Source organism: Camellia sinensis, chromosome 4, assembly GCF_055761805.1.
Source record: "Camellia sinensis isolate YWXY chromosome 4, ASM5576180v1, whole genome shotgun sequence".
Classification (NCBI taxonomy): Eukaryota; Viridiplantae; Streptophyta; class Magnoliopsida; order Ericales; family Theaceae; genus Camellia; species Camellia sinensis.
Genome location: NC_138964.1, coordinates 113,751,434 through 113,823,522, shown reverse-complemented (window position 1 = coordinate 113,823,522; position 72,089 = coordinate 113,751,434). Strand labels below are relative to the sequence as shown.

The 72,089-nt window shown below is 39.1% G+C and overlaps 4 protein-coding genes across 6 annotated transcripts in view; 1 reads left to right on the top strand and 3 right to left on the bottom strand.

Annotated features, from left to right (window-relative positions):
• Window positions 1-4,555, bottom strand: part of LOC114289918 (uncharacterized) — a 6,119-nt gene extending 1,564 nt beyond the window's left edge. The window contains exons 1-2 of the mRNA XM_028233759.2: window positions 4,419-4,555; window positions 2,134-2,229 (exon numbers count right to left, since the gene is read on the bottom strand). The gene's annotated coding sequence lies outside the window, so the exon portion shown is untranslated. The remainder of the gene's footprint in view (window positions 1-2,133; window positions 2,230-4,418) is intronic.
• Window positions 4,556-25,592: 21,037 nt separating this feature from the next.
• LOC114289895 (uncharacterized) lies at window positions 25,593-28,392 on the top strand. The gene is made up of 3 exons (XM_082923564.1): window positions 25,593-25,852; window positions 26,670-27,135; window positions 27,853-28,392. Exons 1-3 carry the CDS (start codon window positions 25,593-25,595, stop codon window positions 28,390-28,392), a joined length of 1,266 nt encoding a protein of 421 aa, XP_082779690.1.
• Window positions 28,393-38,725: 10,333 nt separating this feature from the next.
• LOC114289908 (protein ALP1-like) lies at window positions 38,726-47,358 on the bottom strand. 3 transcript variants are annotated; one of them, XM_082866005.1, is made up of 5 exons: window positions 47,011-47,358; window positions 40,743-40,881; window positions 39,824-40,374; window positions 39,460-39,691; window positions 38,726-39,362 (listed from the first exon to the last, which is right to left on the bottom strand). In XM_082866005.1, exons 3-5 carry the CDS (start codon window positions 40,370-40,372, stop codon window positions 38,887-38,889), a joined length of 1,257 nt encoding a protein of 418 aa, XP_082722131.1. In that variant the 5' UTR covers window positions 40,373-40,374; window positions 40,743-40,881; window positions 47,011-47,358; the 3' UTR covers window positions 38,726-38,886. The 3 variants fall into 3 exon arrangements, with proteins under 3 accessions (XP_082722131.1, XP_082722130.1, XP_082722132.1); XM_082866004.1 differs by lacking the exon at window positions 47,011-47,358 and having other exon boundaries at window positions 40,743-41,844; XM_082866006.1 differs by lacking the exon at window positions 47,011-47,358 and having other exon boundaries at window positions 39,824-40,387; window positions 40,743-41,764.
• LOC114285605 (L10-interacting MYB domain-containing protein-like) lies at window positions 41,743-43,349 on the bottom strand. Its single transcript, XM_082923562.1, has 2 exons — window positions 43,122-43,349; window positions 41,743-41,844 (listed from the first exon to the last, which is right to left on the bottom strand). The coding sequence occupies exons 1-2, from the start codon at window positions 43,347-43,349 to the stop codon at window positions 41,743-41,745; spliced, it is 330 nt and encodes a 109-aa protein (XP_082779688.1).
• Window positions 47,359-72,089: the final 24,731 nt, after the last annotated feature.

Below are 72,089 nucleotides of genomic sequence, written 5' to 3'. Positions count from 1 at the left end.
GTCTACTTGCACATAAATAAAAGACATAAAGATTCCAACAAGCAAAGAGGAGCAACCAGAAACACTTATTACACTCTCTAACAGATTCCATGACAAACACAAAAAGATAAGAGTTAACAGTTAAGAGTCCACGTTAAAGTCCTGGACTAATATGGGTGGCTTAATTTGTGATGCGTTGAAAAAAAAAAACTACTAAAATTTTGAAGAAACATTTTTTCTCCATCATTTATTATTTAAATGATGCTACGGTTTGGTTAGCATACATGTTGACTTGTTAAGATTCAGCCATGATTCTATAAATTAGTTTAAACGTTGCTTGTTTCAAACTATCTTAAACTTTTTACTATAACGTGTCAAAACCTGCATTAAACTTTTTACTATAACATGTAAAAACATGCACAAATGTAATAACAGAGACAGTAGCAATTTTACACTGATCACTTTTGACATTTTTAGCTATAGAAATGGGGCTGGTGCCGAATTTCAGAATAAGATTAAAGTTCGACATTAATGCTCAAATGTAAACTGCTATTGGTTACTACTAATTGTGATTTTTGGTTATGGAGCATTGTTGGTTATAATTAAAGTTAATCTTCAATTATGCTGTAAAGTGGTGTTAACTATAACTTTAATATGACTATGACCAATAGTTCAGATTTACTCTTTTAGTTCAATTGCTATGGTCAATCACACTTTCCTTGTGTTTTTCATTGTACATGTCAGCTCCATTCTAGTTTTCTTCTCATATACTTGTGATTTTTGTTTTTTGTGCTGTCTTAGTTTAGACTTTTCTTCTCAACGATTCGTAGCATAACCTTTTCTTGCCTCCAAGTTGCCACCAAAAATTACACTTTTGACTCTTGTAAATCATCATGGCAGTGGATTGGGATTTGGGATCTCTGTTTCATGGTAGATCAGAGTCCCTTCCTTGGCATCCAATCATCCTTAAACTCTAATTCTAAAGATGTCAGGGGAATTTGAGAGTCCAATTAAAGTCATTTTAAAATAGGAAGAATTTTTTTGAAATTCGGCTCGAGCCCCATTTCTATAGCTACAAATGATTTGTTCAAGTCAGACTAAGATTAAAGTTCGAAGAAACTAATGAGAAAAAAGAAACAAAACAGTACCAATTTGAGATCAATTTATCAATATAATTGTAGAGAGAGAAAAACAGGACAAGAGATAATCATAACTAGTATTACCCAAATTGAAGTTTAAAAAAAATGCCAAATTGTAACACAGGTTTAAGAGTGCCCTTAAAGAGACATAAGTTTAAGAGACATAAACTAGGAGCCCTGCACTGAATTTTAACACTGGTTTTCTTTCAATCCTTTTTAACACAGGTTTAAGAGACCCAAGTTTACAGCAAATCGTAAACATAAGAGAGCCTTGCACTGAGTTGCACCAGATCAGTAGGAAGAAATTCTTGGTGATCAGCCCAGAAACTGACTTATTTAAAAGATTTCTTAGACCTAGCCATTTTTGAATGACTTCTCAAAATGTGCATGGTCTCAGCATAAAGAAAACCAGCAGCAAATGTGAGTGTTCATGTGAGACTATCATCCCAATGTGTTCAGTATGAAACTTAATGCCTCTAGACTACTTTTTTTTAAATGTGATATTCAACAGGTGAGAATTATCACTTCCAAGTTTTTCTTATTTATTGATGTCAATATCTGAAACAAAGAGAAGGAAACACAGGCTATTAAATCAAAAGGCAACAAGAGAACTTCACAAGATATTAAGTTTGTGGAAGTTAGGAATTAAGAGATTTATTAGTTTAATTTGCTATAACTTGCTGGCACATGTGAAGATTGCAAGTTTATTCAAGAAGTTGTTTCTATCAGATAAAGCATTAAAATAAATAAATAACTAAATTTAACTCCTTTTACTTTAGTCTTGTTTCCTATCTTTTTTTTATTTCATTTTGCTTTCCCTCAATAAATGTAAGATCCAAACATGGCCTAAAGTTATTTTAAGGATTCTATAAACTATAGAAAGGCAAAGCACAATAAAGAAAAATCACAACCTTGAAATATCAGTCAAAGCACAGAAGAACATTTGCAAACTTATATAAATATCTAAACAATGAAAAAAAGATGCAAATTCAATATGAACCTTAGGTAGAAGTACCTATTACTAAAGATTCAATAAAGTCAATATTTCTTTTCTCAACTCAAGATACTCTGCACATACAGCTTTGGTTGGAACCTTTGGCTTGAAATTAACCTGTGAAAGGAAAGGGCATGATTGCTTATTAAGAAGCATTTTAAGGGAACAAAATGTGTATGAAGTGACACCATAAGATAGCAAATTCTGAAACATCATCATTTCATATTCAAAAACATCTAATGAAGAACAATATGTTTATTATTTCCTGAAAATTTAAAAAGTATGTTAGGCTTTGGAGCAATAAGGAAACACAAAAAGGAGAAGTATCTAAAGCTTAAGTTACACAAAAAGGTGCACCTCAAGAAAGCTAACTTGAGCAACTCAAGTTATAACTCTCACTATAGTATAATACGTGTAACACCAACAATTAAAGCAGCTATGTGATAATGTGATTCATATCTATGGAACACACTCATTATGTTCATAGTATCATCATTGGGCATATTGTCAAACACATCGTGAGTAAAATATAGAAATTGATTTTCAACCGTAAAATAATTAATTTAATTACAAGGATTGATTGTTCCTTCTAAGTAGAAACCAAACCGAACAAGAAAAAAGTCAAGCAAAAAAACCCCCCCAAAGAATCAAAACCTCAAACTACCATTATTTGGAATATTCCATGAAAACCAAACACCCCATAGACCTATTAAACTGCACCCATCAACCATCACCAACATCAACCAAAACATGAACAATTCACCATTCTGATCCTTGTGTGATATGTGATGTGATCAATTAAAATTTCACCACCACATGGTTTAAAAAAAGGTGTAACTAATTGCTTCTCCAGAGCCCCCAAGAAAAGATCTGCTCAATCAGTAAGAGCCTGAAAACATGTTTGGTCGCCCATTGCTCTTTTGGGATCTTAGAGAGAGCAGAGTAAAAGAAAAGAAAAGAAAATGTTTGGCAATAGCATCCTTTCCATAGCAATTTTCTGAATTTCGCCATTTGTTTCTTTTTGCCCCAAGTTCTTCCCAAAAGAAGCCCCATAATATTTGTTTTATCTCCTCATTGTTGATACCATCTTGCTTAACAAGACCAGTGTTACTTTCATTTGAAGCTCTTACCACAATCTAAATTGGGCAGCAAAATGTTCAAATATAGACATCTAAATTCAATGTCAACCTTTTTGTTTCAAAACCCTAGACCCGTTCAATCGTACTGACCTTGACACGAATCCAGGACTTTGAGAGAAAGGCTTGTTTTTCTGAACCCCGAAAGATTCCTATTACATACCCAAACAAAATCCTAAATCAGGTGTCTTGCCTAGTGCCAAAATTCTACTCAAAGTTACACAAACAAGAACTAAATGAAAATTTGAAAATGAAAATTCGCGAAGACACCCTGAAAGTTTTTTCTGCTAGTATGTTAAACATCCAATGAAGAAAATTTCCAATTTAACCATCACTGATTTAACTTGAGACTTTTACACCCCACCATGAAAAAATTTCTTCACCCTTGCTCCCTCTATAAACATCACCATCAAATAAAAAACACCATCACTAACATCATCCGCTCTTTCCTATCATAACCATATATATATATATATATATACACATACCCATATCAGACATGATGCCTCAATTTTTTTCGAAACTAAAAATACAACTGCTACAATGAAGGAAAATTCGACTAAGAGGACACTTGGCAACTAATAGTGTCAGAATATGCCAAAAGAGAAAGAAGAAAAATATTGTAACTACTAAATACATTCAACAGATGCAAAAAATATTAAGACTACATTACTTAACACTGCTAGAAAATTTATGATTGCTATGACAGAGATTATTACACTGTACACCCACAACTCGTCTCTATTCTTACTCACGGATATGTAAAATGTAAACAAAATCATAAACCGCCAATATATGATGCTACCCAACTCAGTTTTGTCATTTATTCTAATAATTGATATTCCTAATGATATCACAGCACATACAGTATACCATCTGCAGTTCTTTGTGCATACATACCTGTACCTATTCTCTCATTTGCATGCTATAATGTTCACAAGCAGCACTATACTGTCCTATTATGTTATGTAGATACATGTACTGATTCTGGATTATCACTGGAGTGGAGGCATGAAGAAATATATTGTTGATTGTGTTACAAATTTATCCTTCACTTAGGTGAAACGATCACCGTTGTTGTCACCTACATTACTTTGTTTCAAACTAAGATTGGTGGAAGCCCTCAACAAATATAAAATGATGAAATTACATGCACTCAAATTGGTATACCTTTTGCGCTTTCTCTTCAAGACTGTAGAACTGGAAGAATTGATGTGCCAATTCCTTTTCCTCTGAGTGATGAACCAATTATTTATCTGTTTCAATTGCAACCCTGTTTCCTGGACCAATCTTGTCTTGTGTTCCTCCTGAAGGAACAACAGTTAACCACGGTGATTTAGAAAAACTCTAATTCTTGCAGAAAACTTACAGTTGTGCTTCTCAAATTAGAAAAACTTACCCATTAGTTCTATATATACCCTACAAAATTTGAAACTAATAGCACAAAAGCAACCCATTCAAAGCCAAAGGTCATTGTGCTTCTCAATCATGAAAACTTACAGTTGGGTACAACCACTTAGAATGTGATTGCCACTAAGCCTTTAACATAGACGTCGTATCACCAGGGACCTATTATATATATATATATATATAGGGTTAGTTTCGAATATTCCTAAAACAGAGGCACATTGCTCATATAGTTCAACAATCCACAATGGAGAATCAGAAAGCAGCAATCCGAAATTTTAACCAAACCCAATAACGAAATCAGAAAAAAGCCCTAAACATTGTTAGCAAAATCAATGGAAACTGAAAGAAAAAAAAACATTTAAAAACCCTACAGTAGAATGGGAGACACAGCGAGGAAGCGACCCAGAGCGACAGAGAGGGAGAGAGACGAGAGAGAAATACCTGATAGATTGTCGTGGGGCCGATTTGCAGTGGTCATGGTGGCCAACGCCGGTGGCTAGCGACGGTGATGATCGGCGGTCAGGTTTGCTATCGACTGCTGGTGTGTGAGGTAATATATGTGTGAGAGAAAACAGGTCCGAAAATGTGTCCGTGAGATATATATATTGGGCGCGAATATTTAGTCGATTTCCCTCTAAATTTTTTTTCGAATATTTAGCGACTAAAGCATCATTTGTCGCCAAACATCATTAACAGCGACCAAACATTAGTCGCCAAAAGCACCTTATTTGGCTACTAATTCCAATTTTTGGCCGGCAATGTTTTACTATACAGCGACTAACCTAGTTTTGGTCGCCACAAATCCATTAAAAATACTCCATCTTTGGGCGACAAATTTTTTTGGTCGCAAAATGGTGGAAAACAACGACTAAAACTAAGTTTAGTCGCCAATAATTACATATGGCGACGAAATTAATTTAGTAGCTAAAAACATTAAAAAAACACCGACTAAATTAGGTTGTTTGTCGCCCAATATGGTGCTTTTGGCGACTAAAATTGGTTTTGGTCGCCAATTTTGGTTGCCAATTGTGCATTTTGTTGTAGTGATCTAAGGGATTTCTAGATTTTTCAATTGGTATCAGAGCAGGTCGCTCTTTTTTTTTGTTTTACAAATCTATTAGAGCGAGATCTTGTTTGATTTGTGATAATGGATATAATTCGTGAGGGAAATTCTATGGTTCGACCACCCCTACTTGACGGATCCAATTATTCTTTTTGGAAAGCTCGGATGAGATCGTTTTTGAAATCTCTAGATGAAAAAGTTTAGCAATCTGTCATGAATGGGTGGACCGAACCAACAATTACCGTTGATGGAATAACTTTCCCCAAACCAATTGATAAGTGGGACACAATTGATTACCAAAATAATAGCTGGAATAGTAAAGCTGTCAATTCTCTCTTTTGCGCTATCACACCTGAAGAGTTTAGTCGTATTTGCAATTGTGAGTGCAAAAGAGGCTTGGGATATCTTACAAACTATTTATGAGGGCACTCCTTCTGTTAAATGCTCAAAACTTCAAAGGCTCATGTCTAGTTTCGAAAACCTTTCAATGAAAGATAGTGAGACATTTGATGAATTTTATGCGAAGTTGAGTGACATTATAAATTCCAGCTTCAATTTAGGTGAAAAAAAAAAACCAGAATCCAAAGTTGTGGGAAAAATTTTGAGATCCTTGCCCGATTGGCTCCAACCAAAAGTTACGACTATTGAGGAGGCTCAAGATGTTGACAACCTCAAGCTGGATCACTTGGTTAGAAATCTCCAAACTTATGAAGCACATAGGAATTTCAAAAAGAAACAAAAAGGTGCTATTGCTTTTAGTAGTGCTCATAGAGTTGGAAAGGATTCTAATGAGGATTGTGAGATAGATTCCAAGATTACGGCTGCTTTTGTTAAACAATTTAAAAAATCTTTTTTGAAAAAGAATCCTAATTTTTTGGAATTTACTCATACTCATAAATCTAAAGGCAAAGCTAAACTCAAAATTAATTCTATAGCCAATAAGGAGAAATGAAAGATACATGGGAACTCTAAAAGAGTCCAATGTTATGAATGCCAAGGATTTGGCCACTTTGCTTCAGAATGCCCCACTCGTTTGAAGAAAAAAAAAGCCCTCGCCATCACTTGGGATGATGAATCAGAATCTGATGAAGATGAAAGTGACAACGAAGATCAAGGCGAAGAGGGACATAAACAATTCCTTGCTTTCATGGCGGCTTCCGAAATTGAAGGACAAACAGAGTATCTAAAGAGCCCGGTTGAGAATGCCACTGATGATGAATTCTCGGGAAGTGATGATGAAGAGCTTGAGCAAGCTTATGAAAAGTTGTATAAGGAGTCTATTAAGTTATCCAAGTTGAATGACAAACTCGCTATGAAACTCAAAGCATGTGAAAGTGAGAATGTCAAACTAAAGTAGGAGATTTCTGAGGCTAGGATTGATGCCATCAAGATAGCTAATGATCGACAAGCTCTTTGTGCAAAACTCTTGACTTGTGAGACAGAGAGAAATGAGCTACAGCAAATCTATGCAACATATGAAGAAAAAATTGAAACTCTCGAGATGTCTCAAGTTGCTTTGGAAGAACTAATGATCAAGAAAGAGGAAGAACTCAAGTGTGCTATGGCTACCATTGGTCTTTGGAACAGAGGTTCAAAGACTTTGGACAATATCATTGGGTCTCAACAAATTTGTTCTGACAAGAGTGGCATTGGCTTTGGTGATAACAAAGAGCAAAAACAGAGTGCATCTACATCTCATGATACAAGAACTCAAGGAAAGGGAGAACAGAAAATTCAACATAAGGATGGACTTCTCAAACTTCCTAGAGTTGGTAAGGTCAAAGAAAAGAAGGTACACCCTGTGTTTATTTGTCATCATTGTGGTATGCATGGTCATATTCGCCCTTATTGTTATGAGTTGCATGGGAGAGTGTCTCATAGAGATGGAAGAAATTCCAATATCTCGTGGGGTAGGAGACACTTTATTGGTAGTAAAGACGTTAAAGGTCATATTAGACCTCGTTATTTTGATCAGCTTGAGACCAAACTTGGAGCGAGTTTGAATTTTCCTAGACCTAGACATAGGAAGTTGGAAACCAAGTCGTGACGGGTTCCCATTGAACAGGAAGGGAACCACAACGTCAAGACATCACCCAAGAACCGCAATTCTCACAACTTTGTTTGTACTGAAACAGTTTGGGTGAGAAAACTTAACTTGTGTTAATTTGCTTTGTCGCTTTAGTTTTTGAGTTTCTATGTTTTTTTTTTTTTTTGTCATTAAATGTGTGGTTGTTCATTTTTTTGTCTTGCTTTATTTTTGAAAAAAAAAAACACAAAAAGATTTTCTTAGTATGGTTTTGCAAGCTTGAAATTTTTATCCATTACATGTTAATATGTGTGTGCTTTCTGTGGTCATTACTCATTTTGGAGTGTGTGTTTTTTGATTAGTATGTCTCATTTTGTACACACTCTTGGATTAGCAAATATCGGAGTCTTCCGCCTTAGTGATTATTTTTTTTTTTTGGACTTCTGGCATGGTATCTTTTGTTTTTCTAGAGGAATTGACCGATTCTAGCATATCTTAGGTGATGTTGAGTCTCTTCACCACCTTCCATCTTATTGCATCTTTACGGCTTTCCCCTTTATTCTTTTTAGTCCAGCCATGAGGAAAATGATACCTCAGAGTCACCAACCAGGCCATCATTATTATATCCATGCTTCTCTGGTTTAGTTTCCATACTCTTGAGCGTGTCAGCCGCCAATGAGTGTGCAAAGGAATAAGAAAAAGAAAAAGAAAAAGGAAAAAAATGTGCAAAAGAAAGAAAAGAAAAAAAGATGTGAAAAAAAAAGGAAAAAATAAAGGATTCATTGATTGAGGGAGAGCCTCCGCCTTTACTCACCAAATATCCCTTGATTCCCAGTGTTTTGACTTTCCTTAGTTGTGCTTAGATTCTCTTGTCAGAGGTCCAGCTATCAGATCACTACTAGGATTTGAATCTTGTGTTTGTCGAACTCCAAGAGTCACACACACACTTTTTTCATGGGATCTATGCTTTTCACATAATGCATTACTTTCTTTTATGAGGAATCTTCTAGAGGCTGTGCACATTGTGTTTTCAAGTAATTGTGCTTCTTGGATAGTCTTGTGTGTTTTAAGGTACTAGTCTGAAATTCCTTGCTTGCTCTACCATATTATTTTTGTCGTTTTCTTTTTGCTCACTGTTTTCTGTGTTTGTGGTTGCTTTTAGTGAGGGGGAGTTTGGTTTATCATTGCAAGAGTTTGTTAGCATGAACACTTTGATCATCATGTCATTGCTTGTGTGGTTTCTGATCTTGGTTTAGTTGATTGAGCTTCTTTTGTCAATTCACGACAAAAAAGGGAAGTGATGTTGTCCGGTGCATGTGTCTTAGGATTTCATGCATTCATGTCTTAGGATTTCAAGTTTTCATGCCATGGGTCGGTCGGGTGCATGTGTCTTAGGTTTCATCTATTCATGCTACATGTTTTTAAAATCTCCAAGTCGCATTTATTTGTCATATGTTTATTGTTTTTTTCCTATACTCTTGTGGGGCTAATAGTTGTTTTGGAGAGTGGCACTAATAACTATTTTGCAGATCATGACCTTGAGAAGGAAGTTGGCTTTTGTTGGCTATAATGGGTTGGGGTGATTAGGATTTTATTTGTTAGGTGTGTTTTGTCACGGCATTGCCAAATGAGGAGATTGTTAGGTTTTTATTTTTGGCAACCCCGTTTGACAAAACTCCTTTAAGTTGTATTTGTTTTCGCACCTTTTATTTCAGTGAGGCTATGAGTGTTTAGATGCGAATCCAACCTGAATTATGCATTGTAGAGAAGTTTGTGATGTTAATTCTTTCAAGATTGCTACTTCGCTGATTATGACGGGGATCGAGCTGCTCGGTCAGCACACAGGGGTCCAAGGGGCAACGCCCCTTGGCAGGTCCGGGGCAGCGCCACGGCGGGGTTGAGGGGCAGCGCCCCCGAAGCAAAATGCAAAAATGCATTCAAAGTTGCCTCCCCGCTCGAGCGTCCATTCCCCCGCTCGAGCAAAGAATGCTGAGTTCCAGAAGTTTGGTGAGTCTGTAAAAATACTGTGATTCGTGTTTTCCCGCTCGAGCGTCGAAATCCCCGCTCGAGCATACATCCCGGTTTGGAACACGTTATATAGTGTCCCCGCTCGAGCGTCAATTCCCATGCTCAAGCAGACCTCGCGATTTCAGATTCTATAAATTGACAAGTTGCTCTAAATCTAGGATTACTTCTCCAGATCTTCTTCTTGGATTCTAGGGTTTATATCTGGGGATATTTTGCTAGTTTTCTTTTATGTTTTGATTGAGTATTCAACTCATGGTTTAAAGAGTATACATCAAAGGATTATTTGTTTGTTCTACACAAAAGAGAGAATTGTTCTTCGGTGGATTCTGAAGAATTCGAGCCTGAAGCTTCGGTGGATTCTGGAGTGGCTCATCATCAATACAATTCCGAGGTGAAGACGGGGTTAGAAGAGGCACATAGGGGTTGGTTCAATTCGAGCGTGGATTTGCTAGGTAATTGAGAGTATACCTGTGTAATTCCTTTATGTCTTTTTAGTGGATTGTTTTGTGGCTTTTGCCCGTGATTTTTTTATCACAATTGGAAGTGTCCAATTGTGGTTTTTTCAAGTAAAATCGTTGTGTCGATTTATCTTGATTGTTTGATTGGGATTGCTATAAACTGCTTAAAATTGATACAAAAATCACAAATCAACATGTAGGGGATTTCTAGATTTTTCAAGCAGGATATGAACAACTTGCTAAATATATATACATTTATATATTTATTTATTTAAACAAAAAAAATTTCTACGGCATGCAGAAGCAATAGTTGTATTAAATATTTAACAGCTACCATTGAACATCGTGGTTGACCCTTACATTAACAACATGCCACATGAGTTGTAAAAATATTAAACACGGCGTATAAGATCCGCTGTTCAATTATTTTTAATGGTATGTTATTATTGCCGTTGACAGTCACTCCCGTCACTTCTTGACTTTCGAGTTCTGTCAAAGAGGGGCAACTGTAGACACCCCATTTTTGACCGACCTTAAGACTCAGACGTCACCGATTGAGCGCTTGGTGATGTCGCATATGGTGCTCGTTCTGAGGTTTCAGAGTCTCAGCTGCGAGCCTTGCCTCCGGACTTTGGGGCTCTTCCGTGTTTTGCCTCGGTTTGCGAACCAAGTCCTGTTTTCTCCGTTTTCTCTTCCCAATGGGAGGGAGAGGTCTCGTAGACCATCTCTCAGTGGCCATAGGCTACGTTTCGTGGTTGTAGGCCATTTTTCCCATTTGGAGCCCGGTTTCTAGTTTTTCGGAGCCGTCGGCCGTGTGCCTCGGTTTGAGACCGCTTAACCACCTCCGTTTGCTCCGGTTTTTGGCATACATCTTATTTCCTCCCTTTTGAGGGACACTGGGGTCCGAGAGACCAACTTCGTGGTCAAACGCCACTTTCGGTGCTTAACAGTCAGTTTTCGGGCCCTCGGACCACGTGTTTTGGCCCCCGAACCTTCGTTTTGCATCAGTTTGGGTTCATTTTTGGTGGAGACCTTATTTTCATTGTTAGAGAGGTTGTAGGGGAGTGGGAGGCCAGCAATTTTTCTAAAAAACCAGCTTTTTTTGGTCAAAAGTGATTCAGCATGAATCCGGGAAGGAGGAAAACACTGCGCGGCTTCACCGAAACGAGCATAACTCTTTGCATACTTGGATTTAAGATATGAGGTTACCTCCATTAGAAAACGTACTTCCGGGGCTTCATTTTTCACTCAAGAATCTCCTAAGGACAAGTTCGGGTGGGGGAGATATGGTTGGTTGAAGTCCGTTTGGACCGAATCTGCGCGGCTTCACGAAAACAGGCATAACTTTTTGCACAGGAGGAATTTTGATGCAAGGTTTGCGGCATTGGAAAGCTAACTTCCGGGGCTTCATCCTAGGGGGTGGCCGACCACCTTGACCCTTTTGACCTGGTCGGCCGGCCACCTGAACTGGTCGGCCGGCCACCTTGCCTAGCCGGCCGACCACTTTGGCCCTTTTGAGCTGGCCGGCCATTCTTGTCCTCCTGAGTGTGTTCCAGCTGTGCCAGCTATTCTGCATTTGACCCACTGTCCGATGGTCTTCCCTTTTGGGGGGAAATTTGAATTAGTTTTCCCCTCCCTTTTCTCCACTCCTTTGCCTATATAACCAGCACCCCCAGCTGCATTTTAGAGGGTTACAAGAATTAGTTTGGAGCTCTTGCATTAAATCTCCCTCTCTCTCTACTCCAAGCACCAAAACACCCTTAATCCTACACCATTTACCCTACACCTCATAGCACAAGGCCTTCATCCTCCATTCCAGCAACTTGAGGCTGCTTTCCAGAGGTGAAGAGCTCTCAAAATTGGTCCAAGAGCTACTGGTCCATTGGTCTACAAGGGTGAGTCCCATTTTTCCTCTTTTGTGCCTTATTTTGCTTTGTATCTAAGCCATACTTGCTAGCATTTTTGGGCTCTGACCCAAACTGTAAATAGTCATATTTTGAGCCCCTTTTCATGTTTGATCAAGGACCTCCTACCGTTTGAGGTTCCCTACTATCACTTGCTTCTTTATCTTTCTTTTAGGCCAATTTTTGCATAGTATTTTAGGCCTATTTGTAAGTTGTTTTGGACTGACATAAACTGTAAAATATCTTTTTTTGAGCCCCTCTTCAACATTGTTGAAGGGCTCTCCTCTGTTTGAGGCCTCCTTCTATCACTTTCTTCTTTATCTCTCTTTTAGGACAATTTTTGCATAGTATTTTAAGCCTATTTGTGAGTTGTTTTGGACTTTTCCATAAACTATGAAATATCTTTTTTTGAGTCCCTCTTCAACATTGTTGAAGGGCGCTCCTCTGTTTGAGAACAACAGCCACCACTTGTCTCTTTACCCCTCTTTTAGGCCTTTTCTTGCATAATAGTTTGGCCTCATTTTTGATTATTTTCGTGGCTTGATGTAAACTGTGAAGTGTCTTGTTTTGAGCCCCTCTTCAACTTTGTTGAAGGGCTCTTTGCCATTTGGGGCCAGCTGCTGTCCCTTTGTGTTTAATCTCTCTTTTAGGGCCATTTTTGCATGATAGATTAGCCCTATTTGTGTTCATTTTTGAGGCTTGTTATAAGCTGGAAATATGCATGTTTTGGGACTGTATTGCATCTTTCTTCATGCTTCATGATCAAATAATGCATGTTTTGTATAGCTATAGGCTAATGCGTATGCCTAGTTTTGTGTTTCGCGGCCATTCCATGCATCGGGTGCTATGTTTCCATGTTTCGGGATCATTTTGCATCACATTTCAGTGCTGAAACTTGCATGTTTGTATGCCATATTTCGTGCCTTGCCATGCTTTGTTAGAGTGGCATTCGTGCCTTAGGATCGATCCTCGGTTTGCGTGCATGTGTGCACGCATTTCGAGTGTCTCATTTTCATCTAATGGCTACCGATGTGAGTGTGGTTGAGGTCCATTCATGTTGGTATAAGTCCATTGTGCATTGTGTATGCCATTTCATTTCATAGCATTGTGTATGCTAGGTTGTATGTTAGCGCATTGTGTATGCCATGTTACCTCGTGCATCGTGTATGCCATTTCATAGCATTGTGTATGCTAAGTCGCATGTTAGAATTACATTCATGCATGTCATGCATATTGCATTGTGTTTGGGATAGGAGTTAGCCCGGGCACGGGAAACGAGGGACGTTTCGTACTTCGAGTGACGGAACGTGTCTCAATTCCCAGTCACCGACACTCTGGATTATCCATGATAGAGTTTAGGTCTTGTCATGTTTATATGTGCATTCATTTCACATTGAGTCGTGCAATTCAACTCCTCGGCCATCATGCATCGATATGCGTGATTGGTGACACGAGAATCGAGGACTACACTCCTCGAAGAGTAGTCATGCATACATATGTGGAAATACTTTGCCATGCCCCTTTGTTGCTCTCTGTTGCAGCAAATCAGAAATCGGCAGTCTTCCAGAGCTTGGCACGCATTCCAAGAACAATTGCAAACAGAGGCACACCGGGGCATCGCGAGAGATTCTCCGCACAAGGCAACCCGAGCATGCATCAATCATTATCCGAAGCAGATTTGAGGCAGTCCCTGGCTTGCATGCCAATTTATTGCTTTCCTAATTTAATTTGTTAATTAATTAGGGTTTTGTACATATTTGGACTGTAATTATTCATTTGAGACTGTATATTATTTATTCGGACCCTCTGCGCGAGGGCACAATTGTAATAAGTGTGCGTGTGTGTGATGTATGTCTTTTAACCCCACGTCTTTCTCCCTTTTATTTACCCGCTTATGATGGTTAGATTAGGGCATGTTTTAATTAGCATACAGTATGATAGCATGTTTGCATTCATTCATCTGTTTTGCACGCACCGGACTCGGCGCATCATACTAACTGCATTGTATTTTCAATTCCAAGTTGAATACATGTTAGCTGTAGCATTTCATATGTCATGTCTAGAATAGCCGAGCCTGCTATAATTGCACTTTTGCATGTGTTGCATTAGGCATTTCTGTATAATTAGGATCATGCTTGGATTTCTAATTAGCTTCTGTTTTGGCTTGGAGTACTCGGTAAGTTTTATGCTTTAGCATCCTTGCATACGTGTGAGTGACTGCCATGATAGCATGCTTACCATGAGGCTAATTGCTTATGTGATATATCTGCCTGGATGTCTGTGGGTGAAGGTTGGGTTATTTGGATTGGAACAATTCATCAAATGTGTGTTTTAAGCCCACTAGATAGTGGCAAAATCATGTTTTCTAAGCCCACCTGAGGGTGGCAAATCCACGTCTTAGCCTACTTGCGGGTAGCACCATCAAACCATTTTCAAATAAACAAACATGAAACGTTTTGTTCCAATCCAGGCGATCCAGTCTATACTTGTATGTTGTGCGTATCACATAGTAAATCTAGGCTAATAACCGGAATAAGAACGCATAATATTTTCAAAAATAGATATCATGGTTAGTGGAGGTCGATCTTTGATCGGGCGAGCGGGGGTGCTCACGAAGTGACCTTCCCTAATCGTACCCAAGTTCCCGAGCCGAGGCAACTTTGGTGATGACGGATACGTGGCCTTAGGCAAACGAGTCAGGGTTTCCTAAATTTTCCCAAAATAAAATATTTAGGTGGCGACTCTGTATCTGGCAAAGCAGTCCATGTTTGACACTTCTTTCAAAATCTGTTTTCTCAAAACGATTTGCCGGATTTGGACTCTTTGGTTCAAATTTAGAGCCGTGACAATTTGAGAGTCCTGAACTGTAGTGAGCCCAATACGAACAGAACCGGGGAGGGGGGGGACTCATCCCTCCCGGGGCGTTCGGGGACGTCTACAAGGTCACCTCGACCAGGAAAGTTAAAGTTGAACAATTCATCAACTCATTTGGCCTAGCAACATCCGCTCACCAACTCTTTGAGCTGAGTAAGTCATCAACTCATTTGGCCGAGCAACGTCCACTCGGTGGATAATTCCAAAGTCGGTAAAATCTATCAACTATCCTTATGTTGAGCAAAGATCTTTTTGGCAAGATCAAGTCATTGAGATCAACCCTACTGCTTTCCCCCCAGTCCGGGCTCCTGCTTTAAACTTACACAAGCAAAGCACTGACCCAGACTAGATGGGATGCCCCTAGACCGTGTTCACTTTTCGGTTAGAATTCTCTTCGACTGAACAAATCATTTAAACTTACACAAGGAAAGCACCAACCCAGACTAGATGGGATGCCCCTAGACCGTGTTCACTCTTCGGTTAGAATTCTCTTCGACTGAACAAATCATCAGTTTTTCGCCGAAAGTTGACGAGCAAAATCGGTTTGGCAACTTCTTGGCAAGCAAAATCAGCTTAGCTCGACGTGGAATTTCAGCGTTGGTGAGCAAAGTCAACTCGGTAACTTACATTTTGGCAAGCAAAATCAATTCGGCAAGGCTTATTGGCGAGCAAAATCAGCTCGGCAACTTGCCTCTTGGTGAGTAAAATCAGTTCAGCAACTTGTATCTTGGCGAGCAAAATCAGCTCGGTAAGGAACTTCCAAGGTCGCGAGCAAGGTCTGCTCCGCGACTCGCTTCTTAGTGAGCAAGGTCCGCTCCGCAACTTGCTTCTTGGTGAGCAAGATCAGCTTAGCAAGGAACTCCAAGGTCGGCGAGCTAGGTCCGCCCGGCGACTTGCTTCTTGGCGAGCAAGATCAGCTCGGCAAGGAACTCCAAGGTGGGCGAGTAAAGTCAGCCCGGCGACTTGTTTTTTGGCGAGCAAGATCAGCTCGGCAAGGAACTCCAAGGTCGGCGAGCAAGGTCCGCTCGGCGACTTGCTTCTTGACGAGCAAGATCAGCTCGGCAAGGAACACCAAGGTCGGCGAGCAAGGTCCGCTCGGCGAGTTGCTTCTTGGCGAGCAAGATCAGCTCGGCAAGGAACTCTAAAATTGATTAAAACCATCAACAAACCTCTTGCTGAGTAAAATCCATCTGACAAGGAATTTTGAAGTTGATAAAATCATCAACGAACCTCTTTCCGAGCAAAATCCGTCCAGCAAGGAATTTTGATCTTTCCATCAAAATGATCGTTAGTTGCCCCTAGGACTGCACTAAATCCGCTTGGCGAGGCAAAAATACAACAATTCTCAAGAAAATAGTTTACTTGTTTCATTGCGCCAATGCCCAAAAGGGTTGCAGAAACAGAACCAAGAACAAAACTTTAGATTGGCAGAGCTTGATGTTCTAGAAATGGATCGGCCATTTACAAACTGCGATCTTTATGCCCCTTTTCCTCGGTCTTCTTACAGATGTCTTCCAAAAACCGAACTCTCTATATCTCTTCCATGGTGGTTTGCATGGCCATCATCTTGTTCGACTGCGTAAACCTTTCGTATTACTCTCTTGTTCTCTACTACCGGACTTGCCGTCACGGTAGCTGCGGCTACATCATCTTCGACTTGGATGTGCTCATTAATGCGTTACATGAGCAAGTCCATGGTCGACGGTTGATTCATTGTGAGCGAGTCTCTCAGTCGATGTCTGACTGGGAGACCACGCTTGTATTGGGTAATCGCCAGATTAGTGGGGCAGTCGAGGATCTCATTGCAAGTTTTCCAGTACTTCGCATCGTATGCCTTCAAAGAACCTCCAGACTCCATCTTGACGCCCAGGAGATGGTCGACCACCTTTGGTGTTCGAGTGTTGGTTTTGAATCTGGTGACGAAGGCTTTTGCTAGTTGCTGCCATCCCTCGATACTTCCCTCCGGAAGTTTTTCGAACCATTTTAGGCCCAGCTCCTCCAAGCTTGCTGGGAATATGAGGCACATCAAAGCGTCGTTGTGCCGGTGTCCAGCCATTACTTGCCCGTAATGACTCACGTGCATGTACGGATCCGTCTTGCCGTCGTACAAGGTGAACTTAGGCTGGTGGAATCCAGCAGGGAGTGGCGTACTCTCAATTTCTGGGGACAACGGCGTAGCCGTAAGTCTCGCTAGCTCTTCGTCCACAAGCACTGGGGCCACCACTTTGGGTGCTGGCATTGCCATTTCCTCACTACAACGGGTTTGGGAGCTTAGCCTCTGTAATGCTGGCAATCTCTGAGTCTCCCTTCGGTGAACCCTCTCCTCTAACATATCCCTCAAGTCTCCGGAACGGGCAGAAAAAGAGTATCGCGACATCGGCGATGGTCGTGACGGACGGTAGGTGCTGTCGCGAGTGTGAGACTTGCCCACCTGTGAGTCCGAGTCCCTGACCCTATAACTTTTGGTGGTAGAGAGAGAGAGAGTGCATCCTCTCTTGTCGGCGACTGCCAGAACGAGGAGAAGGGGTGCGCTTACTGAGGCTGCCCTCTCCAATAACACCCTTCCCCTTGATCTGGCGTTTCAGCATCTCCATTCCAGCCGCCATCTTGCGAATGAGAGCGTCCTGGTCTTTGAGTTTGTGCTCCAAGCGCTGTGCATACAACTCCCCTCGCCGTCGACGTCCCTCTGGACTCTTCGAGCGATCATTACTCCTTGCACGTTTGTCTCGCGCACCTCTCGAAGATGTCTTCAGGCCCGCCATGGTTGGAATAGCAGGGGGTCCTTCTCTCCGTTGAACAGATTCTGGCGTGACACCATCGATGACGGACAGTGGAGTTTCGTCGTTGTTGGCCATGGCAACGGTCGAAAAAGCTTGAAGAGCTAGGTTTGTTTTAAGTTTTCCCACAGACAGCGCCAATTGTACGGGGGTAAATATCCTTTGCTTTCCGTACTTCCTTGGACTCAAGCTTCGTGCAACGTCGCCTTGCCTGCAAACAAAGAGGCGGTGATCTGCCCGGCGGGGGTGGTGCCAGAAAGCCCCTCCGACAATCAAGTTAGGTCACTTGAGGAAGAAGAAGAGCTCTCTCTCTCTATCTCTCTCTCTCTCTCTCTCTCTCTCTCTCTCTCTCTCGAGTGGTTTTTATAGCATACCTCCAACGTTCCTCATTCTTCCTTTTTCTAGGCTGGTCATGCAGCTCCAGGGATTGTGCGCGCACTACCTCTGCTGTTCTTTCCTGGACAGGTGGCTGTACTGCCCTCTCTATTCCTTACACGTGTTCGCGTCAATACCGTCAAACAACAATGGCCAAACTGCCAAACGGTATTGACGCACACCATTGGCGGGTTTCTCCTCTTGCACTCCAACTGGACCTGGCAATTCCCATCGAGCTAGGCATAGCTCGGTCAGCTCAGCCTCAATCCAAGACCTCAGGCAAGACCACACTCAACTGAACCAGCCCGGTTGCACGACCCAATCGACATCTCAAGTCATGACTTAGCACGGCTTGCCTGCTTAGTGCAAATTTCCCTCACATGACACATTAGCTTAATTCTTCTATAGTTATTACAAGTAACCGATAAAAATATGTTCAAATTTTTTAACTTTGTTAAATGAACATGGATGTTTTTATTATACAAATTTTGTTCATATAACATTATTCTTTCAACAAGCACATTATAGAAAATTTGCTTGATTCACTTAAATTGTGTTTGAATCTTACATGTGGAAAGAAAGGAGAGGAGAAAGGAAAAACATGATAAAAATCTAACTTCTATTTTATTTACTTACTTTTTTATTTTTATCTATGAATCTTTCTTCAAATCAAAAATCAAAACACAAATTTAAAAGTTCTACCTTTTAAGGTAGAAATACAAACTAGTGTGATCAATTGAGTCCAATGTATATAGTAGACCCATGATTTGTTTATACCAAAAACAAAGAAAAACAAATAATAATAATAATAATAATAATAATTCCTTTCCTTTGAAATAACTAATCAAGATGTTTACCTAGTGAATGAACAAAATTATTCTCTCTTTGTTCCTAAATACATATATGTCCATCTTATGTCATGCATTTACAACCACATGATCTGATTTTTAATTAATTACCAATTCAAAAAAATCAGAACATGTGCTTACAAGTAATGGGACTTAGAGACAACTACTTTTTGTGGATTGATGATCCTAACCCGACAATTAATTTGATTAATCCATTAAAAAAAAGGCAATTTTCACAACCAATTTTTTTTTTCCTTTCTAAATTTTCATTAAATGTGTGCTTTGATCAGCCCTCAGATGGTTAAATCATAGTCATAGATTGAATGCATCATAAATCTTACATCATGGATTATATAACAAATGGCTTAGTTAATTAGTACTTTTTTTTTTCTTTTTTGAACACAAAAAAGGAGATTTTGTGGGGCATCACGACCTCCGCAGGCCCAGGCCTCGGGGTAGCCGGTTGCCGGCCTGGTTTAACCCAACTCATAGGAAGAGACCGACCACCAAGGCACCAGTGGAGCTCATCAACCGCCCCAGCCATGAACAAGTGAATTTTCGCGCCCCCCGGGAGTCGAACTTGACTCATGGCTGTGGGAAGGCAATGCCTTCACCACTGGGCCACCACCCTCGGTGGTAGTTAATTAGTACTTTGCAAATGAATTTAGACAGAGAGAGAGAGAGAGTGAGAGAGAGAGAGAGAGAGATACTCCCATGGAACATCTCCGACAAGCATCCAATCTCCATCTTTGTCTTCATTGATGGTGATGAATTCACAGTTGTCAGCATTCCTCAACGCCTCCACTGTACACCCCATATATATCCCAAAAAATACTAAGGTTTTCACAAAGCTATATTATTTTCTAGCTAAATACTAAATATTAAAGCTATATACATAGAGAAACATTTAATCTAAAACATTCATGTTCAATTGTCAACTATTAGCCAAATTTTGTTGAGATAGTTCATTAATTTTATTTTCAATCCTATTTGTAATTATTCTGGATTGCCTTGTTAAATGTTTAAATACTGAAGGGAAAAAAAAAATACAATTTGAAAAACATTTCCAAATAACACATATGGCAGGTTAAATATGTAACAAAACAAATTAATCTTGCTTTGTCTTTTGATTTTCAGTTTTTGTATCTTGTATGTGTATGTTGGTTGGTCCCTGGCCAACGATATTTTTCTACTTTTCTTTTCTTACCTTTTACTCAACAACAACAACAAAAAAAAATACAAATCAAATTAATTATGTGCATTTAAATTGCCGTCCCTTACTATTTTCGAATGACTAACTTTGTCCTTTTTTCCACAAAACTTTGTCAAGCGTTTTTATTAATCCAAAAAAGTACGTACAAAACATTTTCACTTCTAGTAAGAATGATACATGCATAACTTAGAGTGTTTACTTATTGATGTTTTGTAAAGTGAGTTCGTTGTATCATTTTCATTCATCAATAATATTAGTTTAAGGCAATGTGTATGGCATGTTGTTGGGCAGTTGTATTTCATGGCAATGTAGTTCAAGGTTAATTTTTCTCTGCCTGGTCTGTTTTGGTGCCTCGAAGTGCTGCTGTCCTGCTTTGGTGCTTGGTCGGGTTTTCTGGTTTTTGGTTCCTCTGCTTGTTGTGCCTTATGTTTCTGGTTTTCTGGTTTTGTTTCCTCTGCTTGTTGTGCTCATTGGTTTCTCACCAACTAGGAGGTTGGAGCTTGTTTTAGCTCCAAACACTTCTTTATTGATGTAATTTTTAATATATTTTATCAATAAAGTCTTCTTTTTGCCGATCAAAATAAATCTTTTTTTGCCAATTAAAATTTTAAAAAAAAATTAAAGTGTAATTATAGTGTCTGGTTATATATTATTATGGAGTTGCTACATCATAGATTTTTAAAAAGGGCATACTCACAACATGAATAAACTTTTCATAATAAACACTGCACTATAATTACACTTTATTATTTTTTTAATAATCACAACTAACCTAAAAAAATACGAAAAGATAAAAAAGCATAACTAAGGAAATGAGAACACTGACCTATGCCAAAACAACCGAAGAGCTTCTCAAGAGCCATTGCAAGATCACTATACCCATTATGATAACTCAAATTGATTTTTCGAAGAAAAGGAGCTCCATCCATGCTAACTTTCACATACATTTTCGTCATTTCAATGCCATTAAAACTGTTCTTTCTCCGGTATGAACACACCGGTGGCCACCCAACAACCTGATTCTCTCTCTCCATCTTGTTTTCTCCAGTAGAACTCTTTCGATCACCGGACATCTCCGAAAACACCCTCTTCTTCTCATTTTTCTTATTTGAAAAACTAGGGTTACCGGCCGGAAGACCGAGTCTGAGCTCTGTGATCTCTAGTCCAAGCCCTTCCTTTTCCATTTCAAGAGATGGGTATTCAATTTTTCTACAATTTGGTTGTGGTTTTTTTTTTTTTTGGATTGAATTAATGGTTGTTTGAAATGGCTAGGTTTTTATAGAGAGAAGGTGAGGAGGGAAGACATGGTGGGAGCAAAGGCAGGTCAACTGAGGGTTAGTGGCCGGTCATATGAGAAACAAAAGGCATTTTGGGGCCTATTTTTGACACCTAAAACACTATAACGGCCGGCAATCTTGAAGTTGGATATTGGGCAGATCCTAGGACTGTTGATCTTTTGATGATTTGGTGGGTTTTTATCATGGCCGTTTGATGTGTTGAATGGGAGCAGGCCATGTGATCTGACTTACAGAGGAGCTACATGATTAGATACAAATATATTGTATCTTATATATAATATACATGAAGAGGAGAGGACTAGCTTGCTATATGAATTCCAAATAATGGCTTAGATTCTGTTTAGTTAACCATCTAACTTTTATTTTATATATCAGCAAAATAGAAAATTATTTTGAATTAGAATAAAAAATAAATTCTTTATATCATATATTAATAAAGATAAGGAAAAAGAAAAGAGGGAGTACTATAAGTATCATAGTAAAATCTACTCATTCCAACTAAATTGGCACAAGCGGAACCACCCAATCCTATGCAGTATCCCCTTAAATAGTTGGGCCTAGTGGGCTTGTTTCAGGACTCATTTTGATAATTTAAGTCGTTCATTTTAAAACTTGTTGAATATAATATTTTTATAAAAAATCAAGATGAGTGAATATTAAATATCGATAACTATATGTTTAAATCATATTTATTTTTAAAAATAAACGATAAGTATTATTGTTTAGGTAATAAATGTAAAAATTCATAGATGATGAAATTAGAAATGCTATGTGCCATTGTCATGAAATTTAACTCAAAATAAGATTTGTAGTGTATATTAAAAAGTTGGTGAAATATGGGTCATACTTAGAATGCTTGTAATTTATTAATGTGTTTTTCTAAGTACCATTTTTTTTTTTTGAATTTGTATTATTGTTATTTTGATTACCAAAAAAAAAAAGTGGTATTGTTATTTTTTAAATTTAGGAATTAAACTAAATTGTAATATTTCCAAAACTATAATACAACAAATTAAGGTTTTAGAAATAAAAATTTAAAGACAAAATAACTTTATAGGGACCAAATATTCTTGTTGCTAAAAATATCATTCTTATATTTTTAGCGATGAAATTTAGACATTAGTGATGAATTATTTTTCTTTTGAGACCAAAATTTATGTCTCAAAAAATAAATATTTTTTGGACCAAATTATCATTAATGATATTTTTAAAATTTTACCGCTAAAAATCCTATTTTTTATTTTTTGAGACTACCTAGTAGTAACTATCTTCACGAAGACAAGAATTGTTAAGTATTTTTTGCAACAAAATTTTTAAGACAAAAAAAATTTAATTCCTAAAATTTTTATATATTGTAGTGCTAAATCAAACCCAACCGTAAAAAATGGTTCAATTAGTTAAAAACAATTTATCACTATATACATACTGTCAACTTATCAAGTCCAACAAATATTGATTCCACCAATAAAAGTGGTTAAAAATTTATTATTATTCTTGCGTCCAACTTTTAAAAATATGTTAAAATACATCAAGTTTTTTATAATATATTCTAAATACAACATAAATGTTATTTTTAATAATATAGAAAGTGAAGGGGCTAAATATGAAATGGGTCAGATTCAAACCTTGGGCTGGTCCAATATCTTAAACCTAAATCCAAATGGGTCAAATGAACATATAGGCAAGCCAACTAAGCTCAATTCCATTACCAACAGTCCACCCAAGTCTTCAAACACTTGGACCCAACTCGCAGTGAAAAGGCTAATCCAACCACGATACTGGGCTAGGCCAAGCTGCAGAACTCAAACCATGGGCCGAATTGATCGGTTGAACCCATCATCAGAACCGAAGTGGGCTGAGTCCACACAAAGATATCCGAATGGGCCAGCCCATCTCTACAGTAGTCCCACAAAGGGCCGAGCCGAGGCACAAAGGTGTCGAGCTGAGGGAACCTCTCAAAGAAACGTGGAAGCTGTGAGTATATGCATGTGTAAGTTGCCACCTCAGCTGGTCCCCTACATCTAAAATCACGGAAACAGTTAAACCAGAGGAATGTGGTTTGTTATTAGCATGACTACAATGAGTATATGCACCTCATGAAAACTACCAGATAATCCCCCACCTTAGGCAATGCTAAAAGAAAACTTGGCAGTACCAGAGCTCCGTGAAACTATCTTGGGCAACAAGCAAGAAGTTCTATATAAACTACATGAACTTCACATTGAAGGTAACTGATCTAAGTTGAACCCTACTTACTGAAACTCAACTCTCTACACTTAGAGTTCACCTCCCTTCTTCTCCGATTACTCATTTCCACACCGGAGGGGTTGTCTGGCCAACCCCGGCCGGGCAGCTCTTACGATGTTCCTTGCTGCAAGACCTCAATTCTTGGATAGTCCAATCGATGGCGGAGCTCCGATCCACTTTCATCTAGTGCAGTATCCGGTACGCACAATTGGTGCGGTGAGCGTGAACGCTTTGTCTCTGAGCTCTGCACTCGATTCCGGCGATGGGGATTGAGGACATCCCACCTTGGGCGCATGCTCCACAGATGGAGAAGACAAATGACAAAGGCTTGGCACTCCTAATAGTCTTAGAAGAACAAACTGGAAACAATAACCGGACTCCCGAATCTGTTGAGCATCGATTGCCCTTCGCTGGAGGTTCTTCTCATCACTTTCTTAAAGGATTACAGAGATCGAATCATAGACTCCATAGAGATGGAGATACAGGAGCTCAAAGCGCAACTCAAAAGGGTGCTGGGTGATTCGACGGAGAAGAGGACTGACGCAGAGCCCTCTCGCCTGTGACAGAGAAGCTCGTCCAGAGAACCACCGGTGAAGAAGATCCCCATAAACAAATCTGGGCAGCAGAGCCGGCCAATCCCAGTACAAAGTGAGGCGGCGAGCAGCCACACCTGTGGCTCACGTCGGAGAAGGGCTAAGAGGCAGAAGACGATAAGCCAACAGACTGAGTACCCTCCTCAAGACCTTCGTACTTGGCTGATTGGCAACAAGCAGAATGAGCAATGTTGAGATCATCCAGACTGTACCATCCACCAGAGAGAGCACCAAGCATTGGATAGGCTTGTCTCTTCTCCATTCTCCTCGGAAATCGAGGCTATGAGACCTCTCAAGAAATTCACCCCGCCAAAGTTCACGTCATACGATGGGAAGTCAGACCCATTGACGCACATCAGCCATTATAGACAGATGATGTCTCTATGGAGCCGAGACGAAGCACTGATGTGTAAAGTCTTCCCGTCCAGCTTGGGAGAATCCAGGCTTCGATAGTTCGATAGACTCCCCACTGGATCAATTTACGACTAGAAGCAGCTCTCTGAAGAGTTCTTAGCCAGGTTCATCTCCAACACTAAGATCTCGAAAGAGCCGGATACACTGTTCGGCCTCCGAAAGGAACAGGAAGAAATGCTGCGCAATTATGCTAGGAGGTATTGAGAAGAGTACAATGACTTAGAGGAAAACATTTGCAGTGAGCAAATGGTTGTTGCGTCCTTCAAACATGGTCTGCGCCCGGAAAGTAAGTTGAGACAGTCACTGACCAAGCACTCGGCCACAGCACTGAAAGATTTGCATGCCAGGATTGAGCAGTACGCTCACCTTGAAGATGACTAGATCCCTATCGAGGTAGCATCAACAGAACAAACAGCTCAGCACAAGAAGAGAATGGACCGAGGGGAACACCGGGTACTCACAGTGAATGAGGTGGATAAGTCCAACTCTCACGAAACAGTCGTGACTGTATTCAAAGAACCAATCTATCATATCTTGGAAAAGATCAAGCGGGAGCCCTTCTTTATTTGGCCACTGAAAATGTTGGGAGATCTGGCTCGGCGTAACTAGAAGCTCAGATGCACTTATCACTAAGAGAGGGGGCATATGATTTAGAATTACAGAGCACTGAAGCAACATCTGGAAGATCTAGTAGCAGTTGGACACCTCTGAGACTACATTGATCAGGATAAAGTAGTGGCCGAGCCGGGGAACCCACCACCAGAACCGAACATCGAACACCCACCTCGACTGGTAATAAATGTAATCCATGGAACAATGACCCAGGAGTGCGAAAAGGCACTAAAAGAAGAAATTGCTAAGGCTGTACAAATTCAGCAGGTCATGTTAGTAAAGCCCGCATCGAAAAAGGTACGCGCAGTACCCAAGTCCCCCTTGTGCACTATTTCGTTTACTAGAAAGGATTTAGAAGGCGTACAACACCCACATACTGATGCACTCATTATAACTGTGGGAATTGGGAAACGGTTTGACATAAAACGAGTTCTGGTAGATCAAGGCAGTGCAGCAGACATATTGTATTATGACTTGTTCAGAAAGCTTAGTCTCTCTGAGCAGCACCTCACCCCAGCAGCAACTCCATTAGTGGGCTTCAATTCACAACCAAAATGGGCCACTTGGCAAGATAGTGTTGCCAGTTGTGGCAGGAACGAACACCCTCCAGATAGAGTTTTTAGTTATTAATACACCTTTTCCTTACAACGCCATACTCAGTCGTCCATGGATTCACCAAATGGAGGCGGTCCTTTCAACCTACCACCAGCTCATCCGTTTCCCAACAGAACATGGAGTACAGCAAATCTTAGGGGACCAAGTTGCCTCCAAACATTGCTTCATGCCAGTAATGAAGGCTAAACAACTTTGCAACCGGGTACAGATAGTGGAAGTGGCCGAACAGCCAGTCTTGGAAGATGTAGAGGGAGCCCCAAAGGAAAAGATAGTATAGGATTTGGAGAAAGTCCTAGTAAAAGATGATGATCCAGAAAAGTACTTCCTTATCGGTACCTCGCTAGGCGGTAATGAGAAACTTCAGCTGCTGGAATTGCTGAGGGAAAATATGGAGGTATTCACATGGTCAGCATATGATACTCCAGGGTTAAACCCAGAAATTGCTTGTTACAAACTCAACATCAACCCCTTCGCTCGACCTGTCGTGCAGAAAAGTCGGAGATCCTCAATTGAGCACATTGAAGCGGTAATTGCAGAAGTCGAAAAGCTCCTAGCATCAGGAGCGATTAGAGAAGTTTAGTACCCACAATGGCTGTCCAACACAGTTATAGTTAAAAAGAAGAATAGAAAATAGAGAGTCTATGTTGACTTCACCTGCTTGAACAGAGCTTGTCCCAATGACAATTTTCCTCCACCTCGCGTCGATCAGCTAGTGGATTCAACAGCAGGGCATGAGCATATGAGCTTTCTAGATGCTTACAGTGGTTATCAAAAGATACCACTGTTCGGTCCAGATCAGGAGAAGACATCGTTTATCACTCCAAGGGGCACTTATTGCTACAAAGTAATGTCGTTCAGCCTCAAGAATGTCAGGGCAACCTACCAGCGAATGATCACTCGAATGTTCAAGGACCAACTTGGAAAAATCATGGAAGCTTATATAGATGACATGGTAGTAAAAAGCAAGCTCGCTATAAACCACCTTGCTGACTTAAGAGAAGTTTTTGACATCCTGAAAAACCATCAACTTCGTCTTAATGCCTCGAAATGCGCTGTCGGGGTAGGAACAGGGAAGTTCTTGGGGTATATGGCCACTCACAGAGGAATCGAGGCATATCCGGATCAAATCAAAGTAATACAAGAGCTTAAAGTACCAACAAAGGCTAAAGAGCTACAGAAGTTGGCCGGAATGGCGACCGCCCTAAATCGGTTCATCAGTAAGTCTTCAAATCGGATAAAGCCCTTCTTCCAGTAACTAAGAAAAAAGGTATCGTTTAAATGGAGTTTTGAGTGTACCGAAACATTGCAAAGTCTCAAAAGATACCTCAGTGCACCACCTCTTCTGTCCACTCCAGAACTAGAGGAGGAACTGTACTTATATCTAGCAGTCTCAGATCACGCCGTAAGCGCCGTATTTATTTGAGAAATTAACAAGGAACAGAGGCCAGTATACTATGTAAGCAAGACTCTACTAGATGCCAAGATACGATATCTACCCTTGGAAAAGTTAGCTTACGCATTGCTTATCGCCTCAAGAAAGTTGCAACATTACTTCTAGGGGCATACTATCAATGTCCGCACTGAATTCCTCCTCAGATCTGTCTTCAGCTGAGCTGATTTCTCTGGCCGCACAGCAAAATAGGTGGTAGATCTTGGTGAGTTTGACATTCGATATCAACCTAAGACAGTAATCAAGGCCTAGGTCTTGGCAGATTTCGTCGCAGAATTCGCTCCCACCCAGAGTATCGAGCTTGAGAACTCCAGTTCGGCACAAACGCCATGCACTACCGAACTGGGAAAATAATGCGCTTCAGAAGCATGGAAACTCTCTATTGGAAACATTTGGCAGCTCTATGTCAACGGATCATCCAATAACCGAGGTTTGGGAGCAGGGGTAGTACTTATGTCACCAAAAGAGTTTATTTGGGAGCAAGCTCTTAGGCTCGGCTGGAAGGCTTCTAACAATGAGGCGAAATATGAAGCACTGTTGGCTGGTTTACGCAGTGCTGAACACTTCAGTGCAGAGCAACTTCTTATTTTCAGTGATTCACAATTGGTGGTAAACCAGCTTTCTGGGGTCTATGAAGCACGAGACAAAAGAATGGTTATGTATGCAAGCAAGGCCAAGGATCTAATCAAGAAATTTCGATCCATACGAGTGGAACGAATCAGTCGGGACAAAAACAGCCATGTTGATGCTCTGGCCTGCCTTGGCTCATCAGTAGATACCAAAGACGCTAGAAAAGTTTGGGTTGAGTTCGTGCCAGAACCAAGCATTGCATCTCCAGTCCTCTGTAGCAACCTAGAGCCAAGCTGGATGGATCCGATACTTACTTTTCTGAAATTTGGCACTCTTCCTGAAGATAAAAAGGAAGCCAACAAAATCTGACACAGGTCAGCTCGGTTCTAGGTCTCACTATCTGGGAAGCTATACAGACGTTCCTATCTCGGTCCTTATCTTTTATTTGCGCATCCAAATCTGGTCGAAAATGTTCTCTACGAAATTCATGATGGGATTTGTGGATGCCACATTGGTGGAAGGTCACTGGTGCACCGAGCCCTCACTTATGGGTACTGGTGGCCACGGATGCAACAAGATGCACAGCAGTACGTTCGGAGGTGCGATAAATGTCAGAGGTTTGTCCCACTAATTCATCAGCCAGCCAAAACTCTCACTTCACTCACCAGCTCATGGCCCTTTGCCCAATGGGGTCTGGATATTGTCGGACCGTTGGCACGAGGCACTGGGAACAGGCAATTCTTCATCGCTACAATCGACTATTTCACTAAGTGGGTTGAAGTGGAAGCACTGGCAAGTATCAAAGAAGGAGACACAAAGCGGTTTGTCATGAGGAACGTCGTGGTTCGTTTCGGCATCTCGCGAGTACTGATTGCAGATAATGGAACACAGTTTGATGAAAAGATCTTGAGAAAGTTTTGCGCCGACCTCAGAATCGAATATCGAAACTCTTCTCCAGGCTACCCACAAAGTAATGGGCAGGCAGAAGCGTCGAACAAAACCATCATCAATGGAGTAAAAAAGCGGCTCAAACATGCAAAAGGAAAATAGGTTGAAGAGTTACCCCATGTGCTATGGGCTTACCGAACCACAGCACGACGCTCAACGGGGGAAACACTTTACTCCCTAACTTACGGAATAGAGGCCATTATCCCCGGCGAAGTAGGTCTCCCAACCCTCCGGTCTGAATTGTTTGAAAGCACAAGTAATGAGGAAGCTATTGCACAAGCACTGGATATGGCAGAAGGTCGAAAAGAAGCAGCACTAATTAGACTTGTAGCATATCAGCAGTAACTCATCAAAAGTTTCAACCAAAAAGTTTTCCCAAGAAAATTCACACCTGGAGAACTGGTTTTGAGGAAAATTATAGATCATAAAACGGTCCCTGGCGACGGAAAACTTGGGCCTAAATGGGAAGGTCCGTACAAAGTCACAGTTGTTGCTGGAAATGGAGCTTATTACCTAGAGGATCTCAAAGGCAGAGCCATACCTCGGCCCTGGAATATTGCAAATCTCAAGAAATACTATCAATAGACTTATACCCCAACTTCTCTATTAGAATGTAAAGACATTTATCTTTGACCAATGCAAATGCCTCCCCCCTTCTCTCAAATTTATCAAATTTTTGTAATTAGCTTTAGTGTTCACCAAACAAAAATAGCTTTGATGTTTATCAAACGGAATTAGCTTTGGTACTTACCAAACGAAAATAGTTTTGATGTTTATCAAACGGAATTAGCTATGGTGTTCACCAAACGAAAATAGCTTTGATGCTTATCAAACGAAAATAGCTTTGATATTTATCAAACGGAATTAGATTTGATGTGTATCAAACGAACTCAGCTTTGGTCTTAACCCAAATGGACTTAGTTTCAAAACGACTGAACGGAATTAAATTTTAGTTAGCACTCAAACATGCCAAGTGGAATTGCTTGGTGGAATTATGTTTGGCAACGAAATTGGACTTTAGCCAAGTGGAATTGCTTTGTGGAAACCGCACTAACATATTTTAAGTAAACACTTATGAGTCCACAGAACTTCTTAAGTATCGTCACATCAACACTTCAATATTGCTGCATACAAACAGAGTTGGAACAAACTTGGACTCTATCAGGAGCAAACTTCCAGCACTAGTCTTACTCAACTCTAGGTGGGGGCAAACAACTGTTTTTTCAAACCGACCTGGACCTGAGTAAGATACCTCTTTATACCTTTACCCTATTCAAATGCACTTATGCTATCAAAGTTGCAACATACTTAAGCAGCTCTGCCTAAAGAACACAGTCCTCAGTACTGATCTTACTTAGCTCCAGGTGGGAGCAAACAATTGTTTTTTAGAACCAATCTAGAGCTAAGTAAGACCCTCTTTTTTCATTACAAAACCAAGCACAGGCATGCAGCATATTCGTTAACTAGACTGAGCATCTATTCAGCCTTGAGGTCCCAACAGTGCTCGGCCGGGGGCAAACAATACAGATAACATTCAGACATAGAAGTAAGAAAACATCAGATTACAAAATCAATAGGAAAATTCCATCATCCAACAAAGGCACAGCCGGCCTAACAAACAGCAACAAAACAGAAGAAAATTGTCTTGGCAAATATAAAGAGACAACTCATCAGGAAGACCGAGCTGCAGTACATAACAAACATGAAAATGAAAGAAAATGAGAAAAAGCAAAAACTTCGAATCATTCCAAAGAAGACTTTAGCTTTCATCAACAGAAGGAACCTTAGGAGCAGTGTCCACAATCTTGTCCAGGTCGTCTTGGGGAGGAAAAGTAGAGGCAACTCCAACTTCTTGAGAAGTAGAAGGTTCCTTAACCACATCTTTCACGGCTTCAGTCTCCAGGGTTCCACCCCCTTTAACGTTCACTGCCTCATTGGCAACATCGCTCTCTTAACTCTTGATCACACAATCAGTTTCCGGGGTAACCTTAGCCGGAAGAATTGCAGAGGTAGCAACAGTCTTTGGTCCCAAGGACCTCGAGGAAATAGGGACATCCTGAAACAAGGGAGACGCTTCAGGAACCTAGGCAGCAACCAGAGCGCTTGACCAACCCTTCAGAAAGAGCTTATCCTGCAGCACTAGCACCTCTTCTTTGTAAGCAGCACCAGCCTCATCCCAACCTTGCTGCCAATACTTGGCCTCCAATGCAGAACGTTCAGTGGCCATCACCGCAATAACAGCCTCCAGCTCTACCACTTTCCCTTCGAGTTGGGCCTGTACCCCAATGACAACTTTTTTTGAATTTTCAGCCGAAGTAACAACCTTGCTCAGACGGAACGCCTCCCTCTCGGCAGTTCTGCATCCTCCAGTACGGTCTTCTCGGCTTCTAGGCTCACCGTCAGTCTCTTAGCATTCATAGCGGCCTCCAGTACGGTCTTCTCTAGTTCCTCTGCTCTGGTGATGAACAGATGCATCCTCTGAATACACTATGACAGATTGCAAAGTATTAAGGGAAAGAAAACAGTAGCATAATACCAAAAAAAAAAAAAAAAGAAAACAAACAAACAAACAAACAAGAACACACATACAACAATCATTATTTGAAGGGTTCCCTTCATAACTAGAATATCGCGGGCCCATTATGATCAGCCATGTCCACCGGCATCAACAGGGTCTTGGTCAGGTCAAAAGCAAAATCTTTGGAAGCAACAACCGAATTTGAAGTAGAAATAAGCCTACCTTGAGGCAACATTGGCGGCTCCCACTTCTTAAATGGCTCGTCCTCAATAGGATCTTCAGAAGCTTCTCTAACTATCGCCTCGCCAATCTCCCTCCTCTTCTTCTTCGCTCTTGCAGGAACCAAAGCAAAGGGTTCAGCAGCAGTAGTGTGAGCTCCAGAAGCTCCAACCTCCAATTTACATCCATAAGGCTCTTCGTTTCGACCTTCACTGAAGGAGCCTCCAAAGCATCAGCGGAGCCAAAAGCCTTAGCCTCCAAATCCACTAGCACTCTCATTTTCGACATAGACCCACCCCCTGCGAAACTGGGGGCAGTAGAGGGCGTCCTCTCAGACGGTACACCCTAGCTTTGGCGACGATTCGTAACCAGAGGGGTAAGGGAGGTATCAGTCTCGGTGTCAGAATCTAGAAGAGATGCAGCAAGCCTCGTCTTCTTTGGAATGGTAGAGCGGTAAGTCGCTTGGTAATCCAATAGCTCGGGCGCGGATCTCTTCTTGTACCTCAAAACGACTGTGATGGCCTTAGTGTTCTCCCTGTTCGGCCTACACTGAAAACAGGAAGCCTCTGCAAATAAGAAGGGCAACATTAGAGCAACATTCAAAACAAGGCAAGAAATACAAAAGATAGTAGAAGGAAAAAATCGAACCTGGATAACCATCCTTATGGGGCATCCGTTCGGACTAGAATTTAGTCCCAGCAGGGAATTCCCAATTACCTCCGACTTGCAGAAAATCATCATTATGTTTGTCTGAATCAGGCAAACCAGTCACTAGATGAAAATCGATCGAACGGACACGAAGGTAGTACGTGCTGTGATCCTTGTTGTGTGAAAGAGTGTAGTAGCCTAAAATGTCCCAGATGTCAAGATTCAAACCCAACTGCTTGTTAAGAGCGGACACACCGTAGATGACTCGGAACAGGTTAACAGACACCTGCATAGGGGTAAGCTGAACTTGGTGCAAAAATCGGCGCACCAGAGGGTCGAGGGGAAACCGAACCCTCCCTCAACAATGGCCTCAACCGGAAAGGCAACAGTACTCCTAGTGTCCATGCGCTTGGCATCAACGTTTGCCAGTGAAAGGGTCACATCATCAGGGATGTTATAGTCTCGGCAAAACATGGCCATAGCCTCAAGGGTATCAACTAATGAGCGGAACTTCCCCACTAAATAGACCTAGTGGGACAGAGACAAAGCTCAGATAACAAGATGCCGGAGACAATGGTGTAAGGGCCAAACAAAACGATCAAAATAGAAAAAGATAGGAAAAGAAGAATCACAGGGGAACTTACAAAGATCATAACAATAGTGGCAAGAAGGCGGCGCTAAAACAAGAACGGCAATAGAACTGTAGACGTCCCCAAATGTCCCGGGAGGATGAATCCCGTTTTGTTCATTGGGCTTACTACAGTTCAGGACTCAAATGTCACGGTCCTGTATCTAATCTCGCAGAGTGCAATACAAGACCGATGAATCATCAAAGAGTCCAGATCCAGCAAATCGTTTTTTGAAAACAGATTTTTTTGAAAGATGTGCCAAACATGGACTGCTTTGCCAGATACAGAGTCGCCACCTAAATATTTTATTTTGGAGAATTTAGGAAACCCTAACTCGTTTGCCTAAGGCCAGGTGTCTGTCATCACCAAAGTTGCCTCGGCTCAGGAACTTGGGTACGATTGGGGAAGGTCACTTCGTGAGCACCCTCGCTCGCCCGATCAAAGATCAGTCTCTACTAACCATGATATCGAGTTTTGAAAACATTATGTGTTCTTATTCCGGTTATTAGCCTAGATTTACTATGTGATGCGTACAGCATACAAGTATAGACCAGATCGCCTGAATTGGAACAAAACATCTCATGTTCGTTTTGAAAATGGTTTGAAGGTGCTACTCGCAAGTAGGCTAAGACGTGGATTTTGCCACCCTCCGGTGGGTTTAGAAAACGTAATGGTTTGCCACTCTCAAGTGGGCTTAAAACTCACAGTCAATGCATTATTCCAATTCAGATAATCCAACCTTCACCCACAGGCATTCAGGCAGGTATATCACATAAGCACATAGCCTCATGGTAAGCATGCTATCATAGCAGTCACTCACACACATGCAAGGATGCTAAAGCATAAACACTTACCGAGTACTCCAAGCTAAAACAAAAGCTATGTTAGAAATCCATGAATGATCCTAACTATGCTGAAATGCCTAATGCAACACATGCAGGAATGCAACTACAATAGGCTCGGCTATTCTAAGAATGGCATATGAGATGCTACAGCTAACACATATTCAACTTGGAATTGAAATACGATGCAGTTAATCTGATGCGCCGAGCCCGGTGCATGCAAGACAGATGAATGATGCAAACATGCAAGCATAAGTATGCTAATTGAAACATACCCTAATCTAACCATCATAAGCTGATAAATAAAAGGGAGAAAGACGTGGGGTTGGAAGATATGCATCACACACACGCACACTTATTACAACATTGCCCTCACTCGGAGGGTCCGAATAAATAATACAGTTCGAATAAATAACAGCTACAACTAATTATTACACAACATTAACTAATTAACAAACTAGCTAAGTAAGCATGTAAACTACATGAATGTGGCTGCCTCGGCTCTGTTTTGGGTGACGATGGATGTATGCATGCTCGAGTCGCCTCGTTGGGAAATTCCATCGCGATGTCTCGCCTCGCCTTTGTTTGCAATTGATCTCAGAAACTTGTACAAAGCTCCAGAAGCCTGAAACTCCACCTTGGGAAGGCTGCCGACCAGATATTGGCTTTGGAAACACCTGCCGACCACCCTTTATGGTGGAAACCAAAAAAGGTGGTCGGCCTGCCAGGAAACCTGGTCGGCTGACCACCTTCTGCCCCTGGATTTTGGTTTTTCTGCAACAAAGGCAAGAGGGAGAGAAAGCAAGGTATTTTCAACATATGTGTGCAAGACCACTCTCCTCATCCTTGCACAAGCTTAAAGGAGTGTAGACCTCGATCCTCGTGCCACCAATCACGTATCTCAATGCATGATGGCCGAGAAGTCGAATTGCACGACTCAATGGGACGTGAATGCACATATAAGCAAGTAAAACCAACAACTCTATCATGGATAGTCAAGAGTGTCAGCGACTGAAAATTGAGACACGTTTCGTCACTTTGAGTACGAAACGCCTCTCGTTTCCCGTATCTGGACTAACTCCTACTCCAAACACAATGCAATATGCATGACATGTACAAATGCAACTAGCATGCAATCCTAATGCAATGTGACCTAACCATGCAAACATGCAAGGATGAGATGCAAACAAGCTAATAGCATACACAATGCTATAAACTATATGGCATACACAATGCGACTAATGACCTAGCATACGCAATGCACACACGAAGATGGACATACACAAAGGAATAATCAAAGCATATACAATGCGATGGTCAAACATACAACAACATGAACCAAATGGCATACACAATGCAAAGTGGACTTAAACCAATATGAGTGGACCTCAACCACACTCAAATCAGTGGCCATGTGATGAAAATGAGACAACCAAGATACATGCAAATATGCACGAATGCAAAGGACCAATCCTAAGGCACAACATGCAACTTTAACTAAGCATGGCAAAGGATGAGATATAGCATAGAATGGCACATGATACAGCTCTAAAATGGCATAAAAGATGGTCCCGAAACATGCAAATATGTCACCCAATGCATGCTAGATGACCTGGGTACCGAAACTAGTGAAGTGCGTTACACTAGAGATACCCAAAGCAATGCACAAATGGCAAAACCAAACCCAAACAGACCCTAGGAAGGTCTGAAATAGTGGGAAAATGGTCTAAAAAGATGGCTCAACATGCAAAGAAATGAAGCTCATTCAATGGTCTGAAAACAAGGCATTCATGGGCAACTCTCAAGCACACTTAAGGAGTAGAAAACATGAGAATATGGCATTCATATAGGCTCTAAAATATGATGTATAATGGCCCCAAAAGAAGAAAACACCTCGGTATGTGCATGGAATGGACCTCAAAACTCAAAGTTAAGCATGAGTATTGACCTACAAGCATGCAAAACAAACATCATTCAATCATGAGACCCAAAAATAGAGCTAGGACAGTCCAAAATACGCACCATATCAGTTTAAGGCATGGCCAAAAAGTGCTAACATGAAGGGTCAACAAAGTATGCAAAGAAAGCTAGTGAACCATGAGTTGTACTACAACTATATGAAGCACATGAGAGCTCACCAAACCAGCCAAAAACAGAAGTATGCCGTGCCAAAATATGCCCCAAAATCCACTGAAACTCAGTCAATGCATGCAAGAATGATAGGCTCCTTTGGAAGGCCCCTTTGGAAGGCCATGCGAGGGGTTATTCTACACATGTATGATGGATACACAAAATGGAAAAACCACCTCTAGAAAGAGGTTATGAGGGTCCTAAAACCCACCAAAAAGGTCCTGAAATTAGTCTAGGAAGCATGCAAGTGAAAGCCCCTTTGAAAGGCCTTGAATAGGACATGCATAATAGACACTTAGGCCTCGTTTGGGAACAGGCTATTTTAGTAACTTTTTGGCTTTTTGGCTAAAATGTAAAGAAAAAAAAACCTAGTTGTTTGGGATAAACTTTTTGACTTTTTACGAAAATATGTGAAATAAAATAAGATAAATAATGAGAAGGAGGGTAAAATGACCGAAATGGCCTTATAGCATGTCAGACTACCTGTGAATGTGTCACTGACCTCTGCAAAGTGTTGGATGTGAAGTGTTTTCTTGGACAACGCAATAGGAGGGTTGTGTGCTGTGTAAATAATACAATGCATTTCATTTTATTATACAACAACGGTCAAAATTTATTTCTTTTTCAGTATTCTACACGTGTCACGTAATATTATGTAAATAATATTTATGTTCATATACATAACCATTTTATGTATATGGGATATGGATGGTACTTTTGTGTATTGTAATAATTTGTTATGAAACATCACATTTTATGTTAAAAATAAAAAAATTTTAAATTTTTTTTAAAAAAAATCCAACAAATTATGGGAGTGTTTGGGAACTTGGCTTTTCAGTTTTTTTATTTTTTTATTTTTTCAGTACAACAAAAATGTCTTTCAAAACCCAACAAAACAAATCCCTCACAAAAATATCATATCAAATTCCATACTATTTCAATTTTTTTGTCATAAATATCATCACAAAAAAATTCCAACTATCACAAAGGGTCTGTTTGGTGTGCCGTCTTGTAACACATACGTTTTCAATTTTCTAATTATATTTACAAAATGTAAACAACTGAAATATAAACTTGTTTGGTAAATTTCAATTACATAAATCAGTGGTCTCTGTTTATAAATTTGGCCACAAAATGTAAACTTAAAAAATGTGTATCCGTTTTGAGTTTTGAATTTTTCTTTTTTTAATCACCCAACACTAGCCACCACCCGCCACCATTTTCCACCACTGTCTTCTGCCACCACCACCCAACCCCCACCACCATCTTCCGCCACCACCACTCACCACCCACCCGCCACCACCACTCACCACCCACCCACCCGCCACCACCACCCACCACCCGCCACCCACCTGCTACCACCGCCCACCACCCATCACCACCACTCACCTGCCACCCCCTGGCCACCACCACCCACCCTTCGCCACCACCAACACCCACCTACCACCCACCTGCCACCATGTGCCACTACCGTCCACCGCCCGCCAGCGCCACTACCATCTACCGCCCGCCACCACCACCACCACTACCCACCACCACCCACTTGCTACCACCCACCACCTGCCACCACCACCCACCACCCACCACCACCACCACCATCACCCACTACCCACGTACCACCCATCTGCCACCAGTACCCACCACCACCACCATTACCCACTATCCACGTACCACATATCTGCCACTAGTACCCACCACCACCACCCACTTGCTACCACCCACCACCCGCCATCGTCACCCACCTATCCACCCACCCGCCACCACCACCACCACCATCACCCAGCACCCACGTGCCACCCACCTGCCACCACCACCCAATCACCACCTGTTACCCACCACCAATCGTAAACAGACATCCATTCTGTTTTCAATTTATATTTAAAAAAAATTAACAAATTGTAATAAAAATTTGTTTGGCAATTTTTTTGGTTGAAAATGAGTTTAAAAATTTGACAAAAAACCTAAATAAAAAAAATGAGGAAACGTTTTCAGTTATCAATTTTTTTCAATTAATTTTTTTTATCAAATGTAATTTATTTTCAAAATTTGTTTTCAAGTAATTTTTTCCTCAAATAAATTTATTTTCAATTTTTTTTTTCAATTAATTTTTTTTTCCCAATTAACCTTTTCGATCAAATATTTTTTTCCCAACTAATATTTTTAAATTAATTTTTTAATAATTTCCATTTCTTTTTCAAAGTTTTTCGAATTAGTTTTTTACCCAATTATTTTTGTCCAATTACATTTTTCATTCAATTATTTTTTTAATTAATTTTTGGTCATTTACAATGTGTGTGATTCCATTGTCATAAATAACGAAATTATGTAAAAAAGATTTGAAAACAAATAAGTTGCAATTCGGATTACTACAAGGCACAATACCCCCCAAGAATTCAACAAAATTGAAAATCATTTTCTATGTCCTACACATAAATCAATCATTTTTTTTTCTCCGCTTTCTTTCTAAATAGCACATGTCTCTCAGACACATCCACTCAAGTACAGACTAATATACAATCTTTTTAAATTCCCACATCTTTCTTTCTAAATCGTGATCAAATACATTATTTTTTTTATTGCATTTCTTAAATACTGATTTTTATTTTAGTTGGTTGAAGACAATTTTGTGCCATGTTTTTTACGTGATGTAATTGGGCACAATTATAGACTTTACAGTTATTGCATGTAATATGTGTGACGAACTTCGTTATGACAATCTGTGAAATAGGGATTTTGCATTTACCATACACGCATGCAAAGTACGACGATTTCGAAAGTTTTTTTTTAAACATTCGTACATCTTCAAATATCTAAACAGTTTTGTACGTTATGCATACAAAAGTATAAAACAAGACAGGGATGACAGTTTTCACAAAACACATACTACGGAAAACATTTAAAATCAGTCATGGTAAACAACACTGTTCGACTACCTACCATTGCGCCGAATTTCGTATAACTCAGCCCTTATCCGATGACGCACCTCCACCATTTCAACGTCCTCGTCCGTAGCCACCACGGCTTCGTCTAGGGCAGCCAAATCTGCGCGATCAGGAATATCGGCATACGTGTACTCCGCCGCATTTCTGACAGCAGCAATGGTCGCATCATCCTCGCAGTTTCTGCGTATGAAATTGTGTAATGCCATAGATGCAGCCACCAACGGCACCTGGACTCTACGAAAGTCAAACCGAGGCATATTGTGCAAGAATCTCCATCGCGACTTCCAAGCGCCAAATGTTCGCTCAATCACACTCCGCAATGAAGAGTGGGCACGGTTGAACAACTCATCACGATTTCTCGGCTTGTGACGTTGAAAGTGTGGTTGGTGATAGTGGCTGCCCTTATATGGTGCGAGAAATCCCTTCTTATTACTGTATCCGCTATCTACTAGATAATAGCGACCTGTGAATGTGTACATATTAATACATTTTTTGTTTCACGTGTGGGCAAACAAATTTAACAAGTTATGGCATTGAACAAATAAACTGTGCGTACGTACCATCCACTGCAGTTGGAAAATTATATTGCGGATCCTCGGTCACAATGTTTAAAATCCGGCTGTCATGCATGCTACCCTCCCAACCACATGACACAAAGACGAAACACATATTGAAATCACACACTGCCAAAATATTTTGAGTGTGGCAACCCTTTCGGCTAAAATACGGGGCTGCTTCGGACTCCTTTATGCACGCTGGCACGTGTGTCCCATCCAATGCACCTAAACAATCCTACATAATTCGAACAAGTAGGCAACGTATTAGTACCATGATGACATGCATTATAGCCGCGCAATTTTTTGAAGTCACATCTTTGTAGAATTTGCGGAAACAAAACCTCGAATTGTTGCATTTTTTTCGCACCTTAAACGGCAAATACTGTGGTTGGCTCTGCAGGTGGGGATCCCTCCTGTTTTGGAAATCTGTGGGCGGCCGACAGTGCGCGACGGTAAACTTTTTCATTGCTTTCAGAACATTATGAAAATGGCGTGATATTGTTTCACCGGAGTGTTGGAATCTTTCTTGAAGCTCGCGGTTAGGCAAGTTTTTTAGGACGTGAATGAAGATTGCAACACTCTCCTCAACGTGCAAGCCGTGGTCCCGCTCAGGTACATGCAACCCGAAGTCGTTCACTAGTGTGCCACATAAACGGGTAAAAACGACTTTGGGCATGCATAGTTCATAGCGAAATCTGCCACTGTGTCCATTATACAATTCCAAAATCCATGCCCTCCCCGTCAAGATGGACGTCCGACATGGAACTTTAAGCACGTGCGCCCTGTAGTAGTCGGAGGCAATTCTGTACGCTTCAACATAATTATTATTCATTCCAGTATGCCACTCGATTGCGAGCGCCGTGACATCATCACACATTTCCTGCATCCGTGCATCGGTGTCATCGTCGCTTTCCATGCCTAAATCACATAACTTCAAATGAAATCAGAAGCATAACATGACAGACTACTACTCTGCCAAAATTAAACATGAAAAAATTAATTTTTGTAAAAAAAACTGTTAAGGCTGTCAATAACAGGAGTATTATGCATAAATAATCAATTTATTTCATTTGCATAAGTTCTTTTGAGACCTTCTATTGTATTAAAGTAGTTCTGTTGGCACGGTTGAAATCGTGAAGTCATTTACTTGATGTATAAATAAGCAAAATTTTTTTCCCTTTTATGACTAATAAGCAATACAGAAATTGCAATGAGATATACAAAAACACAATGTTAAATTAAAATATACAAAAATAATAACTTAAATTATTTTGCTTGTTTAGTACCTTACAACGGGTCTAACTTCCAATTTTTAAGTTGAAGGCTTCAGTAAACTGGACATGTCTCTCTGCAAGTAGCAACGCTTTTGTTGAAATGGTCCAGTACAGCTGATTTATAACAACCACTGTTTACATAACTATGAAGCTGCAAATTGGAAGAGTGTAATCAGATTCATGGTTTATTGAAATTTTAAAATTGTAAAATCCATAGCCAATACCCAACCAATGCACATCCATAATTAGAAAACTAGGCAAAGAAAAGGAATAGCATAACCATCTCCCTACCAATTGTCCTTACAAAGCATAGTTGAAAACATCATCTCATTAGCAAATACATAACAAACAAGTTCGAAAAGAAGTCCAACACAAAGCATTTCATTAAAACGCAGCCCTTTAGCAAATATAAGTGAAGTCTAACGCATAAGCGAAAAGAAGTCCAACACGTAACCCATAACAAGTCCAACACACAGCATAGTTAGAAACGAAGTCCTTGACTGCGCAATATGCTTGCAAGAGTTGGAGCTGCTGTCATCCTCTCTTTGTCTTGTTGCTTCACCTGGAGCCAGCCGATAATGCCTTCATCGGAAGGAATACTCATAACCATCTCCCTATTATTGGGCACCTCCATAAGGGAAATACCGAAATGGAGCAGTGGATTAGTTTGTTCAAGTCCTTGAATTTCATAAAGACGTCAGATAGCTTCGGCCATAGCGACACTTTGTCCACCGACAACATGGTTAACAGTGAGTTCCTTACTTTGTGTCTTCACCGAATTCACCAAATCATCCATGCTTGTTGCCAATGCTTCTGCCCCGGTGATTCGTTTCTTCTGCACGGCTGTGACAGATGAGTGCCTCCTTTTGCTACCACTACCGGATGCGGTAATGTTTGCAGATTTCATCAAGTTTGCAGTTTCAGAGGCACCCAATTCGTTGCTGTCCGTAGAGAAGTCTGCACTATCGGACTCCCCTTCCACCTCCAGTTGGTTTCGCATCTCACCAGGCGTCTAAGCATTTTTTCCTGTTGCCGCAGCCCCCGTGAAAACACGACGCATTAATTCCTCGTGATCCAATCTCTTTGTTCTAAACTTGCAACACTCTTTGCCAACCTGTAATACAATACAATGGGAGTACACCATTACCAAAATGAATAACTTATGAATCACAGAAAATTTTAAACTACCAACATTCAGCAAGTATTAATCAGCCATTATAATAACAAATTTGTCTTGATAGTCCTTACAAAACAGATCTGTCCAACTGTTTGGGCAATTCCATGATTACACATTGCTAACAGGTAATATATTAATCAAATTTGATACAATCTGTTATAATCTGTCCAGCCAGGGATTATGTCCAGACAGGGATAATCTGTCCAGACATATTTTTTGATATAATCTGTCCAGGAATATAATCTGTCCAGTATATTTTTGCAATAATCTGTCCAGGAACAATGTTGAACACAACAATGTAAAAATAATATTCATAATAGGGCATACCTAATGGAAGATCTAATCCGCAGAAATGATCAAAATTGCATGTACGCAATCCGACAAAGTGACAAATACTTTAAAACCCAGCTGTTTCAACTCCCAAAAACTAACAAATTAATAAAACCCATAATTAAAAGTGCCAAAACCAGCAATACTATTTTGAATTCTCAGATAACCAATTTACCAAATCCAGAAATGAGACATACCAAGATGAGACAAGGCTTAAACCCCCCCCCCCCCCAAGAAGAACCAATAATACCAATAAAGGTTTTTTTAAGAGGGTTCTAATGGGCAGATAAGGGTTCATGTAATCTATCCAGGAAAATGTTACTGGACAGCTTATTGTAACAGATTATTACTATTTTGGACAGATTATTATATGATAGCCAAGTGATAGGCTTTTATTGTAACAGATTATTACTATTTTGGACAGCTTATTGTAACAGATTATTACTATTTTGGACAGCTTATTGTAACAGATTATTACTATTTTGGACAGCTTATTGTAACAGCTTATTGTAATTCCCAGGATCTTACAGTATAGGCTTTTAAAAATATAAGCATATGTTGTTGTCATTCATTAGACATTGTTGGAGTTCATTACATCAAAAACAGAAAATGGGGAAAACAGTGAAACAGAAAAACACAACATGATAGATCCAATTGTGAAAGAAAAATGAAGGTAGAAATCTGAGACGGACTACGCAACGACAAAGTAAAAAGTTAAATCAACTCGTGACAATTATACATTTCAACATTACTGAGATGCTGAGGGAAGTTTTCAAGAAGATCAAACAAAGGTTTTACAAAAAACACATGACATGTCATGCCAAAACTAGTGTAACCACGAAGTGAGCATCACAAAATTATGAAACATGAGTTCAAGTCGTTACCTTCTCCATTGTAGCCCACCATTCATCCGACGCATTGATTAGGCCAGTCTCTTGGTTGAACCCAATTCCAGTGGGACCTTTGCGGCTATCCATTAGTTTCGACCATGCACGCCACTCTGCCTTTAGTTGGTTGTACTTATTTTTCAGTTGTTTCATGCTATGTGTCAACCCAGTCGCTGCCTCTAAAGTCTTTGCCAAGGACTGGTACCCATTCAGATTTATTGACATGTGCGGCCTGTTACCTGCATCTATTTCCTTGACAACAAGTTCCAAGTAGATACGTGTGTTCTCCCAGTCTCAATTGGCTTTGTGATAAGGTTTTGGGCCCTTCCCTTTCCCGGAAGGGGTACGAGAGCCGGATCGAGTTGAAGCCATGCGACTATAGAACATTATAATTTGCATTACTTATTAGTTTGTTGTGTGCATTACTTGTAGTTGTGTTAACCATATGTTATTATGTTTGTCCAACACATATGCAATAGTAAAATGACACGGATAAGTAACATATTACATAAGGAAAGCATAGTACTGTAACAAGCAACACGCGGATACATATCACATACGGAAACCATAGTACAGTAACCATCTACACACTGTTACATATATTACATACGGAACAACAAGATAGCGACGATGATGGACAAAAAACTTGTGACAACTTTAAGTACACGCAGACTCTGTTCAATGTCAATCAAACGCGCCTCAAAACGACGACCATTGTCTCTGTCATTCTCAGCAGCCGTTTGTCGGCCATATTCGTCACACCACCCAATCCAATTGACACATGGCTGAGGTTAAAAAAAGTTTTGAAATTATTAGTGACGATCTGACAAGGTAATAATCCCAAAGAAGGTGAAGGTGCTTGTACTCACCACTCCACGAGGGCATTGGTAGTACGCACGTCCTGGATTTTTGGCAGACCGAGAAATCTTGACCACACAATGCCCGTACCCACAAGCACACATAGGGCCTGGTTGGGTTGATGTCACAGTAGACATAAACGAGGCCATGAACTCTGTGAATGTGTGATTCGATGACATGACAGGCACAACAAAACAGGTAAACGGGTGTGACACTTATGGTATGGGATAAGTGTATTGTGTAAACAAAACACAACATTATATTTACAAAAGGGAACATATATTCTTCCATTTTGAATAGGTTTGCTTCCCTAGTCATTTATGTGCAAGTGGTTGAATGCTAAGAAGCGCAAAGGCAAAGATGGGAATTTAGTAAAAAACTAGGATACCGACAAGACAAGACAGAAATACAGCAACAGAAATCTTTTTTTTTTTTTTTTAAGATTTCCAGGTTCATGTATATAAATATTAATTTATGAGACACTGATATAAAAGGCATTAATGTATGTAGGTGTATTTTGACGTTCTCAGTTTCCTGTCTTTGTTTTTATATATTTTAGTTTGATCTTAATGTATCTTCTAAATCATATAAAAAAGATCACAAATATGATTTCAGGCATGTTTAAACATAGGACACATGTATCTGTGAACTGTGTAGTTAAAAAAAACAAATAAGTCATTCCACCTGACGTGTCCAACACAGAGAGGTATCCCTAGCATGTTGGTGCCCCATACATTGACACAAACACATCTATTTTGAAGTGTCAGTACTTCAAGTGTCTCAGACTTTTCCTTGCCTTTCATAATGTGAACATAATTTACACTTGTGCTTTGTTATGACAGATTAAAATCGAGGAATTAAAATATTAATCATGATTGACCATACAACAAGCAAAGAGCTTGAAAATAAAAGTTAAAAAAAAAACAGAATCATGGCAAACCAATAACACCAAAATAGCACATGACACACATCAGAAGAAACCTCTTTGATAGCCATGCACACATACTGATGCAATTAACATCTTTGAAATGGGAGAAATGAAAAATCCTCAATCAATTACCATGCTGAAAGACAACCATTCATCACGTTGGAATGACCATGCAGACATACTGATGCAAGTAATCTATCACTTTAGGAAACATTGTGCTGAGGTGTCTATTTGGGCAACATTAAAATTTGTAGTCTCAAAAAAGTAGGTAGGTATGAAGGCAACATAATAACGTAAGATCCCACCACAGCATTAACCATATATTGATAGCATTAAAAGTCAAAGTCATCCTTGGATTAGCAGTTTTATTGTATTTAGGACAATGTTAATTAAGGCATAAGGACAATAAGCCAACTGATATTTGTCAGGATATACAGTAGGTAAGCAAAGCCAACGCGATTTTCAGGTCAATATATTAAGGCAACTATGTACCAAGCAGCACAATGGTTTGCATCAACCAACATGGCGATTACTAAAGACTGAACCAACTCAACGGAATGTCAAACTCATTCATGGATTTTTTTGAAACTACAAACTTGCGTATTAGATTAGAAAGAAATAGAATGTTATGTCATGTTAAAATATATGGACATTTACATATATATGTATGTACATGTGTATTAGATTAGAAAGAAATAGACTATATTCATGCATATGTATATGCATAAAGATCTACAAAAAGTACTTTTATGTTCCATCTATTTAGCACTTTTTAACAATCGTATCACATTTCCATGAACACTATAAGGCAAGCGTGAAGCAGAAAAATGAAAAATAAGAAAGCGTCAAGCAGAAAAATGAAGACCTTTATACTATTTTGTGAATTTAAAATACAGCTCCATGACCTTACCTTAAACAGATAACCTTAAACAGATTAAAAATCTTAAACGCATGCAAACATATTACAAAATTTTAAGCAGATTAAAAACCTTAAACAGATTACCTAAGAATATAGCGCCATCAAATGCATACATTACCTTACCTTAAGCAGATGACCTTAAACAGAAATCTTAAACAGTTTAAAAATTTGAAACAAATTAAACATTTGTGAAAATTGTAAACACATAAAAATCAACATTACCTTGAACAGATTAAAAATCTTTTGCTGAAGTACATTGTTTAAACACTGAGACATATGGAAGATGAGTTTGTTGTGGAAATTCGTATGATTCGTTGTTTTCTAGTGACAAATTTTCTTTTTTTCTCCCCTCTCCTTTTTCATTATAGGGATTGAATCCACCTTACTCAAAAGATTAACAGGGACAACCAGACTGCCACATAAACAAAAAGAAAATGACCAATTATTCACCAACGTTATTGTGATGTGTTCGTAGGAATCACAATGGTGGCATTCGTAGCTAATTTCACCAAATTTATAGGAATAGTATAAATGAAAATTTCATGTCAACGTATTGCACAATTATAACCACAGAGACAGACAGAATACTTCCAACTTGTTCTGTTAATACAGACTACGTCGTCCTATTTAGGGGGCTTTCTTGTTAGGGAAAAATTAATCATAATACTTCATCATATTTAGGGGACTTTGTTATCCCCCCAAAAAAAGCGTTGTAATTTTTTGTTAATGCGTATGAAATAGGCAACGGTTGATACACACACAGCGACAAAGACAAACAGAGAGCGAGAGGGAGAGAGGGCAGACTGTGCACATATACAAAAAACAGAGCAGAGAAGTCATGGTTATGAGATCCACACCCCCCCACCAACGGACAACCCGCAATATTGCCTATTTCCGGTACGTGAAAGAAACCCTAAAACCCCCAACATAACAGGCCAGTTTCTGGAAAAATTTACCCAACTAGAATGTTGAAGACAAATTGGAAAACGACAATGGTCAGACAGAGCGACAGACACATACACACAGACAGAGAGAGCACGAGAGAGAGAGAGAGAGAGTTCATACGTACATACAAACCAAACAGAGCGTACGACGGTTGGGAAGCCATAGCGAAATGGAAACAAGAGAGGCTGAAGAGAGAGAGACAGAGAGCGAGAGAGAGAGAGCGAACGAGAGCATACCTGCAGTTGGGGGGATCGTCAGAGGAGGGACTGCTTTTCCGTTTGCCTTGGCGGAGTATCGTCGTCTCTTGGTTCCTCTTTCTCTTCAGATCAGAGCTGCTACTATGATCCAGCCTTGAACGAAGGGTCATCTTCATCTTCACCGTTTGATGTAGCTGCACAGCCGTAGCTACTACACCCTGTGGGAGAGTAGGTCTGCTGACATCCCCATCAATGTTTGACATAAAGGCAAGGGTGAATACGAGATAAACAAAATGAAAGAGGGGCAAAACGGTCATTTTACACAATAGCTGGCAGCCTTCACGTGCAGCTAGATGTATATAGGTTTTTAGGGTGACTTTTTGGCTTTTTTGGTAACTTTTTGGCTTTTTGGCTAAAACAGAAGCATCCCAAACGAGGCCTTAATATGGTAAAGAGGGCTCCGGACAGAGTTCAAGAAGACCTTAAAACTCATCAAATAGGGCCTGGAACATGGCTTTGAAACATGCAAATAGGGGCTCATTTGGAAGGCCAACAAAGCTAATAAAAAGAACAAGGGGTGAGAGGGTCACCCCTCTTTGATTTTGAAGCTTAAAGACACATGTTAGCCACTAAAAATCCACTAGATTTCAGTGGCTAAAAGGCCAAACCAAGGCCAACACAAATGCTCTAATGCATAGCCCTAAACATAAGGAAATGAAGCATCCAAGGGGGAAGATGACCCTAAAAATAAAAATGACCTTGAACAAACTTGAAAAGAAACTCAAAACAAGACTTTTTTCAGTTTATGTCGAAGTCCAAAAATTCTTGCAAATAGAGCTAAGATATGAAGCAAAATAATGCAAAAAAAGGGAAAATAGAGGCTTACCCTTGTAGAGCCGACCCTCAGCAACTTCTGGACCAAGGTAATGAGCCTTCAACCTCTGCAAATCAGTTCCAAGGTGCTTGGATGGATGATGGAGGTGTTGTGCTAGGAGGTGTAGTGTAATGGGTGCAAGAATAATGGGGTTTGGAGCTTAAAGAAGAGAGCTTTAAGAAGAGAGCTTTGAAGGGAGAAGTGTATAAGCCTCAGCCAAAATTTTCTAACATTTGCAAATGGAGAGGAAAGCCTCTCTTATAGAAGACAAAGGGCCAAGGCTTCTTGGAGAAGTCTCAAGTAAAGGATGCAAGCTTCTAAAAGAAGCTAACCAAAAGGGTCAAGCTTCTCCTAGAAGCTAAGCAAAAAAAGCCAAAGCTTCCTTAAGAAGACAAACAAGAGGGTTAAAACCTCGGAGGATGGGTCAAATGCTTCACAGCTGGCACAGTTGTGTTGCACTCAGGAAGGCCAAAAAGCAGAAGGTAGGCCGACCAGTTCAAGTGGTCGGCTGACCACTTACCCTGGTCGGTTGACCAGGGTTCAAAAGGGTCAATGTAAAATACTGGTCGGCCATACCAGAAAGGTGGCCTCCCAGATGAGTACAACACAATTGTATGGTGGGAGACTAGAAATTGTGGCCCAAGAGAGAGAAAAACCAGCTTTCTAGCAAGGTTCAAAAGGGTCAGGAAGAAAAACTGGTCGTCCTACCCATATTGGCGGCCTCCCAGATGAATACAACACAATGGTGGTATGGGAGACCAGAAATTATGGCCCAAAAGTGAGGAAAACCAGTTTTCTGTCAAGAAAATCGGCTGGAGGAGAGAGAAAATGGTCTCCAAAAGAATTGCTGGCCTCCCACTATAGTACCACTTTTCAAACAATGAAAATAGGGTCCATACCAAAAATGAACCCTAACCGATGCAAAACGAGGGTTCGGGGGCCAAAACACGCAGCTCGGGGCCCCGAAAACAGGATGTTAAGCATCGAAAGTAGCGTGCGATCACGAAGGTGGTCTCCCCGGCCACAATGTCCCTCTAAGGAGAGGAAACAAGGTGTGTACCAAAAATCGGAGCAAACGGAGGTAGTTAAGTGGTCCCGAACCGAGGCACACGGCCGACGGCTCCGAAAACTGGAAATTGGTCTCCAAACAGGAAAAATGGCCTACGACCACGAAACGTAGCCTACGGCCATTGAGAGATGGTCTACGAGACCTCTTCCTCCCTTCAGGAAGAGAAAACAGAGAAAATATGACCTGGTTCGCAAACCGAGGTAAGGCACAAAAAGGTTCCGAAGCCCGGAGGCAAGACTCTCAGCCGAGACTTTGCAACCTCAAAACGAGCACAATATGCAACATCACTGAGCGCTTAGTTGGTGACATCTGAGTCTTAATGTCGGTCAAAAATGGGGTGTCTACAAGAACGTCTGGACAGAGCACTGACGAGACTGGCTCAGAGGAACGAAAAGGGTTATGAACTCTTTAAAAACAGACGAAGGGGTTAGGATTGTTAGCTCCAGAGCATTTATTGCACCGGCCGGCGTAAAGGTACACAAAGCACGACTATCGGTATGGAATCGGCTCACTATCTCTGTGCATTAATACCATGCTGCCACGTGTCACCATGAAAGGACACATCTAGGGAGTGTGTGTCAGGATTGAACTGTCACCAAGGCCAAGCTGGGGCGGATTCGAAGTGACGCGATGCTTGGAGTATAGAACAATAGCTCCCTCCAAGAGGAACCTTAGCGTGAGCTAGGGGGCTAATGAAGAGGCTAAATATGAAATGGGTCAGATCCAAGCCTTGGGTCGGTCCAATCCTTTAAACCCAAATCCAAATGGGTCAGATGAACATGTGGGCAAGCCAACTAAGCTCAATTCCATTACCAACAGTCCACCCAAGTCCTCATGCACTTGGGCCCAACTCGCAGTGAAAAGGCCAGTCCAGCCGCGATACTAGGCTGAGCCAAGCTGTAGGACTCAAACCATGCGCCGAACTGATGGGTTGAACCCATTATCAGAACCGAAGTGGGCTGAGTCCATACAAAGATATCCGAATGGGCCAGCCCATCTCTACAGTAGTCTCACAAAGGGCCGAGCCGAGGCACAAAGGTGCCGAGCTGAGAGAATCTCTTAAAGAAACGTGGAAGCTGTGAGTATATGCATGTGTAAGTTGCCACCTCAACTGGTCCCTTACACCTAGAATCACATAAATAGTTAAACCAGAGGAATGTGGTTTGTTATCAGCATGACTACAATGAGTATATGCACCTCATGACAACTACCAGATGGTCCCCCACCTTGGGCAATTTTAAAAGGAAACTTGGCAGCACCAGAGCTCCATGAAACCATCTTGGGCAACAAGCAAGAAGTTCTATATAAACTACATGAACTTCACATTGAAAGTAACTGATCTAAGCTGAACCCTACTTACTGAAACTCAACACTCTACACTTAGAGGGCACCTCACTTTTTCTCCGATTACTCATTTCCACACCGGAGGGATTATCCGGGGCAGCTCTTACGGTGTTCCTTGTTGTAGGACCTCAATTCCTGGATAGTCCAGTCGATTGCGGAGCTCCGATCTACTTTCATCTAGTGCGGTATCTGGTATGCACAGAAAGTGTAAAAAATCTTATTTTTAAAGAATGGTTTGATTTGGTTGTTTTGAGTTTTAATCTGAAAATTGAACTATAATCAACATTTGCTAGTTACTTCTAACTGGAGCTTTAATTATTTTTTCAACAAATCAAATAAAACCGTATGATTTCTAAACATCCCAATAAAATTTAGGGTAAATTATAAATACACCCCCTGAGATTTAATTAAAATACGAATTATTTCATGTGGTTCTGAAAATTACATTCCACTTCCCTGAGGTTTCGAATTTCATAACAAATCGTCCATTTTATTAATAAATCATTAAGTCAATTAACAGTTTTTAATGATATTAGAAATATGTTTCAATTAATAATTTAGGTAATTTTATTATTGTATAGAAGGGCAATTATGAATTTCATTTTTTTTAGTTAATTTTGTTAAATAAAAAATTCTAACAAGAGGGTATTTGTAATTTTCTAAACTATAGGGAGCAATCTGTACTTTAAATAAATCTCAGGGGGTGTAATTGCAATTTATCCTAAAATTTAATAACATAACATGACATGACATTATATAATATGATAGGATAACTATTTGTCTAGGGGTCATGCTATGTGTTATATTTGAAGGAATCAGATTCTTTAGTCTACATAGTGAATTAAACCATACTGTTCGGGCTTATAAGATCCATTACAGGTTCTGTTTCATTAAACTCGAACTGTTCAATGTGTATAGCTCGTCGAGTATTTCATTTGTATAAAAAATTACATTGATCGGATATCAATAGCTTCTTGATTGAATCGGATTTCTATCAACAAATTTTTTTTAAAAAATCGTATTTACCGTTGATAGAAACATGATTTGATCAAGGGATTATTGATATCTGATTAATGTGATTTTTTTGTAAGAATGAGGTACTCAACGAGTTCTACATATTGAACGGTTTGAATTATCAAAACAGAACCCGTGATAAGCTTCACGAGCCCAACAGCACGCTCAAGCCTAGCCCTATTTCAACGATGATTGAAACTCCTATTTTTTGGAAACCCCCACAACCTTGTTTGGAACTTCACCATTAATGATGTAGGTCCTACACATACACGAGTGGATCCCACACATATATCAATGGTAGAGATCTAAAAAAAGTTATAAGGATCTCCAAAAAAATAAGGGTTTCTAAAAAGGGTCCAGCTTGTCTCAAGTTGAGATCAAGACTGGACCCGTCCAGTTCTGCCCATGGGGCCCATTTTTTGGATCCATTTTGATAATCCGAACTGTTCAATGTGTAGAACTCGTTAAGTACTACATGCCTATAAAAAATCACGTTGATCGGATATAAATAGCTATGTGATCAAATCAGTTTTGTATAAAAAAAAAATGGACGGTGAAACAATTAACGGTTGATAAAAAACTATTTTGTTCACATAGCTATCGATATCCGATCAACGTGATTTTTCATAAGCATATAGTACTCGACGAGTTCTACACATTGAACGGTTCGGATTATCAAAATGGGACCCGTGGTGAGCCTCCACAAACCCAACAGCACGATCCAGTCTGATCTTGGACTGGACCAAACCCACTGCCTTCTAAAAAAAATTGAGAGTTTTAAACATTTTTCATGTGGTGATGTTATTTATCCATTTATATATTTTTGTGTGGTAAGAGCTCATAAGCCCACTGAGAGAGTGTATCCACCATACATGAGCCCTGAAAGTGGGGCCAAGCCCAGTACCATGTGTGGCCTTCTACTGGAGTCAGTCAAGCCCAGGCACTTCAGAAGCCTGAGGGGAACGCAAATTTTCTATAATTTAACCCCAAAAAAACAAAAAAAAAAGTTACCCAAAAAGGGCATACTCAAAAAAAAAAAAAAATAAATAAGGACAAACCAGAAGTAGGTACATATCACCCATGGGATGGGGTGTTTAATTTTGTAACTAAATGGACAATAACAAAATAATAATAATAATAATAATCTTCAGTCCATGACGTTGACAGGATCGTGCAATTTGGCCCAGTACCGTATCCACTCTTTTAACCCAAATTGTTTATTATATATATTTTTGTGAATAAATCATGTACAAAAAAAATTTAAATCCATCTAATAATTGTAAATATATCATTTCATCACATTTGCAATAAATAAATAAATAATTGGATGGGATGTTTAATTTAGTAACTAAATGAACAAAAATAATAATAATTTAAATAGAGACCATTCATTTGGTTTGGCTGACAAATTTGATAAATTACATTGCCCAATTAATTTAAATGTTTTATACATAATTTATAAATTGAGACATAAAATTAGAGGTGAGCATAGTTCAAATTGGTTTGAATTAGGGTAAAATCAAAACCAATTCGTTATTTACGGTTCCAAAAAAATTGAAATCAATCCAATCCGTTTAAATCGTGGAATCAATCCGAACCAATCCATTTAACACGGATTTGATCGGTTTAGGATCACAGATTCACATAATTAAATAACAAAAAAAAGAACATTTTAATTTCATAAAAACATAAATATAACATCACATTAGTTCCACAATAGTAACATGCATTTTCATAATAGCGACATACTATTCTAGAATTTAAATAATCATAAGAAAACTGGTTTCATCATAAGTATTTGGATCATTACAAATTAAAACCAAAAACTAACAAACAAAAACAATAAAAGAAGATATTATGTACGGGTGAGCATGATCCGGATTGGTCCTAGATTGGGATAAAACTAGAACCAATTCATTATTTACGTTTCTTAAAAAATTAGAATCAATCCAATTCATTTAAATTGTGGAACTAATCTATTTAAATACGGATTAAATGGGTTTAGGATCACAGTTTCACATAATTAAAGAACAAAAAATATATATAAAACATTTTAATTTTATAAAAATATAAACATAGTATCATATTAATTGTACAATAGTAACATGTATTTTCATAATAGCGACATACTATTCTAGAATTTAAACAACAATAAGAAAACTGGTTCTACTATAAGTATTTAAACTATTACAAATTAAAATTAAAATTAAAATTAAATACCAACAAACAAAAGCATTAAAATAAGATATTATGCGAGTTTAGATTTGGGTGTAGATTTTATATGGAATGAGAGAAGATATTATACGGGAGGGTGTATAATATAAATATAGGTAATTTGTATACGGTTCGGATTGATTCAAATCTAGAACCATGAGATTCAATCCAGAACCGATCCATAGACTACGGATTTTTAATTTTTCAATATGGAATCGAACTACGGATTCAAAAAACTAATATAAAACTATCGAATTGGACTGAACCGAATCAGATTACGGATTTTACGAATTTCTTACTCAGTCCTAATACTATGTGGGTTTAGGTTTAGATTTAGGTTTTATATGGAATAAAAGAAAATACTATACGGGAGGGTGTATAATATAAATATAGGCTATTTGTATATGATTTAGATCGATTTCAATCCGGAATCGATCCGTGGACTACGAATTTTTAATTTTTCAATCTAAAATCAAACCATAAATTTAAAAAATCAATCTAAACTTACCAAATTAAACTAAACTAGATCAAATTACAAATTTCATAATCTTTACTCAGCCTATATACAATGAATAATTTAGATAATAAAAGTGGGAATTGTATTGGACCCACGTGATTGGACTACACGGCCTATCATGGACAAGACGGAGCTCTTCCGAAAAACTGGCCAATAACATTTTTTTTTTTTTTTTTTTTGATAAATTACACGGACCTTAACAAAAGTGTGAAAAAAATTATAATAAATCTCATAATTTTAATATATTAAAATTAAATAAATTAAAATTATTCTAAATGATATGAAAATATAAAAGTAAATAATGTAAATTATAAATTTTCATGTAGAAAATGTGACAACATTATTTTTTCATTTATATAACTAACAAATTATTGATAAAAATAGACTAAGTGTTATATAAATTAAAATCTCAATAAAATTCAATATAGTTATGCAAAAATTGTGAACTTATTGTATTTTGGCTTAATCTCAAGGGAGATCACTGTAATTCACTCTTTATTATTATTATTATTATTATTATTATTATTATTGTAATTTGGAACAGTTATGAGCTGGTCTGGTCTTAACCAGTAAATTATGCTCCAACTTTCAATGATAAATTTATAACTATAAAACTATTATAAAAAAAATATAATTCAATTACTTACACTTCTCGCATCATATTTTAATACAAATTAACACAAATAAACTAAAAATAAATCAAAATTCACAAACAATAATCAAAATGTCCCAATCAGTAATTACTTTGATAAATTTCTTAGTATCATTACCAATAACAAATGAAATTCAAAACACACAATTAAAAGATCTCAAAATTTTCTTATTATAAAAACATGTGGCAGATAAGTAATAATTTTCACTCACAATGTATGAGTAAATAATGGAAAAATTAGTGAAACATCCTTCTTCAACTTTGGGTAGTTGGAGAATATGTGTGTGTTTTTTTTTATTAGCTAAAGTCCGTTGATAAAATTTCTCTGTTATTATACCAGAGAAAATTTTCAAAATTTCTTAGAGAAATCAGATAAATTTCTTTATGAAAATTAAAATTTCTTTGTGTTAGGGCGAATTTTCTTTGTGTTGAATTTTTTCTATGAAAATGTTGAAGGACCCCAACTACTATGAAAATATTGTATGTCATTTATCTTATAAAATCTTAATATCAGAAACCTTTAAAAAAATTCCTGTAAATAATCCATGTCCATAAGCTCTCTTTTCGTAATTATTTCTTTATCAATTTTTATGTGGACTCGATGTAATTGTTGATCATAGGACTACAAATGAACCAAACTATTCACAAACAAGTTGGACTCAGCTCGGCTCGGCTCGTTAAGGGCTCGTTGAATAAATGCGTCAAGCTTGAACTCGAATAAGCTCGACTTGTCAAGTTCAGCTCGTTTATCTTTATTTAAATAATATAAAAAATATTTAAAAAAATTTATCGAGTCGAGCAGAATTGAACCGAGCTCTAACCCAATTACTTATCGACCTAAACTTGAGCTCAATAAACAAGCTCTATAAGAAAATGAGCTGAACTCGAGTTCAATAAAGTTCAGCTCTTTTGCAACCATATTCATGAATAATTAAAAAAAAAAATTGTTCTTGCATTGGACTTGCACATCAAGCTGAATTTAGAACCCCTCCCCCCCCCCCCAAAAAAAAAAGGAAAAAAAAGGTAAATAATTGCGTAAATCATGGCTGTTAAGAAAAATATAGTGAAAGAAACAGGTATAAAAAAGAAAAAAGAAAAAAAGAGCAACCTAAGGACTTATCTATAATCTAAATCTATAAGAGAAAAGAACTTGTTTGTTTCTAATTACTAATTAGTATTGTCATTTGAGTGATAAAAATTGAACATCAGGTGTATCACATCATAACAATCTGAAAACAAACATAATGTTTGATTTGAGGTGATTTTTTTTTTTTATTAGCAAAAAAGAAAACACTTTATTAATGATAACATAACAAAAATACATCATGGTTTACATCAACAAAGAGGGAAGGCAAGAGCAAAAAGCATCATTGTAGACCACCCTAATCCCAACTAGGTTGGCACTAAGGAGGATGCACAATCATCTGCGAGCTCAAGCCAACAGGTTGATGAGAAACCAACCGAAGAGGGGACAAGCAAAACAAGACAGCAAGCCACAGTAGATCTAAGTAAAACAACACAGACAGATACTCTCCAGAAGCATCAACTAGAGGACTAAGTCTTAAAAAATGCATCTTTATGCAACCAAGGATAATCAGTATCCTCAGATCCCCCATATTTGGTTGAAAATCCTTAAACTCATACAACATCATACACCAGCAGCAATCAATCAGCATTCTAACCTTACACAACAGCAGCAATCCAGCTACAACTCTGTCACAAACTACCTAACCATACACCTCTATTATGTAGCAACTCTGTAGCCAATAGAACATGACACATAGCAACTAGATTAATTCATGTAGCAACTCTGTAGCAAAAAGAACATGACTCAAAGTAGTCCACAGGCATAGCAATCAACAAAAAAGCCTGAACCAGGCCAGAGCAGCAGTAGCCAACAAAAGGAGCCTGAAACAGGCATACACCAGCCACAGCCAACAAAAACAGAACTAAAGATAGAAATCAGAACAAAAACAGAACAAATAAAACAACTCCATAGCAGTTCACAGTAGCTATTCAACTTCACACTACAACAACACTCCACAGCTGAATAACTCATACAGTAACTCTGTAGCAAAGAGAACAAGACACATAGCAGTCCATAGTTGAGTAGAGCAAACCAACAACAAAAGAGTAAGATTAACAAAATCTGAGACAGAGCAGCAACAACTCTACTATAAGGCCCTACCAATTACACTACAAACAGCTTCTAACTTCACGACTATTAAACACAAACTCATTTACTGTATACCCTTGCCTAACTGAGTGAGATTTTAGCCAAAGAGCCACTCTAACTTTAATAAGCTCACAGAGATCTTCACCGGTATACTGTTACCAATTGAACAGATAATCATTCATGCATTTCTAGAGGGACCATAAGCCAGCAATCAGAATTGATCTCCAAACTTGTTTTTCCTTTTTTCTAAACTTCCAACCCAGCCACCAGTGCATTAGCATGACTACTGAACTAGGGGATACCCAATGCAAACCCCACCGTTTCATTAGGTTGGACCAAACTTTCCAAGCAAAGGGGCACAGCAACAGCACATGGTTAAGTAATTCAACCTCAGCTTGACAAAACACAGAGTCAGAGCTAACTGCAGCATTGAGGATGCCAATTCTATATAAGTAGCCAAAGGACTTTATCCTCCCTTTCCAAGCCAACCAAGAGAAAATTGAGCTTTAGGAGGAGAGGGATTATGCCAAATCAAATCAATAATTGCCAAAGGAGGTCCATTTAATGATTCACACCATTTAACAACACTTTTGACCGTAAACATACCTGAAAGATCAGATTTCCACTAGAACATATCCATAGATTCCAATCTCAATGAAGGGCCCTCACCTAAGACCACCTTTAATCTCTGCAGATCAGTCTCCTTCCATGCCAATAAGGGCCTTTTGAAGCTAAGATCCCAATTGTTTTGATGACTAGCCCTAGTCAACTACAACTGCAAGGTGATACCTTTATCCTTTGATAAATAGTAAAGTCTAGGAAATTAGGACTTCAAGCACCTGGTTCCCATCCAATTAGATATTGTTTGCCTCCACCTGGAATGGAAACCATCTACCTCTTTCTGATTGATATTTGTTACAGATGACTTGTTTCCATAATGAGCTTTCTCCCTTCCCAAACCTCTACCACCATTTAGTAAGGAGGCTATTATTCAATATTCTTAAGTTTCTTATTCCCAGCCCACCTTGCTTTTTATCCATGGTTAGATCCTTCCATTTTATTAAGTGTACTTTGCTTCTCACATCTGAATCACCCACAAAAAGGCTGCTTGTATCTTGTCCAGTTCTTTTGCTACACTTTTAGGCAACCTAAAGAGAGACACATACTAAATAGGTAGAGAAGAAAGGACAGATTTGATTAATGTTACTCTTCCAACAAAAGACAACAACTTTCTCTTCCAACCTGACAATTTCTTCTTAAAAGTGTCCATCACAAGCTTCCATGTTGCCCTCCTAGATGGGTTGGCTCCTAATGGCAAGCCAAGATACTTTAATGGGATCTTCTGATATGTACAGTTCAGCCTAGAAGCAAAATTTTTCACACACTCATCAGATAACCCTACTCCACACACACCACTTTTGTGGAAGTTGATCTTCAACCCAGATATTATCTCAAAGCATCAAAGTATTCTCTTCACAGTTAACACTTCAGACCACTCAGCTTCACAAAAGATAATTGTGTCATCCGTGAATTAGAGATGGGAGATGTTTATGGCATTTAACCCAATGATTACACCTTTAATCAAGCCCAACCCTTTTGCTCTTCCAAAAAGTAGGTTTAAACCCTCAACCACCATATTAAATAGGAAATGTGATAATAGATCACCTTGCCTAAGCCCTTTTTGAGGGCAAAATTTAGGTGTGGGTGAACCATTGACCAACATAAAGATTTTTGTTGAGGAAAGACAGGAACGAATCCAATTCACCCACTTAGCACCAAACCCAAAATTTGATAGCATTTGGAAGAGATAGTTCCAATTGACTGTGTCATATGCTTTTTGGAAATCTAACTTTAATATCAGGCCATTTCTTCTTGATTTTTTCCACCAGTCCACCACCTCATTGGCTATCAATACACCATCTAGTATATTCATACCCCCTAGAAATGCAGATTGAGCATTATCTATGACAACTGGAAGTACTTTTTTCAATCTATTCGCAAGCACCTTGGAGAGAATTTTATAAGTATAGTTAATAAGACTAATAGGCCTGTAGTCTTGAATGGCAATATGATTGTCTTTTTTAGGGATCAAGGTAATAATGGAGCTATTTAAACCCCCAACCAAGCTATTATTAGCAAAGAATTCCTTTATAAAAGTGATGATATCAGTTTTCATAAATTTCCACCGTTTTTGATAACAAGTCATGTTAAACCCATCCGACCCAGGTGTCTTATTGTCATGACCCAAACCCACCCCTATGGGTTTAGCACCGTAACCGGCCAATAATCCGAGATTACCGAAGGCCTGCTTAATAGTAGTACAGTAAGACAGAGTACAGGGGCTGGCGGAAGCCAATACAGTAAATAAACAATGTCCAATGAACTGTGACAGTCTGTATGCAAAAGACTTCATTCAAATATATACAGTCAGACAAAACAGTATGTACATATATACATTCATTCAGTTCAGGGACCTAACCCCTATTAAACAGTACGGTAACAGTCTATACAGTCGCACCAAAACAAATACAGAGACAGACGGGGAAATTAAAAACACCCCTAAGCCGTAGCTTGACAGGCTCGGAACCTCGCATTGAGGCACATAGGTTGGCTTGACAAAACTGGAGTTTACCTCGATGCTTCTAGCTGTGGTCTAGTGCCTGGACACCTACATATATATAGGAGCAGTGAGCTAAAGCCCAGTGAATAACACAATGCGTAAAGGGGTTAAGAATGAATGTCCTTACAGTAATGAAAACAGTTCATTAAATCAGTATTTTAGTCATTCAGTCGATACAGTCATATGTGGTACATCCATTAGCATAACAGTACAGTAAACAGTAGATCTTAAAAGACCGAACAGTAAATGATGGCCATTAGTCAGTAACAGTAGCGGTTCCAACGAGGGAACTGACAGAGATCTTTGTAACAGTAACAATAAACAGTAGTTGCTAAGGATGCCACAATACAGTTCAGAATATAGGACATACATTCATTCAATTAACAATATCAGTTCAGAAAGCAGTACAGTTCAATTGTTCAGAAGATAATCATTTTGAACATATCTTTACACAGTTGCTACTCACAGAGTTCTGGGCTACAATAAAGCTAGAGCGCGTCCCCAGTCGCCAACCCTACACAATTACAGATTGAACACACACTAAGCTACACAATTGAGAAAATAATAACTTAATCCCTAATTTGCCTCGGTGTGTTCTACATCTATGCCCTCATTAAGATGCCTTAAATTAGGCCTAAGAATGCCTAAGATGAGATGAGGATGCAAAGATGTACTTTTAAAAGCATTTTCAGAATTTTCAGAAAACAGGGGTCACGCTCGGGCGTAGGTTACTCCGCTCGAGCGGACATGCAGACAAAGGTTTCTGCTCGAGCGTAGACTTATCCGCTCAAGAGTTCTGCAAAACAGTCCAAAGTGCTGGATAGGCGAAAATCACGCTCGATTGGGCGCTCGACACCCGCTCGAGCATGAGACACAATGTCCCGCTCGAGCGTCAATTATTCCGCTCGAGCGGACCTCAAAACAGAACAAGAATGCTGGGAGCACGATTTCTACGCTTGAGCGCCAGTCAACCCGCTCGAGCGTGAGTCCAAATTCTGGAAATTCTAGATTTGAACCTTACGCTCAAAACCAAGTTTTAAACCATAAATTTCGATCCTTTTGGGCCAATTTCCCAGAAAACACATCAAAACTCACAATTTAACATGATTCAAAGCTCAATTTGTAAAATCAAAGCCCAAGGGTATTTCAAATAAATCCAATTCAAACCAATTTCCATGAATATGAAGAACATGCAAACATGCATGAATTAAAACCATTTCAAAGCTTCAATTTGATGCTCTAAGGAGCCAGTTGTTCCAAAAACAAGATGAAAACATGGACTTAACATAACCATGAGCATGCATGAGACAATTCTCCATGGAATCAACTCAAAATTTGACAATTCAAACATGCATGCATGGAATGAGCTCCAAATCAACATTAATGAACCAATTCTTGACTTAACTCTTTCAACTACCATGGTCCATGCTAGAAGGAACTTAAATACACAATGAAAAGGATGAAATTCATACCTAGGTTCCTCAATTACAAGTCTAGAGGCTCAATTATGCACTTAAGCTTTCAATTCTTCAAGATTCAAGCCAAATCTCTATGTTGAATTCACTATTCTCGCTATCACTCTCTCTTGGTCGGCTAGCAAGGACAAGGGGCTGAGGAAATGTTTTTGTTTGAGTGAAATAAGGCTCAAGGATGTCCTAGGTAGTGGCCACTAAGGATGGCAAAATTGTGAATAAGTAGAACAATGCAATTTAACTCATTTTAATCTAATTTAATCATACCTAATCAGTTTTCAGATAAATATGCTATAAATTCACATAAATCACGATGATCATAAAACACTAATCGGTTTCCGGTTCGGCCGCCGATAAGGCCTTCAATTAGCAGTTTAAACACAAAGACACGAACGGATAATCAAATAACCAAACCGATAGAATTACAATAAAACAGGCATACTCAATCAATTCAGTTTCAATTTCAGTCAGTCAGTCAGTTCAGTAGTTTATTCAGTTGACTTATCAGTCATAATCAGTTTCAGTTTAACGGTAATCAGTGGTTATTCGGTAAACAGCGACGAGGGTTGTTACAGTCTCCCCTCCTTAAAAGGAGTTTAGTCCTCTAAACTCGAGTTACCTTCGTTTTGGATGAAAACAAGATTCAGTGGAAACAGTTCAGGATATCTTTTAGCCATGTCATCTTCCCTCTCCCAAGTGGCATACACGCCACCGTGGTTTTGCCAGTCAACTTTCACTAACGGGATCTCTTTGTTTCTCAATTTCTTGATCTGTTTGTTTGCAATCTGAATAGGTCGTTCCTCGTAAGTGTAGTTATCACTCAGCACTACACGAGTAGGCTCTATCACATGGAAATGATCCCGGAGGTAGTCCCTTAACATAGAAATGTGGAAGGCGTTGTGTATATACACCATTTCAGGAGGAAGCGCAACTTGATACGCCACCGGATTGATTTTCTCAATAATCTCATATGGTCCGACATATCTCGGCGCTAATTTGCCTTTGACTCCAAAACGAGTCTGGCCTTTCATCGGTGTCACTTTCACAGCCTTTGACTCCAAAACGAGTCTAGGCTTTCATCGGTGTCACTTTCACAAACACGTGATCACCCACTTCATATTCTCTATCCCGTCTTCTGACATCAGCATAACTTTTCTGTCTGCTCTGAGCGGTTTTCAGTCTCTGTTGTATCAGTTTCACTTTCTCAGTTGTTTCGTATACAATCTCGGGCCCAAGCAAAGGCCCATCTCCAACCTCTGCCCAGCAAATCGGAGATCTACATTTTCTGCCATGCAATGCCTCGAAAGGCACCATACCAATACTTGAATGATAGCTGTTGTTGTAGGCGAATTCAGTCAATGGCAAATGGCTTTCCCAGTTTCCCTGAAAATCAAGGACACACATTCTCAGTAAATCCTCCAGAGTCTGGATGGTCCTTTCTGACTGGCCATCGGTCTGAGGATGATAAGCACTACCCAGTCTCAATTCAGTACCCAATGCAGTCTGTAAGCTTTGCCAAAATCTCGATGTGAACTTCGAATCCCCGTCAGAAACAATGGACACAGGCACTCCATGCAGTCTAACAATTTCATCAATATAGAGTATAGCCAATTTGTCCGCATTATAAATTGTCTTAACAGGTAAGAAGTGAGCAGATTTAGTCAGTCTATCAATGATAACCCAAATTGAGTCCATACCTTTACTGGAGCGAGGCAATCCCACAATAAAATCCATGGTGATATACTCCCATTTCCACTCTGGTATCGGTAAAGGCTGCAATAAGCCTGCGGGTCGTTGATGTTCGGCTTTAACTTGTTGGCAATGAAGACATTTCGATACAAACTCAGCAATTTCTTTCTTCATTCTCGGCCACCAGAAATTCAGTTTCAGATCTTGATACATTTTCGTATTCCCTAGATGGATAGAAAATTTTGAATTGTGGCCCTCTTGTAGAACCCTTCTTTTCAATTCAGAATCATTTGGTACACACAGTCTTGCTTGAAATTTCAATACATTACTTTCAAATGTAAAACCCGGCCTGGGTTTAGTTCCCCTTTCTTCGATGATCTTCTTCAAGAAGTCATCCAGTTGTTGTTTCTCTTTAATCTCTTCAATCAGTGTCGGTTGAGCAGAAATAACAGCTATTGTTCCACTTTGTTCTCACAAAACAATTTCAATTTCAGGTTTTTCAAGGTCACAAAGCAATTCTTTCTGTCCGGTAAGCAAATAGGCTAAATTTCCAATCGATTTTCGGCTCAGTGCATCGGCAACGGTATTGGCTTTTCCCGGATGGTACAAAATCTGTAGGTCATAGTCTTTAATCAGTTCTAGCCATCTCCGCTGTCTCATGTTCAGTTCTTTCTGTGTGAAGAAATATTTCAGACTCTTGTGGTCGGTATATACTTCACATGTCAACCCATACAGATAGTGACGCCAAATTTTCAGTGCAAATACTACTGCAGCAAGTTCGAAATCATGGGTCGGGTAGTTCTTTTCATGCGGTCTCAATTGTCGGGAAGCATAAGCAATAACTCTCCCATTCTGCATTAAAACACACCCCAAACCCTTATGAGAAGCATCACTAAATATAGTATAACCATTCGTACCTGAAGGTAGGGTAAGAACCGGTGCCGTTACAAGTCGAGTTTTCAACTCCTGGAAAGCAGATTCCCTTTGGTCAGTCCAGTCAAATGATATCCCCTTCTGTGTCAGTTGAGTCAACGGTAAGGCAATTTTAGAGAAATCTTTGACAAGTCTTCTGTAATATCTGGCTAGTCCCAAAAAGTTTCGGACTTCGGTCACATTTGTTGGTCTAGGCCAGTTTACTACAGCTTCAATTTTCTGCGGATCAACAGAAATTCCACCTTTGCTAACAACATGCCCCAAAAACATAACATGATCAAGCCAAAATTCACATTTAGACAGTTTAGCATAAAGTTTCTGTTCTCTTAGAGTCTGTAGGGCAAGTCTCAGATGATGTTCATGCTCTTCTACACTTTTGGAGTAAATCAGTATGTCATCAATGAATACAACAATGAAGTCATCAAGGTATGGTTTAAAGATTCTGTTCATGAGGTCCATAAATGCAGCAAGTGCATTGGTAACTCCGAAAGGCATAACTAAAAATTCGTAATGTCCATACCTCGTTCGAAAAGCAGTTTTGTCAATGTCTTCTGGTTTAACTTTCAACTGATGGTATCCTGACCTGAGGTCGATCTTAGAGAACACTTGAGCACCCTGTAACTGATCAAATAAGTCATCAATGCACGGTAATGGGTATTTATTTTTCACAGTTACCTTGTTCAGTTCACGGTAGTCAATACACAGTCTCAGTGAGTCGTCTTTCTTTTTTACAAATAAAACAGGAGCGCCCCATGGTGAAGTGCTAGGCCTGATGAACTTCTTATCCAGTAGTTCTTGCAGTTGCACTTTCAATTCTTTCAGTTCAATTAGAGCCATTCGGTAAGGAGCTTTAGACACTGGCTGCGTTCCCGGAATCACATCAACAGTGAATTCAATCTCCCTGTTAGTTAAATCTCCTGGCAGATTATCTGGAAATACATCTGAGAATTCTCTGACTATAGGAATACTGTTCACGTTAGCATTATCATCAATAGATACAGTCAATACAGAACACAGATATCCCTTACACCCATTTCTAATCAATTTAACAGCTTTCACAGATGAAATCAAATACGAAGGAGGTACTACTCCAACCTCATTAAACACAAATTCGAGTAAACCCGGTGGACGAAAAACTACTTGTTTCGTTACACAACTAACGAAAAACTACTTGTTTCGTTAGTTGTGTAACGAAACAAGTAGTACCTCCTCCGTATTTGAAGTTTCGTTACACAGTCTATGGTAGCATGGTATTTTGTTAACTAGTCCATTCCCAATATTACGTCAAAATGATCAATGTTCAGAGGCAGTAAGTCAATAAACAAATATGTATCTCCAACAATAATTTCACAAGCAGGGTACATATATGCACAGGTCATAGATTCCCCAATGGGCGATGATACAACTAACAGATAATTCATGGGTTCTAATGGTCTATTCAGTTTTCGCGAAAAAGCATGCGACACATACGAATGCGTAGATCCCGAATCAATCAGTACATAAGCATTTTGAGTACAAATAGAAAGAATACCTAACACAACGGTCTCGGTATTCTGCACGTCTCTCGGTACTAGGGCGAACACTCGGCCCTGCCTCATAGGCTCTTTTCCGGTAGCTTTGGGGTTCGGTTTCGGTGTAACAGTCGATGCTGCTACACTTGGTTCAGCTTTACTATTGGCTTGTGGAGCAGAGGGGCAGTCTTTAACCATGTGGCCCACCTTGCCACACCTGTAGCAGGCTCCAGATATTTTATAACAGACCCTTTTGTGCTTCTTGTCACACTCAGAGTAGGGTGGTATGAAACCACTTCCTTGGCTGGGGCTAGTTGTTGACCCCGTATTCTGTTTCTTATTCAATGGGTTATGCTTGCCTTTCTTGAATTTAAAACCCTGCCTTTTTCCACGCCATTCAGATGCTGGTGTTTCAATTTTCAGTGCTTCGATGTTCGATTCAGCCATCAAGGCTCGGTCTAGAACATTTACATAATTCGGTAGCTTCAAAACATTAATTCTGTCGAGTATTGCAACATTAAGGCCTCCTTCAAACTTTCTAGCCTTCTTGTAGTCAGTGTCAACCATATGTGGTGCATAACGGGCAAGTTCAGTAAATTTTGTTTCGTATTCAGCCACCGACATGGTGCCTTGTTTCAGCTGTTCAAACTCAGTCACTTTTCTATCCCTAACACACTGAGGGAAATACTTCTCGAAGAAGGCTCCTTTGAATTGAGCCCAAGTCATTACGGTGTTGTTATCACGGATAAGTATCCACCACCTTCTGGCTTCTTCTTGCAGAGTAAAGGTGGCCAATAGCACTTTATGTGCTTCAGAGCACGGAAAAACCTCAAATAATTTTTCAGTCTCGAGAACCCATGCTTCAGCTTTTAACGGTTCAAGGCCTCCCTGAAAGGACGGTGGTTTCATTTTGCTGAACTTATGGGTGAGAGCAATTATGTCCCCATCATTAACATTAGCATTCTGTTCCGGCTGTACCGGAGGAGGAGGTGGGGGCTGTTGATTCTGTCGTTGGTCCAGTCTTTCAGTTATTAATTCCATCATTCTTTCCAGTCTTGCCATTCTTGCCTCAGAGGATGAGGTTTCAGATTCATTTGCAGTTCTCGCATTATCCATTTCACTATAGACAGTTATAACAGTTATTAACATAGGCAGTCATTTGTTTAAACAGATTAACACATTAGCATACATTTAGTCATGTCATAGCCACACACACTTATCATGCTCATGTAATGCCCTAATCGCTTTTCTAGGACATCCTATAGCTCATTTGGACATGTATGTGCGGTATAACTCGTGGTAAGTATCACTCTGATACCACTCTGTCACGACCCAAACCCGCCCCTATGGGTTTAGCACCGTAACCGGCCAGTAATCCGAGATTACCGAAGGCCTGCTTAACAGTAGTACAGTAAGACAGAGTACAGGGGCTGGCGGAAACCAATACAGTAAATAAACAGTGTCCAATGAGCTGTGACAGTCTATATGCAAAAAGATTTCATTCAAATATATACAGTCAGACAAAACAGTATGTACATATATACATTCATTCAGTTCAGGGACCTAACCCCTATTAAACAGTACGGTAACAGTCTATACAGTCGCACCAAAACAGATACAGAGACAGACGGGGAAATTAAAAACACCCCTAAGCCGTAGCTTGAGAGGCTCGGAACCTCGCATTGAGGCACATAGGTTGGCTTGACAAAACTGGAGTTTACCCCGATGCTTCTAGCTGCGGTCTGGTGCCTGGACACCTACATATATATATAGGAGCAGTGAGCTAAAGCCCAGTGAATAACACAATGCGTAAAGGGGTTAAGAATGAATGTCCTTACAGTAATGAAAACAGTTCATTAAATCAGTATTTCAGTCATTCAGTCGATACAGTCATATGTGGTACATCCATTAGCATAATAGTACAGTAAACAGTAGGTCTTAAAAGACCGAACAGTAAATGATGGCCATTAGTCAGTAACAGTAGTGGTTTCAACGAGGGAACCGACAGATATCTCTGTAACAGTAACAATAAATAGTAGTTGCTAAGGATGCCACAAGACAGTTCAGAATATAGGACATACATTCATTCAATTAACAGTATCAGTTCAGAAAGTAGTACAGTTCAATTGTTTAGAAGATAATCATTTTGAACATATCTTTACACAGTTGTTACTCACAGAGTTCTGGGCTACAGTAAAGATAGAGCGCGTCCCCAGTCGCCAACCCTACACAGTTACAGATTGAACACACACTAAGCTACACAGTTGGGAAAATAATAACTTAATCCCTAATTTGCCTCTGTGTGTTCTACATCTATGTCCCCATTAAGATGCCTTAAACTAGGCCTAAGAATGCCTAGGATGAGATGAGGATGCAAAGATGCACTTTTAAAAGTATTTTCAGAATTTTCAGAAAACAGGGGTCACGCTCGAGCGTAGGTTACTCCGCTCGAGCGGACATGCAGACAAAGGTTTCCGCTCAAGCGTAGACTTACCCGCTCGAGCGTTCTGCAAAATAGTCCAAAGTGCTGGATAGGCGAAAATCACACTCAATTGGGCGCTTGACACCCGCTCGAGCAAGAGACACAATGTTCCGTTCGAGCGGACCTCAAAACAGAACAAGAATGCTGGGAGCACGATTTCCACGCTCGAGCGCCAGTCAACCCGCTCGAGCGTGAGTCCAAATTCTGGAAATTCCAGATTTGAACCTCAGGCTCAAAACCAAGTTTTAAACCATAAATTTCGATCCTTTTGGGCCAATTTTCTAGAAAATACATCAAAACTCACAATTTAACATGATTCAAAGCTCAATTTGTAAAATCAAAGCCCAAGGGTATTTCAAATAAATCCAATTCAAACCAATTTCCATGAATATGAAGAACATGCAAACATGCATGAATTAAAACCATTTCAAAGCTTCAATTTGATGCTCTAAGGAGCCAGTTGTTCCAAAAACAAGATGAAAACATGGACTTAACATAACCATGAGCATGCATGAGACAATTCTCCATGGAATCAACTCAAAATTCGACAATTCAAACATGCATGCATGGAATGAGCTCCAAATCAACATTAATGAACCAATTCTTGACTTAACTCTTTCAACTACCATGGTCCATGCTAGAAGGAGCTTAAATACACAATAAGAAGGATGAAATTCATACCTAGGTTCCTCAATTACAAGTCTAGAGGCTCAATTATGCACTTAAGCTTTCAATTCTTCAAGATTCAAGCCAAATCTCTATGTTGAATTCACTATTCTTGCTATCACTCTCTCTTGGTCGGCTAGCAAGGACAAGGGGCTGAGGAAATATTTTTGTTTGAGTGAAATAAGGCTCAAGGATGTCCTAGGTAGTGGCCACTAAGGATGGCAAAATTGTGAATAAGTAGAACAATGCAATTTAACTCATTTTAATCTAATTTAATCATACCTAATCAGTTTTCAGATAAATATGCTATAAATTCACATAAATCACGATGATCATAAAACACTAATCGGTTTCCGGTTCGGCCGCCGATAAGGCCTTCAATTAGCAGTTTAAACACAAAGACACGAACAGATAATCAAATAACCAAACCGATAGAATTACAATAAAACAGGCATACTCAATCAATTCAGTTTCAATTTCAGTCAGTCAATTCAGTAGTTTATTCAGTTCACTTATCAGTCATAATCAGTTTCAGTTTAACGGTAATCAGTGGTTATTCAGTAAACAGCGACGAGGGTTGTTACACTTATTGCCATCACAGTCTGCCACTGTTGCCCAAATTTCATGCGCAGAAAATTCCACATCCAAATAGCAGAAATGCTGGCTCTGGCAATGACATTAAATGGGCTCAAAAGCTTGGGCCTATACTTCTAGTGCTCAGAAAAACTTAACCTGAAATGATCATACACAGCTTGTTTGACCTCAGCAGGTTCCTTCACTAATTCCCCACTTACTGAGATAGAATCACTTGCATTGGTATTCTACTTTTTAGTAGCTATGATATGGAAAATTTTTGTATTTTTATCTCCTTTAAGATTCCAGTTCAGTCTTGACTTCTGTAGCCAAATTCTTTCCATCATCTTTATAAGCTTCCACACTTCACCTCTCACATCTTTTCTCCTTCTACCTTCAACCTCATCTAGGTCTCTACTCTCAACAATTAGATCTATGGTATGTAGATTCTCTTCAGCTTGCCTTATTTTAGACTCCATATTCCCAAACACTTCGAAATCCCACTGCTTTAAAGATTGTTTAAGTGCCTTCAACTTAATTTTCAGTTTGTACCCTGCCCAGCCTTCCACCTGAGTCCCTACCTACACTTGCTTCACTACATTGAGAAAAGAGGGATGGGATGCCCAAGCATTGATGAATCTAAAAGGCTTTGGGCCCCAATTTCTGACATCCTCCATTAGGATAATTGGACAGTGATTTGAGATAGATCTAAAGAAACCCCAAAGTTTGTATCTAAACCATTCCAACTATTCTGGCCTAACAAGAAACCTGTCTAGCCTGCTTCATCTCTCACCTTCCATTGAATTACACCATGCAAATTTTCTTCCCAACATAGGTAAGTCAATCAGTTCAAGACTATTTATGAAATTACAAAAATCTTCCATTCGCCTATCCCTTCGAACATAACCCTTCCTTTCATCTATTGATTTGATTTGAGGTGATTGAGTTGTGGTTTAACAAAAACTTTTTAGTTGGTTTTTTGGAATTAAGACTTTTTAAGTTTATGATTAAAAAATTTGTTTGGATTGATTTTTTTGTATTTTTTTAAATTTTTATGAGAGAAAAAATAAAATAATTATAATTTTAATGTGACATTTTATCTTGTTAATTTTTTAATCTATTTTATTTTTTAATAGCTAATTTAATTCCAACCCAACTTAACCCAACCCACATAGCCAAACAAAGCATGAATAGAGCTATATTCGATTAGGATTAGGATTAGGATTTGGTTTGGTTTGGTTTGGTTTGGTTGTTCCATTGCATTCGAATATATCCTTTTGTTTTATCAAAGGTTATTTTAGTTCCATAATCACTTGTAATAAAAAATCACTAATAAAATATTATTATTTGTTTTTCACAGCTAAGGTTCTCATGATTGATTTCTCTTCATTGCTTTCATTATTATGCTTTTTTGGGGAGTGATTTGAAAAATTACAAATTTTTCTACCAAATTTTTTTATTTAACAAAATTAATTAAAAAAGTAAAATTTTGACTATTTATCTATACAATAATAAAATTATCTGAACTATTAATTGAAATAAAATTTTAATATTATTAAAAACTGTTAATTAACCTGATAATTTATTAATAAAATGGTTTATTTGTTATAAAATTAGAAACCTTAAAAGGCATAATATAATTTTTAAAACTACAAGAGATAACTTATAATTTAAGCATACCTCAGGGGATGTGTTTGTAATTTACCCATACGTGGGCAATCAAGAAGTGATCATTCACACAACCTATGGTTGAGAAAAAAAAAAATGATCCGGACCCCCTTTCTCCCCCGCCCCCTTTGACCCTCTCTTTTTCTGATTGGCCAGTTTTTCTTTTTTTCTATATTCACGCTATTTGATTTTGAGTTTTTTAAAACTAGTTTTAAATTTTTTTAATATTTTAGTCAATTTTTTATTTGTATTTTTCAGATGCAAATAATTTAGATATATTTAAAAATTAAACTATTTTTGAGGGAAAATCTTTAAAACAAAATCAATAAATAAAAAAAATTACAAAAAATATACTAAATTTTTGTATTTTTAAAAATATTTTATAGTATTTAGTCATTTTAAAAAATATTTTTCATAAATTTTATATTTTTGAAGTGTATTTAGATTAAGTGAATCTAAATAGTAAAAATAATTTGATATATTAAAAACGTTCACAAAAAAAAAATAATATGAATTGAAATTTTAAAAACTATTTTTGATGACTCCAAAACTAAACGGAGTGATTGTCATTCATCCAAGTGGAGAGACAGAAAAAAAAAAAAGAAAGAAAAGAGAAGAGTGATTGCCATTCATATGATCGTTCTTATTTTTCGATGCCAACTTAGTTGGGATCGGTTTGTCTTACTATGATACTTTTTGCACTTATCTCTTCTTTCACTTTATTGATATATTATCCTCTTTTCGACGATTACCATCAATAAAGATTTCTCCCTTTCGCTAATTAAAAAAAAAAAGAAGAGCAAGAATATGGCAATGACAATGGCAATGACAATGGCAATGTAAGAATGGTGCATGTGATGTCTCAATTTGAATTTTTAATGCATCACTTTTGTGTTTCTTTCTAGAAAATAACAAAACAAGTGTCCTAATATGACAATAATATGGAGCAATAGTCTGAGACTATCAAATAAGTTGTCGTTACTTGTGGGATGACATTTTTCAAAAGCAAGAAATGTTCATTTAAAATATTAATTTTTCTTTCCAAATTTTTGTAGTTTTTATTAAACTTCACTTTCAAACATAAGTTTATGTTTTTTGATCTTACAATGATATTTAAAAATTATAGAACGTAGTGAACATATGACCACATGCATCTTGAATGCAGCAAGGTTGTGTCAATATTTCCAACGTGGTATATAATTTAATTAATTTGAAGTAGGAAACTGTTATACATACATGCAAGACAGTTGGGAAAGTGTATTCACTATATATATTTAAGAAAATGTCTCGTAACTCAAATTTTGTGGCTCAAAAGTGGCTCAAATGGCCAAAACGACGTCGTTTTGGCCATTTTTATGTTGTTCTGTACTTAAAACGACGTCGTTTTGGCCATTTGAACCACTTTTGAGCCACAAAATTTAAGCTACGTAGCATTGTCGATATATTTAAACACCATATCAGTTGGTGATCTCAGAATGGAGTTATTCAAAAGCATAGTGTTTGTTTGCTAATGCTCTATGATTAACACATGGTTACATACCTAATACCATGCAATGCAATCATCAGTATTTATTCAATAATGTAATCAACACATCAAGCAAAATTTAAATTATGCTACTCTATCCATCATTAATATATGTAACA

What these genes read in the sequence shown, in the direction of transcription:
- LOC114289895 (XM_082923564.1), top strand. Translation starts at nt 25,593, where the DNA reads ATGACCCAGGAGTGCGAAAAGGCACTAAAAGAAGAAATTGCTAAGGCT. An exon ending in GGCAGTGCAGCAGACATATT is followed by an intron (nt 25,853 to 26,669) that starts GTATTATGACTT and finishes CTGCTTGAACAG; the next exon opens with AGCTTGTCCCAATGACAATT. An exon ending in CATATCCGGATCAAATCAAA is followed by an intron (nt 27,136 to 27,852) that starts GTAATACAAGAG and finishes AACATTTGGCAG; the next exon opens with CTCTATGTCAACGGATCATC.
- LOC114289908 (XM_082866005.1), bottom strand. Translation starts at nt 40,372, where the DNA reads ATGGAAAGCGACGATGACACCGATGCACGGATGCAGGAAATGTGTGAT. An exon ending in CACAGTATTTGCCGTTTAAG is followed by an intron (nt 39,692 to 39,823) that starts GTGCGAAAAAAA and finishes CGAATTATGTAG; the next exon opens with GATTGTTTAGGTGCATTGGA. An exon ending in TTTTCCAACTGCAGTGGATG is followed by an intron (nt 39,363 to 39,459) that starts GTACGTACGCAC and finishes ACACATTCACAG; the next exon opens with GTCGCTATTATCTAGTAGAT.
- LOC114285605 (XM_082923562.1), bottom strand. Translation starts at nt 43,349, where the DNA reads ATGTCAATAAATCTGAATGGGTACCAGTCCTTGGCAAAGACTTTAGAG. An exon ending in GGTGGGCTACAATGGAGAAG is followed by an intron (nt 41,845 to 43,121) that starts GTAACGACTTGA and finishes ATTGTATTACAG; the next exon opens with GTTGGCAAAGAGTGTTGCAA.